Here is a 71,678-nt window from a genome sequence, read left to right as displayed (position 1 = left end):
CAGGCAGCATCCGGGGACGTCCTGTGTGAGAGGGAAGAACTGGAAGCCCAGAGAGCTGAGGACCAATTACAAGATGTGAGTTCAAGACAGGGTCTTCTGTCACACATCATTTCCCTGGAGCCCATGCCAGGGCAGAGATCAGCCCAACCTAGTGTTGGAATCAGTTGCAAGACACAGCACTCAGGGCGCTTGGGAGGAGATCTCTATGAACAGAATTGACCTGTCACAGGCATTGCATCGTCACAGGGAGTTGGACTGTGAGGAGTTTCATCAGCACCCTCTGATGGGTGGGGAAGGGGACAAGCCTGGCCTTGGCTTAAAGCAGGAGTGGGTTCAAACTTCATAGTTTCTTTAAAATGCAGCCTGCTGATGGACATGAAGCCCCTTGTCCTGAACTTGACCATGGCCAGGCCAGCACCAGACTCTCTGCAAGTGTCACCGGCATGTGACTGGGCACACCTGAGTCCCGCCCACACCACAGACAGGTCCCCTGATGTGCAGGCACAGCCCCAAACTTGCTTCTGCTTTGTCCCAGCTCCAAACTCCCCCCCTTTCTGTCCTAACCCAGGAGTCTTACCTGCCACGCTCAGCTCCAACGCATTGCTCAGCCAGGACCCCGAGGTCCCATGTCTGCTCCTCAAGTACAGGCACCTGTACTTTCCAGAATCCTGGGCTGTGAGCTCTGGGATCCGGAAGTCGGCGCTGCTTCCGGTGGAGCTCACCGCCTGCAGGGGGCGCCGCGCCTTCTCCTGGAGCAGCAGGAAGATGGCGCCGGTCAGGGACCCCTGGCACCTCAGGATCACTTCGCTGCCTGGTGTCAGCTTCAGGCCCTCGGACACCAAGGACAGCTTGGGCTCGGGGAGAGAGCCTGGGAGAAGACACGCAGTGGGTCAGCGGTCAGCACTTAGACTCCAGGCCGAATCCACTCAGGACCCCTGAGCTCAGGGTGGGCGCACAGGACCGGCAAGCATTGCCACCTAACAGAGCCTTCTCATCGGGGCCATCAGCAGGCCACAGTAGCCACGTGGTGTGAGACAGAGAAGGAACCCTGGATGTGGGTCTGGGTTTGGGGACTTGCCAAGGTCAGACTTGGAAACACAGGAGGAGGGTAAGGGAGAGGGGGCCCGGAGCTCAGCAAATGCTACCTGTCCAGCTGAGGATGTTGTCAATATGGTAGTGGCCCTTGGCAGTGAAATGGCCCCCACCCTCTCTTACAGGTGAATGCTATATTCCTTAGACTCTGCAGACACTCAGGCAAGGTTTTTGTTTGTTTCTTTCTTTGGCTTTTGAATGGGGCTTGGCTGGGTCAAAGATGAAGAGGGGCAGGTGCAGGCTCCTGCCGGGTGAGAGGAGCGCCGGCTCGTAGGGGACGGGTGCTTAGTACTGACACTCAGGCAAGTTTGTTGTGTTTGTTTTCTTCTCATTCCATTCGAGAAGCACGAGCAGGAGAAGCACCCAGAGCTGTGGCTCAGGGACCCCCAGCCCTGACACTGTGGTATCAGCAAGTTCCCGCCGTTCTGCCCTGAACACCTGTCTCAACTTAGGGCTCAGGGTCTGGGGCCAGCACACCCCCATCACAGAGTCCACGCTGAGGCTCTGAAACGTCCTTCTGATTCCCATTTCTAGTACAGTCTCCAATGCTGTGTGAGGATCACCCAATACAAGCATTTAACTCATCAAATTGGGCTCGCTCCTCAGCCGCTTCACTGGCTTAGGGGCAGAGCACGGGTCTGTGCTCAGGGACTGCGGCTCCTGGCTGAAGGATTCCCGGGTTAGGGCCCAAGGTAGACTCCCACTGTTCACTCACCATCGCTTTTGAAGATCTCCACAGGGTTGCTAGGACTGGACTAGATCGTCTGCACACTACTGAGTGTGTATTGACAGGTGTACACGCCTCACTCCTGAATGGGGACAGTGAATCTCATAGATGTAGGTACTGCAGAAGCCCTTGATTCTTCACGTACTCTCTCTCCTGACTTCATTAAGGTCCAAGTAATGCCTTGGATAGATGCTGAGCAACGTAGGTACACGGAAGACCCTGGCTTTTGGATCACCTCTGAGATCAGTGTCATGCTGGGTGCTGGAAGGAAATCTGCAAGGAACACACAGCACATCAGTGTCTGCTTGGCTCCCATCAGACCCTTGGAGTCAGATCCTGGGTCCAACCTCTGTCTGTCTCTGAAGCTCACCCAAGGGTAGCCCTCCCACTGCACCCACATTGTGGCTCTTCCCTCTATAGGCAGTTCCCTCCGTCTTCCTCCAAGCCCCCTGACCTTGGAGCTGGAGCCCGTCCTCTCAACAGACTGTGCTTACCCAGCTCTTCAATGGTCACCGTGTGGCTGGGCTCTGAGGGAGTTCCTAAGTCTGTGGTGTAGCTGCAGCTGTAGCTCCCAGGGAGTATGATGTCGAAGATGGCGTTTGTTTCTTCATGTGTCCATTTGGTAACCACCTGGGAGTTCCCTTCCTTCATTAGTGAAAAACGCAGTCGCCTCATGGGTCCTTGGCAACATAGTGTGGTCCTCAAGCCTCGGGCCAGCCAGGGTCCAGGCTCAGCAGACAGAGAGGGAGGAGGGAAGTACTCTGCAGGGATAGGGTTGGTGGTGACCAGCACTCCACTCTCCCCCAGTCACCTGCTCCATGCTCTTCTGGAGTTCAAACAAAACCATAAAGAGGGGGGTCTCCCTTATTCCATCAGCAGGGTTTGGCAACCCTTCCCATTCCATTCACTTGAATTTCTCAGAGTACCCTTATTTGGGAATGGTGCCTATATAATCATAATCCAGAAAGATAAGGTCAGACGGGTCTAGGGCCAGTGGACAATGAGTAGTATCTCCATCAGCAGGCCATATGACAGATGGTGTCCATACTCAAAATATGACCAAACTCCCCAGGAGAATCTGGACTGAAAGGGAGGCAGTAGGATGCCTATGTAATCCTCTCCTGGAAGCCAGTCTTTCTGCTGCCAAAGACGCTAATGAAACCCTGGTCTAAGGTCATCTTTACGCTGGAAACCAAACTAGCTCCTGAAGGCTTTTCTCACATCCCGCAGTGAGCTGAACTCCTGGAGACTCTGTGTGGCATAGTGTGTTCCTTCCCAGAATTGTTGAAATAGGAGCAAGGGCACAGGAGCCACTCGAAAGTGAGAGGAGAGGCTTAGAAGGTGGTGAGTGGATGCTAATGTGGGAGGAAGAAATTCATCAAACACACAATGGGTACACCGCTTGAAGACTATCACTAACGTCATGGAAATCAACATGTATTTGTTGTTGGATTGGTGCGTGTGTAACTCCGAAGAGTGTCATCTAATTTTTTAATCACTTTTAAACCAGTGGTAAACACGTAAAGTAGCACACACAGTGATAAAATGTCCAATCACACCGAGACACACATTAAAGAAGAAGGTCATATGATGATGGAGGCAGATCATGCAGTGATCTTCAGTATATAAGCCATGGAGTGCCATGTGCGGCAGGTACGTAATCACCAGTCAAGTTGGGAAAGGATGAATTCTAGCCTGTTGATCAGGTTGCAGGTTGATGACCTCATTTGGAGGTGCCAAAGAGATAAAAAACTAATGGAGGCCAGACCCACACTCTCTGCATCTTCTTCTGACTTCGAAGCCACATGAGGTTACACTGATGGCAGCCAGAGTCCTGGACCTGGAGGAGCCCCGTGGACACTTGAGCAAGCACTGAGATGCTTCCACTGCCACTGGATCTACAACACTTTCCACCCACTGTCCTGTCCTTTTCCTGAATTTGCATCATTGCATGGCTTGTGTGAATCTGGAGAGAAATTTATAGACTGGTATTGGACATATCTGGTAATATTGGACTTATGGACATGATCTGGCCATGGCTGGGGTGTTTTCTAAATATCCAATTGCTATTTTGTATGAAGCTCTTTCTTACACACAAACGAGTGTCTGTGAATATTTTTCTCTAGTCAACCTGGATTCACACACCTTGGATCAACTCCATTGGAAACTAAGAATGAAATTTGGAATGAAGATTCACAACCCTCGAAACCCAATATGGCAGTTCTGCTCTGTCCTGTGGGGCCACTCCGAGTTGGAGTGGACTCACCTGTCCTGGGTTGACAAGATTAAGGCTTTAACTGTAGCGTGATGAGCTTCCTTACACAGAAGAGCATGCAGGAGCTAGATCAGTCTATACAACGCGATAGTTTCTTAAATGCAAGAAGAGAAGAGATGTTATATAGAAGTTGGACTGATCGTGTGGCAGATATTCTCCTGGAGAAACTTTTAGAAAAAGTGTGTTCACATAAGATGAAGCAGAGGTGAGAGAAGGGATTGGAAGTCTTTCTATTTCAACCACACAAATAAAACAGGAAACACATTTGTAGAAAACTATGATGCAAATGAGTTGGGCCCTTTGTACATGATCCAAGAGGACGCCCTTTTTCTGAAGGATATCATCCTGCCCTCGCATGATCTTTTAGAACAAGCACAGGAGCACCAGGATGAGGTGACTAGGACCCTTCTTCCAGTGGGACTCGCACCACATCTGCACTGCAAGCATTGCAAGAGGCCGGCAAGGCCAAGCTGCATCCCAGATCCCCCAGAATCTCCAACTCATAGCGCTTCAGGATTCCAGAGCAGTGACTTCAAGTGCGGCAAGTGTCCTAGAACGTGACCTTTGTCAACGGAGCAGGGAGTACTAACTAAGCTAGGAGCTTTGATGAAAGCCCCCTGAGAGAGCATGCCCAAACTCCAGAGGAGTCTTCTCCTGGAAGACGTCTTCTATCTGGAAAAGCAAACCTCTATGTTATCTGGAGGGAAAGAATTCAAGCCCCAAAGTCCTTTAAGGGCTCTTTTCTTCCTTGTGTCTTGGCCAAGAGGAAGACGGGGTGAAGCTCATGATGTGGTTTTCGCAACCAAAGCGCGTCTGCGTGCACACCTTGATACCTCACTGACGAACAACGACATAAAAGATGGCCTGACATGTACGACAGGGATCACTGCCAGGGAGGTCAAGGAAGGCACTCAAGAAGCATTCTACAGCTAAGAGGGAAACGTCTGCAAAGAGCTTCGTGTCGTTTCAAAAGAGAAGAAAGACGGGGCAATTTCTTCTTCTGTCTCCCGAAGGAAGCAGCCCCCATTCTGAACTGTAGACCCCAGAACACTTGGAAAGTCCACGTCTGTGATGGTGAGGCGCCCGGGGTCAGGGATCAGGTGCCACTAGCCATGAGGAAGACACTCACAGAAGGAAGGAGCTGAGAGGACAGAGGTGGGGAAATCACACCCAGGACAGTCTGGAGCATTGGGAGATGAGCGGGGTAAAGACAGAGCAGAATCAAGCAGAGGCAATGGGAAGGGTTGATGCCAATATCCCTGGAGACATCGCCTGGGCCTTAACTTCCCTTGTCCCTTCCCTTCCTCTTGCCTGCTGCCCAAGTTCTACAGCTGCAGAAAAGAGCTCTCCATGTGGCCAAGACTCACCTCTGCCAGCTCACCTCCACCAGATCACTCATGTGGATAGTAGTGGGAACAAAGCGTGTATGTTTGCACCTGTAGATGCCCCTCGTGTCCTCTGTCACCTTCCCCAGAGGAAACCGGTGGTCACGGGCATGGGGTCGCAGATGGACTGGGTCTTGGGCCACCCCGTCCTTCAGCAGCTGGAAAGCCTGAGCCTTATTTGGAGATCTGCATATCAGAGTCACATTGTCCCAGGGGTGCTCCAGTGATTCTACCTCAAAAGAGAGTGTTGACTTTCTTGTGGGACTAGAAGAGACAAGGGTCTTAGTTTCCCGGGTTCAGGAGAGGGAGAGGTTCCCTATCCACAACCCACCACCACCGTCACGTGATTGTCAACAAGATACTTACTGTATGATAATGCCACTGAGGCTCCTACACAGAATCCTGCAAGAGACAGGGTGGTCACTGAGCCCGTTCCCTCCCACAGGCCCTGAGAATCAGATTGGTGACCCCCACGCACGACTCATATCCTTACCCAGCAGCAGCAGGACAGTGAGCAGGGCAGTCCCGGAGTCCTCCCCTCTCCATTCCTTCAGGCTTCCTGAGCACAGCTTGGTGGGAGTCCTGCCCATGTTCCTGGGTCCCTCAGCAAAAAAGGAAGAGCGGCTCTGGTTGGGGTGATGGCCCCGTTTGAGCTCCTCTGTTGGGTTATTTGCATCCCAGGTGATGAGGCTCCTCCCTCTCCGACGCTGTCCTTACAGTGGATCATCCTCCCGATCTCTTGACCACATGTCTGCTGACCACCCTGTGTCCTTTAGATTTACTTTCTCACTTTGTCAATCTGGGGAGTCAGATCCCCTAAGGGGTCCCCGTCTCCAATACCAGAAACAGACACGATGCTTTCTCTCATTGAAAAGGAATTCTGCAGAGGCACTTACATTAAGGCTCCTGATTCAGAGAGATGATCCTCAATATTCACAAAGGGCCCGAAAAGAAGGAAGTAGCAGATAGGAGTGTGGCCAATGTGAGAAAGGAAGCAAGATCCTGAAGAGATATGAGGAGGGGTCAAAAGAGTTGAAACGTGGGTGACTGCCAGCATCTGGCTGATGATCACCCCATCTTTTAGCTTCTGGGCACTTTTCTCAGAGCGTAGATATCCAGGGATGGGAGTCATTCCGCTTCCAACCAGAGTGTTGGGATGTAGCCTGGTTCTGGGAAAAACAAGTACGTGGGTTTAGAGACATGAAAGAAATTTATTCTTTAAATTAAAAAAGCGGATGGTTTAAGATATGAAAATAATACTTGATAATTCATCAAGGTGTCAAAGGGGTGGGAGGGTGTGGGAGGGAGGTGGGGGGAGAGGAAGAAGCTGCTCCCAAGGGCTCAAGGAAAGAAAATGTTTTGAAAATTATGATGTCAACGTGTACAAATGGGCTTGGTACAATGGATGTATGGATTGTGGTAAGAGCTGTATGAACCTCTCCTGAAATGACTTGTATATAAAAACATGCACACAATTTGATTGACAAATAAGTCATGTCCCACACACGTCAATGATTTGAGTATATATTTTTAAAAGAGCTGGGGAGTGGTCACCACAGTGGATTTTAGAACATTTTCTTCATTTTTGACTCATTATTACATCCCCGTTTCCCCCAACCCAAGCTTATTTCTGGGCCTTTCAAGGCCCTCCGTACTAAATCTGAGCCAGAAAGAGATGCCCCATGAGAATGCTGACAAAGCCCAAGACGTGGGTAAGGCCTTTTCCTCCCACAAGGACTCTAAGTGCACAGCTGGGTCGTCCCCAAGGTCACAGCCCTCACCCAGCATTGGTAGATCTGTGTCTGTGCCGTCAGGACATCCTCTCTTTCTTAAAGGCCGCTGGTTACTGCCTGAGCATCAATGGGGACTGGAGCATCCTGAAGGTCTGCTCAGCAGAGGAGGAAGAGAGCTTGTGCCCATGGTGCTGGGAAGAAGCTCAGAACCTCTGAACACCTGATGGTCCCTTCAGTGTCACAGGACTGACTGAAGCACCAAGGGCAGGGTTTCAGGAGATGTTTAGGGTCAGAACCGGGGCTGATATCCCACCCATACTCCACGGAGCCTGTCTGGGGTGTTGGGTGTGGCTCCAACAATTACTAGCATCAAGGGGTGCTAGAAGGTGAGGCTGTCGTAGAACAAGGAGGTCTAGATCCTTCTGAAGGTCCTAGAAGAATGGGTGTCTCTCACCTGTTCCAGGATCTGTGGACCACCTGCATTCCTGAGGTCATCCTAAACTCTCTAGATTGCTCCGGGCTTGCCTCATTCCTCATATCGAAACCCTTCCTGCTAGGGGACTGATTGTGAATCAGTGCTATAGCACACAGTACAACTGGTCCCTTTGAGTTCTTAGGGTTTAAAATCTGTGCAGAAGCACACAGTCCCGTATACTCCCACAGAAAAGGATGGTGGGTTTGAACCCCTGATCTTTGGGTTAGCAGCTCAGTGTGTATTCCAGCACGCTCACTACCAGGCCTCCGGTTTCTTACATCACTCTGATCTTCTACTTCTCTCTGTTTTCTTCCTACTTCTCATTTGTAGGACCTCTGTGATGCTACTGGATTGACATCTGAGATAGTTTTGGTTTATTTTGCCAACCTGGCCGATAAACACATGCAGGATTCATGTGGAGAGATAGATGGCCCAGCGAGTCTTGCCTTTCTTGTTGTTGGGTCTTTGGCTCTTTGATGGTTGGACCAGGGTGCAGCTACCTTAGCCAGTTCCCTGTTTCAGCTGGCAAGGCTCACTTCCTGTAAGACATCCCTGAGGAGAAACCACATGGACCTATCCAGAGTCAGCCCTGAGTGCTTGAGCTGCTGCGTGGAGACCCCTGCCAGTGCTGAGATAGTTACATGCTCACTGATTCAGCTTTCCTCCTGAAGTCGGCATCATTACATCTGTTTTGTGAGATTGAGGAGGACTTTTTGGATTGGTGGCACACACATGGGCTAATGTTGGACTTATGGGCTTGACCAGCACTGGGTTGGGATGTTTTCTTAATGTATACTTACCCTTTATATAAAACTCTCTCTTATACATATTAGTTTCTGCGACTTTCCCAATACCAGAATCATATCCCCAACTGAAGAGCCCTAAGGCATCCACCTTTGCTAAATCTCTTGAATGTGAGGTAACATACTCCCAAAATCTGGTGCCAGGTGTGGGACCTGTTTAAGACCACTCTTTAGAAAGGTAGTAGAATTACAGCAAGGCTGGTCCAGCACTGCGCTGCCCCAAGAGCACAGCAGCCCGACACAGGAGAGCAGGAGGACATCCCGGTACAATGGGAACCTCCCTGAGACAGGCATCGAGGCTTGAGGCCACGCTGTGACTTTGTGGGACTTCAGGCTCATCCCACACTTCCCTCAGGGTCACGACCCTCTGAATTCCAATGTAAGGGAACAGACAGTCCTGGAGGGGGTCTTCACCTGTGCCAAGACCCCAGCCCCAAACACTGTTCATCTTGTGCTGAGGGATCACTAAACATTACCAGGGCTCTGTTCCCACGGAAGCCAGGAAACCGGAAGTCTGGTGAACGTGCGATTCTGGGACTCCACTAGTCAAGGTGCTACTGCTCTTGGGTGGGGGCTGTGCACCCTGGGAGCCGGGGGCCAGTTTGCCTCTCAGGGTCCTGTGGTAGGAAAAGGGCTCACCGACCACCCTATCTACAGTGGGAATATCCGTTGGCATCTTGGTTGTAGCCCTATTGCCTAAGGAGGTCCTGGACTTCTCAGGGATTGAGCTTAATGGTGGCATGCAGGAGGTTATAAAGAGAGAGAACCCCCCTCTCTTTCTCCCATGTTTTCTCTAGCTCTTTCTCCTCACTCTGAATTTCCTTCTGGCTCTATTTCTACCACTTGCTTCTCTAAGTGTATTTTGTGTTAGTCCGGGTTGCCAAGAGAAACAAATCCAGAGACACTTGTAGGTGTGTAAGAGAGAACTTTATATCAAAGAGCAATTATACATTAAGAAACCATCCCAGCCCAGTCCAAATCAAGTACATAAATCCGACATTACCCCGTATGTCAATATTAGTCCATACATACCTCTTTAGATTCACGCAGCCAATCAATGACACAGAATGCAGAAAAATCACAGGTCAGTGGGTGGAAGTCTTGGGGACCCAGTGATGGGAGAAACAACTCAACGCTGGTGTGGGCCTCCACATGGCTGCTCCAGCTCCTCCACATGACTGCTCCAGCTCCAGGGCTCTGGCTCCATCAGGTATCTCTATGTGGCTTATCATCAGGAAGACGAAGCTGAGGGACTCAGGCCTCTAGTGAGCTATTTATCTCCATTGCACCTCCAAATGAGATCATCAAGCTGCAACCTGATTGACAGGCTAGAGTCCACCCCTTCCTCCAGTGGACAGTAGATTATGTAACTGCCACATGTATCTAGAGCCAGAAGGAATGACAGCACTAATCATTGACAGAATCACCCGACCGTCCCTGGAACAATATGATCTGACACACACATGAACCGATATGGCTCATGATTTCCAGTTGCTGAAACAGAGTGTGGGCTATAAGCCAGGCCACCCTGGCTTCCCTGCCTTGGAGGACTGCTTTCCTCTGGGGGAGGTGACACACAGATACCCCTTTCTCAGAAACAGATCTTGCAAGACAGGTACAGAGAGGAGGAAAGGCTGGAAGTGCCTGAGGCCCAAGGATGGGCCCAGAAACAGACTCTCCCTTCTGCCCCGTTTGGCTGTGTTTATTTCGTCTCTGCTCTTCCTCTCGTCTTTTTTTCTTGTTCTCTTTCTCAACTGCGGTTCTTTCTTTGCTTCTTTTGAAATTATACGAGTTTCTTACGGTTTGTCAGTCCAGGTACATTAGAGAAACATATTCAGGGGCAATCACATGTGTATAAGAGATAGTGTTATATAAAAGAACAATTGAATATTGAGAAAACATCCCAGCCCAGTCCAGATCAAGTCCTTAAGTCTGATATTAGCCTATATGAATGAAACCAGTCTATAAATTCCTCTTCAGACTCACGCAACACATGCAATGACACCGAATACAGAAGGAAGGCATGACAGTGGATGGGAAGTCCTATGGATCCAGAGGCGGTGGAAGCATGTCTGCACTGGCATGGGTCTCCATGTGGCTCCTCCAGCTCCAGGGCTTTCCATCAGCACAGCACCATGTGCCTTGTTAGCAGGAAGACAAATCAGAGAGAGTGTGTCCCGCCTCCAGGGAAGGAGAGAATAAGTCCCAGAATCCTCCTGAGAAAGCCTGGCCCACTTAGAGGCCTCATTGTCTATGACCTGATTGACAGTCTAGACTCCACCCCTTTGCTCAAGTTGACAGTAGATGATGTAATCACCACATAAGACTACTATCACATCATGTCAGAAACCAGGTGATGTACAACAGCAGATACTTATTTTCTCAGTATTTTAGAGGCTAGAATCCCAGAAGCAGTTGGATCCTTCCCAAGATTCATTAGAACAAATTGCAATGAGTTTCTCTATTAACTTGTGGAGGCCCCCTAAAATCCATGGCATTCCATGGCCCTGTGCACACACCGCTGCCAACTCTGCCTACAACATTACACGACCTCTTCTCAGTGTGGGGCTAAGGCAGTGGTTCTCAACCTTCCTCACGCCGCGAGCCTATAAGACAGTTCCTCATGCCGTGGTGACCACCCCCTCCCAACCATAAGATTATTTCTGATGCTGCTTCATCACTGTCATTTTGCTACTGTTATGAATTGGGAGGCCCCTGTGAAAGGGTCATTTGATTTCCAAAGGGGTCACGACCCACAGGTTGAGAGCTGCTGGTCTAAGGCTCTATATGACCTTCTGTCACTCTCCCTTAATAAAACAAATTTCTTTTTTTGTAGGGAACTGCGTGTCTCCCTACCCTGGATTTTAGCCATGAATTTACTCTCGGTTTCCTGCCATACAAACTGCCCTGAGGTTTTTCTGCCCTTTGTCTCAATTTCCACCAGAGGGTGGCTGTCTTGACCCTTGCTAGGATTGGTGCTCTTTCACTAGCAGCTGCTATGTTCATTGGTCAATACATGACTGAAGGCATCTCCCCCCAGGCTCGCCAGGAATGCTTCATTAGCATACTTACCTGTTTGATCAGTTGCCCGCCATCCCTTCCTTGTTTGGAGATGCACGACTATTGGCTACCTCAGCTGTACCGTATTTTACATGTGATGTAATGGTGCCAGCCCTTCGCTGGCTATTTAAACCTCTGCTCTCAACTCAATAAATGAGGCTTGATCAGATTCCTGTCTTGCCTCCATCTCTCTGCGCCCTTGCCCATCTTCATTCCCAGTCCCTCTTTCAGGTCCATGTTGTTGATACACTTTTTATTTTTTAAGGTGTTCGTTTTATTCAGGGTGAGAATATGCAAAGCGAATGCAAACATTCAAACATTTCTTAATAAACAAGCCCATGCTGTTGATTCTGTGCTTCAAGGCATGCGCCCATTCTCCCTTTTGACAAATTTATTCATCCACCGTTAACATAAACTCACTGTCCACTAAGTTCAGTAGCAATATGTGTTCAATTAGATCTGTGCACACACTACCATCGCTGTGTTTGGTCCATGAAGATGTCTATGGGGGTGTACACACCTATGCTGTGTGCAGGTCCCCTGCATGTGCATCCCAGGGAAAAGGAAGAGGTCGGAAAGAGTGAAAGTCTTTGAACATAATTTAGTAATTAGAAGGAAGAGATACAATGTACATAAAGTACAGAGATCTACCAGAAGAGTAGATTGTGTAAGAAAAAATGAATAGAGTATGTGGCAAGCAGAGGCCCAGGAAGAGAGTGTATACGGACAAATTCTCTAAGGTCATAATTAAGAGTCTGCCAGGCCGAGTCTCTGGTCATGGAAGGCCTTTCACATTTGTGAGTTGGAGATTAATACCAGTCACATTCTCCAACCTAAATATTCCCCCCACACTATCCTCTGATAATAGTGTTGCTATAAAAATATTTCTTACAATCACATGACTGATCGCCACTCAGTGGGAGGCCCTTATCAATCGGAGCAGACAGATTTCTATTGTTCTCCCTGCTCAAGAGATAGCCAACTCCTCACTGCTTGCCCCAGGACTGGTATTTATCCCCGCCCCCCCCCAATGAGCCCAGGGCCATCTAAGGTGAGATGCTGTCCACCTGGTTACATGTGCCGTTCATGGGGTTTTTATGTCCCGAGATGATAGAACCTAAGTATTAAGTACTTTTTCACTGTCTCTTGTTCCTGGTTTCATGGAATAGGTGAACACCTTACAGTCTTTGTCTGTTGTCCTTTATTTTTTTCCCCTTTCAATTGCACAATGGCTGCACAGAACCCTCTCAGCTGTAAGGCCGGTCCTGGCTAGCATTAGATACAGAAAGCAGTATCATTTCAGTAGCTTTTGAAAGACTCACATAAGGACCTGTACATGTTTGTGTTAGGCTGGGTTGATTACAGAAACAAATTCAGTGATACTCACATATGTCTAAGAAAAAGCTTTATATCAAGAAGCTTTATGCATCCAGAAGACATCCCAGCCCAGTGCAACTCAAGTGTGTAATTTTGACACTAGTCCATAAGTCCCTTCTCAGACTCATGCAGTCATGAACAACGAAGCAGAATGCAGGCCGGTGGGTGCCAAGTCTTGAGGATCCAATGGTGGTAAAGACATCTCCAGAACTCTAGCCACCCAATCAGTGTCACTCGGCAGGAAGGTGAAGGCAGGAGATGGGGGGAGATTCTCAGGGCCCTCCTTGTAAGAAGGCCATGCCCACAAGGAGGCACCGTCAGGCTACCACCTGATGGACAGGTTGAATACCACCCCTTCAGTATTGTATATCTCCCAGTTGACATGACATTATGTCACTACCACGGTGTCGCATGAGCATAATCAAACACCAGGGTAACTTGAATTCTGTGTATGCCTGTGACCACCACAGGCCAAGTGAGGGAAATAGAATGATCCCACAATCCCCTGGTGTACCGGCCTGCACCACAGGAATTTCGGCTCGGCTTCAGTCCAGCACCAATAATCGAATGCCACAATAAAATGAGTTTCAAGAAGGGGGCGGTTTCTCAGTGCATGCAAGCATTATTGTTACACTGCAGCTAGGCTGTGACATCTACACCGACCATAGGAAACGCTGGAGATATTTTAAAATATTTGCTGAGAATGATGAAAACATTTCACAGGGATGCAGTGTGAGCGCATGCTCCTGGACAGAAGGCCCAGGATGATTTGCTCAAGCCTCCTGTTTCTGTTTTTACTCTGTATTTTTATGACATGTTTATTGACACCTAATCCACACGTCATACAATTCAATAGTGCAATCATTTCAACATATCAGGAAGAAGTGTCCAGTCATCACCACCATCAATTTTAGAACACGTCCCCCCCTCCATGGTTAAATTGACTTTTAAATGCATTACGTAATCACAGTCAGTTCTCATTCTCCCTTCCCCTCCACCCCTACCTTCATCGTTTGCTCCTGAAATCCCCTCACCCTCCCTATCTTCCACCCCAACACCTATGTCTCTTACAAGCCCTTGCACCAGTTATCTCTGTGCATCCACTCCTGCTGTGCGTCATAAACTGGGAACCCCAATAGAGAGGATAAAAAACAAAACCGAAATAAAGTAGTAAGGTTAACATAATAACATAACGATAAAAATGCAAATGATGAGTAAAGAAGAAAAGACCGCCCTCCACATTTCAACAGCCAGGGAAGACATTTTGTCACGAGACACACAAGAGACGCTTGCACCCAGAACACACTCCGGCTGGGGCCAGAGGGCGACCGGTCAACTGACCGAGTGTCACGGTGGACCCCGCAGAACCAGACTACAATGGAAGTCTTGATTTTGTCGTTCGAGTTTAGTACAGTCAACAAAGAGCGCTCCACATCAGCCAAGAGAGAGAGCTCTGGAGCAGAAGCAAGGGGGGTTCTAACTAGGGAGCTTCCAGTCCTCTGCCCACGGAGTCCTGCAGAGCACCCCTCCATTGAGCAATGGTGGCGGGACATGCGCAGAGGAGTGCCACCCAGGGAAGCTCACCCAAGCCTTAGTGTCCAGACATTTCATCGAGGTGGCTTGTCCTACACAAGATTGACAGCCCACACAGGCACAGCGGACCTCAATCCCTAGGCGCGCACCCCTCCCACCGGAGTGCTGACTGATCCCTCCCCTCACCCAAATTTTTAATTGGGTATTTTTGGGTGCCCCCCTCATATGTGTAAGTAAAAGCTTTACATCAACAAGCTTTATGCTTCAGGAAAACATCCCAGGCCAGTCCAACTCAAGTCCATCACTCCCTCTTCAGACTCGGGCAGTCACAAGCCATGACGCAAACTCTGGGAGCATCTCCCTTGAGTCACACTGTCGCCATGGCTGATCTGCATTGATCGTGAATCTACAGAGATCTACAAGTATGAATTAGATGCTCACCGTGCAGAACATCCTCACCTTCACCAGGAAGTTCAATGACAAAGCAGACGAACATTTGTACCTTCAGCATCCACTGTAGGCAGAACTCAGGTGGCCTCCCGGAAAGAACTGTCGAAAGAGTCAATGGGTGTGTCTGTGTGTGCAGAACAGGTGGGATTCTCCTGTGTGCTGCTCTTTAGACACCTTTGCTTGCAGCCACTCTGTGTGAGGATAGCCCACGGGATGATGTTCATGAGGTGAGGGGAGAGGATATATATGTATACTGAATCTCTCCCTCTCCAACCCACCCCCAGACCATCCCCAGTCTTTCTCTCTCTAGCCCGGCATTTCTTCTGGTTCTCGTCCAGAAGTAGAAAAAAGTCAACACTACTCCATTATCCCTGGTCCTTTGTGATCTGATATGCCACACAGGTGCCTCAACATTTCCAGCTTCCCTGCCTTTGAGCACTGGTCTCCACTGGGCCAGGTGACAGAGGACACAAGGGACATCTACTGGTTTTACTCTACAAGTTCTATTTCATATCCTTGTGGAGACGCCTGGTCCAGTGGAGAAGGTCAGGTGAATCTTGGACACATGGATAGTCTCTTTCACAACATGGGCAGGTAAGGGCCAGAGGAAGGGGTGAGGAGCCTGAAGCCCAACAATACGTCTGAAGAAAAGGTACAGCCAACCCCAGCTGCTCCCCTCAGCTCTGTTGGCTGTGTTGCTTCCACTTTGTCTCTGCACTTCCTCCAAGCCTTCATTCGTTCTGCTTCCTCTTTCTTAACTTCTGTTTTGTTTGTTTCACTTCTTTAGTAACTGTACGAGTTTCTGATGACTCCTGGAATATTATACCAGAAACAAAGGGACTTGTAATATCAGATTGACCTCCTCCGTGTCCTAGAGCCTAGACTTTGCAGAAGCAAAGCATCAGAAAGGTCACTCTTTCTGAAGAACACGGAAGAACTGGTCCAAGACCTCTCACTTGTTTTCCCACTCAGCAGTTTTATTAACACATAATGTACATTTTATGTGATTGAATAGTTCAATCATTCAATGATATCAAGGGCAGTTAGACCATCACCACCCCCTCTATCTTAGGGTGGGCCTCTCTGCCAGGTCCCCAAGGTTAAATTGCCCTTTTCTGTTGTTTTTAGAGTTTCAAATCTTTTGTTTAATTTTGAATATGTCTCCACCATCAGCACAGCAAACTCTATTCAGATCATTCATTTCTTCTGCATAAGCTTAACTAACTTTTTCACTTCTTTGTTTAAAAAAATATGAAAACATATTACTTTTAGAAAATATCAGAAAACACATGTATTCTTCCTTATTTGCACATTAGATTATCTACAATTTTCACTGTACTTTTTTTTTGCTTTGAAGTATTTGGCTTAACACCATATTAGTGTATGGAATTTTCTTTCCTTCTTATTGCTGTAACTTTTCTGTTGTTGCAATATATAATAATTTATGTAGTCATAAAATCTAAATTAAAAAAATCATTTTGTTGGGGATTCTCACAGCTCTTATCACAGTCCATCCATCCATCCATTCTGTCAAGCACATTGGTACATATGCTGCCATCATCGTTTGGCTCAATTGCCTTTAAACCGAGTTGGGCAATCACTCTTGGTTCCAGTCATCCACGCCCCCTTCTGCCTTCATTATTTACTTCCGGGGCCCTTTCCCCCCTCTATCGCCCACCCCAAACCCCTGTAATCCCTGTAACCCCTTATGTCAGTTATTATCATTACACATCCATTCCTCCTGTGCTTCAGTGTGGGCCCAAGACTCTATTTGACTTTCTGTCAAATTTCCTTCCTGTTAAAAAGTGTCTTCCATGATATTTCATCTATAAATCCATTTTAAGTGAAAATTAACCCAGCAAAATAGAAACCCATTCCATAACTTCTACATGTGCAATCCCATAAGGATGATGATATACTCCTGGTGGCAAACTCGTGTTTCCCGATTATTCATCCACCATTGACTTCAGCGATCTGCTCTCTAAGCTTCTGATCTAAGGTTTCAAGTCGTTATTGTCAATTCGATCATATTTAGATAATTCATTGAAAGAACACAATGGTCAAGGTAGACAGTCTTAACTAGTTAGCCAAAACTACTGCTTGTTTAGGGTTTATTTAATGAAAGTCCTCAGGAGAGAGTTTGGGAATGGGATGAAGGCTTAAAGATTGCGGTTTCAAATTTTTGGAGTCTCCTCAGCTCCCAAACAAGTGCCCTCATGAACTCTCAGGTGTGGGTTCAACTGTGATCAGCAAGTTTGGTGGTCGAATCCCCCAGCTGGCTACAGGAGAATGAGGCTCTCTGCTTCTGTCAAGATTTCCAGGCTCCATAACCCTCTGAGGGGCCGTGGTGAGTCCGAGTCACAGAATGGTGGTGGGCGAGTTGTAGCCCCAGAAAGATCAGATTCCAGGAGGATATTAACTCCTATTTCGCGTTTACTGACGGCCAGTCTGGATTCTGCCATAGAACCGTGATCCCAATGTTCAGTAACGACGACTCCACAGCAACATTTTCTATGGCCTTTCAAGAAGAACATTACTTAGATTGGAATTCAGCCTCTACTCCAGTTTGACCTCATCTTAATAGAATGATATCTACAACGACCTAGCTTCCAAATAAGGTCAGTGTGCGGGGCAAAGGTTGAGGAATCCTGTCGAACTGGTTGTCTTCCATGGTCACAGGATCGAGTCTCAGAGGGAGAGAGCAGCGTGAGTTTCAAAGCTCAAATCAAGCCACGTTTTAAGGGTCTCGTTGCCTTTGGGGTATTGCTTAAAAGCTGCCCTCTAAGTGAGGTGTCACTGAAGTTGACGTGGAAGAAGCACGCCAGCCTGTGTGATCCAAGGATTGTAAAGAATAAAACCCAAAGGAGGGCACTGTCACAGAGCTTAGATTCTGAAGGCCTGTTTTGCAGAAAGCTGTGATTGAGAGTGGAAGCTGAAAATCCACATGCAGGGATTCCCACGTGGATTAAGGTTCAGGTGACTCCCCACTGACAATAGCCCAGCGACGTGAACAGCTCTGCTATGAGACAGAGAGCACTGTAAGGTAGATTACGGCAGGTGTAATTAGGCCCAAACGTCCTACCTTTTAACCTGATATCCCATTGAACCACTATTAAAGTTGATTCGGTTTTTAATATTTTCGGTTTCACTTGAAATTAAGGTTTCTCTCAGATTTGTTTTGTCGTTGTTCTTGGATTGGTTGTGATTTTTACCTTGGTTCATGTCTTCATTTGGTTCCTTATGATGTTCTCTACATGAAATCCAAGACAGATAAATCTACGGAGACAATAATTGGTTTAAAAGTAACCCGGGAGGCAAGCAGGGGGAAGGTTGGGAGAAAAGGGTAGCCCACAAAACGCAGGAGAAAAAGAAAACGTTTTGAGACTTGCTGGGGTGATGAAATCACAACTCTCAATATGACTGGACTATGAATGGCATGCTATGTAAATTATATGCCAATGAAACGGTCAAAAACAGCATGAGAGCAGACCTGATGGAATCCATACCGCTAGTAGACTTCGGGGCAGGGAGTGGTTAAAGGTGGATGAACCACCTGTCGAGACAGGATGAGTGCCCTGCTCGGACATCGTGGTTCAGACCTGAAGAAATTGTGGGATGTTTGCTTGGCACTCTTTCTGTCTGCTTCGCCTATTTTTACCAAAATAAAATCAGTAACTAACAAAATAAAAGGAAAGTCATCTCATTATGTGGGAGACAGTGAGGGAAAATCAAACAAAGCCTTGGACCCACCCTGAGAGGAGGTCATATAACGATGGAGGCCGAGATGTCAGGGATGGGGGTACAGGCCAAGGGGCGCCATGGATTATGGCAGGTTCTATGGAGGGACAGAAAGAAAGAGAAAGGCTCTCCGTGAGATGGATTGACACTGTGGCTGCCACAAGGGCTTGGGCACAGGAACCATGGCAAGCATGGCTCCGTGTCATACAGGGTTTCCTTGTGTTGTGCATAAGTTCACCGTGGGTTGAAAGTACCTCCATGACACATAACAATGACATCAATGACAAGGAAGAAAGAAAGGGACAGGTTACAGGCTCTTCTTCTGAGTCTTCAGAAGGATGCATCCTTCCTGGATTTTGATTCTGCAATTAGCTTCTAAAAACTGGGGAAAGAAATATCTGTCCTTGTAAGTAAGTCACTTGGTTTGGGGTATACTGTTCTAGTATTCATAGACTCATACAACTGTGAAAGAAGTCAAGAAAGAAGAGGAGTTGGAGTTGAGAAAGAAAAGCAAGAAAGAATGGAGGATGAGAGGAGGTGTCTGTGTCAGTCCGGGTGGACTAGAGAAATACATTCATAGACACACTCATGTGTGTATAAGGAAAAGGTTTATATACAAGGGCAATTGAACATTGAGAAAACAGCCCTGCCCAGTCCAGATCAAGTCTATAAGTCCGACATTAGCCCAAATGTCTGATACCAATCTATAAAGTCTCTTCAGACTCAAAAACCACATGCAATGATGGCGGATTCAGGAAGATCACAGGCCAGTGGGTGGGAAGTCTTGTGGACCCAGTGGCGATGTAAGCAGCTCAGTGCTGGCAGCATTGTCCACATGGATCCCCAGTCCCCAGGGCATGGAGTCTCTCAGTGTAGTGCCATGGGTCTTGTCAATAGAGCGTCTCTCAGGCAGTGAGTAGGGAGAGAGATAGTGTCTCCTGCCCCTAAGGAGGAAATCCAGGAGTTCCCAGAATCCTCAAGAAAAGGCCGTGCCCTCACAGAGAGGTCTCATTGGCTATGACCCAATTGACAGACTAGACTCCATCCCTCCACTCTTAATCCTCCCAAGTCCCAAATTGACACCAGAGGATGTAACTACCACAGTGTCCAAGAGACACAGTGCAGAGATGCAGAAAAACAGGGCAGAGGAGAGAATATGGGCTTAGTTCCACCCTCCCCTAGAGTTACGTCCTTGGGTCTCAGTCAGCCCCATCCCTTCCTTCTCCTCTTACCTGCCTTGAAATTCTGCTTCTGAGGGGTGTCCAGGTGGTCAGGATTCATCTGCCCAGGTGGTCAGGAGCAGCAGGGTCATGGCCACACCAACCTCGGCATCATCCCCTCTCCAGAAGCTTCCAATTCCCACTTTCAGTGTGATGGGGGTCCTAGGAATACTCAGGGATCCTTCGGCAGAAAATGAAGAACATCATATGGCTGGAGTCTTGGCAGAGTTTGGGAATCCCCCCCAGGGCAGCATGTTCCGTTGGGACCAAATTGGGGCTCAGGAGGCAGTGATTGTGAGGGAAGTCTAGTGTGAGCCCACCTTCTCACCAGTTGACCTCCATCCTGAATTCATCTCTTTGTGGGTTGTTATTGGTTTCCCACTAGTGCCCATGGCATGGTGAAGTCCAGCTTGTGATCTGGTATTGGGAAGCTATGCTCTTGGGGAAGCAGAGCGCTGGACAAGCCCGACCGTACTTCCACTCCTTTTCTATGACCCGTGGCCACACAAGAAGGTCCTCCAAGATGTCCACCCCGAATCCCAGAATTTCCCTCCCCTGTAAAAGTGGCTTAGCAAAGCTTGCTCAATGCAGGCTCCTGAGTTGAGGATATGATCCTGGATTCTCCAGGCAGTCCCAGTAGAATAACAAAGGTCCTGAAAGACAGAAACAGAAGATCAGAGACAGGAGAGGTGAGGAACACAAGAACAAAAGGAGGCGTGGCTTATGTACTGAGCAGCTTAGCCAGCCACAGGCTTTCTCTCTGTGGGAGAAACATGGGGCTGTCTGTAGCTGGAGTCTCAGAAATCCTGAGGGGCAGTTGTACTGTATGCTCTTGTGTTGCCAGGAGTCAAGATCAACTCCAAGGCGGTAGAGGTTTAGATGTGAGGCAAGAAAAAGACAGTGGAGCACCATGAAGAGTTGGTTATGAGCCAGGGCATGCAGTTGGCTTCTAGAACCCGGACCAGGCTAGAGAAATACATTCTTCCACAGTCACGAGGCAGGTGCAGACCTCATGCTGATCTTTCCACCACCACCACCTTATAGCACCCCTTGCTGGTGGTATTTTTTGCCCCACCCAAACATAACAACCAGGCTACGTGGAAAATGGGTGGAATTCCAGCCATGATTCTGACCTCAACAACTCTCATAATCACTGTCCTTTTTGGTCCAATCGTGTGATGGTTGAGCAGACGGTTCTGCAGAGATTCTCAAGTTCTCCCCCACCCCATGGTCACATGCTCCCTTCCTCCTCTTCTGAATAGACCTTCAGCATGTTCAAGTCCCTCGCTGTCCTCAGGCAGGAGACATGAGTCTTTAAGAAAGAGAGAATGACTCATCTCTTTCCAGAGATCCCTCTGCAAAGGAATGTCCAGTTGCCTACAGATGGGCCTTGGGGAGGAGATGAGTCAGTAAGGGTGCAGTGTGGCATCAATGAAACACACAACTTTCCTCACTTTCTTAAATGTTTCCTTCTCCCCCACTATCATGATCCCAAATCTGGCTGGACTGGAGGATGTACACTGGTACAGATAGGAATTGGAAGCACAGGGAATCCAAGACAGATGGACTTGAGGATTTATACTGGTACAGATAAGAACTGGAAACACACGGAATCCAGTGAAGATGATCCCTTCAGGACCAGTGGTGAGATCGGCAATACTGGGAGGGTGGAGGGAGGGAAGGTGGAGTGGAAACGGGGAACCTGATTACAAGGGTCTACATATAAATCCCTCCCTGGGAGGGATGAACAATAAAAAGTGGGTGAAGGGAGTCATGAGGCAGTGTAAGATATGATAAAATAACAATAATTTATAAATTATCAAGAATTTAAGCGGGAGTGGGGACAGATAGTGAGGTGGGAAAATGAGGAGCTGATACCAAGGGCTCAGGTGGAAAGCAAACGTTTTGTGAATGATGAGGGTAACAAGTGTACAAATGTGCTCAACACAATAGATGGGTGGATGGATGGATTGTGATAAGAGTTGAATGAGCCCCCAATGAAATGATTTAAATAAATAAATATTTTTTTTAAAATATGAAGAATGTCCTGACGGCAGAGACATAGACCTGCTGATCTTGCATGAGGGCTGTGACCTTGGGGAGCACAGAGCTGTGAGCTTAGGGTCCTGGTAGAAGGAACAGCCCTCACCCAACCCATGGGCTTTTCCAGGATTCCCATGGGGCATCTCACTCCGGCCTGTAGTTAGTAGAGGGGGCCTTGAAAGGCCCAGAAATGAGCTTGAGTTGGGGGAGATGGGGAGTTAATAACAATGAGTACAAAATTAAAGAAACTGTTCTAAAAATCTATTGTGGGGACGACCTTCCAAGTCCTTTTTTAATATCTTTAAGCCATTGGGTTGTATGGTACATGAATTATTTGTCAATCAAATTGTTTTATGATTATTATTTTTTCTGTTTTAAGATTGATCTTTCTTCACCCCAGGAATCCCCGGAACCTGTTCTTTCCAAGACCAGGCTACAGCCCCAAACTCTGATTCGAGGCAGAATGATGTCCATCCCTGCCCATCTGGACTCTCAGGTGATGGGTGTCAGGAGTAAAAGTATCCAGTAGCTAGCTGAAGAATGGGGCAATCGCCAGCCAGATTACAGAGGCCAACTGCCTTTCTACTTTTCAACCCCTCCCCATGTCTCTTCAGTCTCTTGCTTGCTTTGTCACATCTGCCACACTCTGATCACCTGCTTCCCTTTTTTCTGCACCTTTACAAATCAATGGGACCGCCCCCAGAAGTTGAGGACTCTGTCTCCTACTCATGGTTCTTAATTTAATCCCTTCTGCAACATTTCTTTAAATGAGGGAGAATACCATGGCAGTTTCTGGTATTGTGATTGGAGCATCTTTGAATTTCTTATTCCCTGGACTGAGAATGTTCTGAGATAAATCTAACGGAAACACTCAGCTGACACGTGATCAAGAAATTGGGAGGATGCTCCACTGTAAGGGCAGCGTTAGGGAGGGAGGAGCCCAGGCTTGAGATCATGTGAAGAGGAGGTGGAATTTCCTGTCCACACCCAGGGTCACTGCCCGCTGAGAGGAAAGTTTATGATCATTCGGGGTGCAAATAACCCAACAGAGGAGCTCAACCGTGGGCATCATACCCAACCAGAGCCGCTCTTCCTTCTTTGCTGAGGGACCTGGGAATATGGGCAGGACCCCCACCAAGCTGTGCTCAGGAAGCCTGAGGGACTGGAGAGGGGAGGACTCTGGGACTGCCCTGCTCACCATCCTGCTGCTGCTGGGTAAGGACATGACTCGTGCGTGGGGGTCACCTATCTGATTCTCAGGGCCTGTGGGAGGGAACGGGCTCAGTGCACACCCTGTCTCTTGCAGGATTCTGTCCAGGGACCTCAGTGGCATTATCATACAGTAAGTATCTTGTTGAAAATCACGTGACGGTGGTGGTGGGTTGTGGATAGGGAACCTCTCCCTCTCCTGAACCCGGGAAACTAAGACCCTTGTCTCTTCTAGTCCCACAAGAAAAGTCAACACTCTCCTTTGAGGTAGAATCACTGGAGCACCCCTGGGACAATGTGACTCTGATATGCAGATCTCCAAATGAGGCTCAGGCTTTCCAGCTGCTGAAGGACGGGGTGGCCCAAGACCCAGTCCATCTGCGACCCCATGCCCGTGAGCACCGGTTTCCTCTGGGGAAGGTGACGGAGGACACGAGGGGCATCTACAGGTGCAAACATACAAGCTTTCTTCCCATTACTATCCACATGAGTGATCTGGTGGAGGTGACTGGCAGAGGTGAGTCTTGGCCACAAGGAGACCCCTTCTGAGAAACAATAGAACTTGGGGAGCAGGTGAAAGGCACAGAGGGGATAAGGGAGTCTAGATCCAAAGAGGCGTCTCCAGAAATCGTGGCAAACAACCCTTCCCTTTGCCTCCTCCTGAATCTGCTCTTTTTCTTTACCCCTGATCTGCTCCCAATTCTCCAGTACTAGCTTTTAGAATCTCTTCTCTCTATATGCTTCGTCCTTCGTTGAATGTGTTTCTCATGGCTACTGGCATGTTATCCCAAAAACTGGGTGCCTCACCATCACGGGAATGTATTTACTCAAGGACCTGGGGTCTAGAGTTCCAGAATGGAAGCATCAGCCAGGCCAGTTCTTTCTGAAGCCTCTGCAGAGAAAGCTTTTCAGAGCCGTTCCCTTTAGTTTACCATTAGTGTTTAAATTAATTTACTATATATATAATTTAAATTAATTTAAACACTAATGGTATATATATATACCACATATATATATATGGAAAAACCATATAGGACTGAGCACACACCAGGCCATTAATAAATATATGTAGCATTCCAGGAGAGTCTTGCTATTCCCTGAGCGATGTACTCATTCTAGGTTTTCCCAAATGACATCGCCAACATTAGCATGGCTCCTCTCTCTTCTACAACCCCCATCTAACTTTTACAGTAGCTCTTGTGAACTGGATCATACTTTACGGATTCTTCGAAGGAACACAAGGGTCAAGGCAGTTATATTACTTAGCTAAGCTAAACTACAGTTTGGTAAGAAAGGCAGTCATGAGGCAATTTCCCTTGAGGATTAAAGAGGGATGATCTTAGGCCAATGGTCTCAGGGGTTGATTCTCCTTCCTTGGCTGCAGGAAGAACTGAGTTCCATGAGACTCTTCAATAGGCCTCATAGGTCCTCCCTATTGGTCAGGATTCCACTGCAGAAATTTCACCTTATTTTCAGTATGGACAACATCTGTTAATATTGCTTTTGCATGAAGATACTACTCAGTCTACTGGCACGAAACCAGTCTGACCTTATCTTCTATGGATTACGATGGCAGAGGCCTCAGTTCCACATAACGTTATTTTATGAAATTCTAGAGAATAGACTTGGGAGGATTAGTGAACCTTGTCAAGTCTAAGAAGCGAGACCCCAGGTTTTGGTTCTCTGCTGGGACACCAGAAGAGGGAGGGACAGGTGACTAGGGTCTGCTGGTCACCACCAACCCTATTCCTGCAGAGTACTTCCCTGCTCCCTCTCTGTCTGCTGAACCTGTCCCCTGGCTGGCCCGCGGCTTGAGGACCACACTACTTTGCCAAGGACCCATGAGTGAACTACATTTTTCACTAATGAGGGAAGGGGACCTCCAGGTTGTTACCAAGTGGGCGTACAAGGAAACAAATGCCATCTTCGACGTCGTACTCCCTGGGAACTACAGCTGCAGCTACACCACGGCCTTAGGAAATGCCTCAGAGCCCAGCCCCACGGTGACCATTGAAGAGCTGAGTAAGCACAGTCTTTTCAGAGGAAGGGTGCAGCTCCAAGGTCAGGGGGCTTGGAGGAAGACGGAGGGAACTGCCTATAGAGGGAAGAGCCACAATGTGGGTGCAGTGGGTGGGCTACCCTTGGGTGAGTTTCAGAGACAGACAGAGGCTGGGAACCAGGGCCTGACTCCAAGGGTCTGATGGGAGCCAAGCAGACACTGATGTCCTGTGTGTTCCTTCCAGATTTCTTCCCAGCACCCAGCATGACACTGATCTCAGAGGTGATCCAAAAGCCAGGGTCTTCCGTGTACCTACGTTGCTCAGCGCCTATCGGAGGCATTACTTGGACCTTAATGAAGTCAGGAGAGAGAGTGCGTGAAGAATCAAGGGCTTCTGCAGTACCTACATCTATGAGATTCACTGTCCCCATTGAGGAGGGAGGCGTGTACACCTGCAAGTACACACTCAGTAGTGTGCACACTGTCTGGTCCAGTCCTAGCAACCCTGTGGAGATCTTCGTAAGCGATGGTGAGTGAACAGCGGGAGTCTACCTTGGGCCCCGACCCGGGAATCTTTCAGCCAGGAGCAGCAGTCCCTGAGCACAGACCCATGCTCTGCTTCTGAGCTTGTGAAGTGGCTGAGAAGCGAGCCCGATTTGATGAGTTAAATGCTTGTATTGGGTGATCCTCACACAGCCTCGGAGATCAGAGCAGAAATGGGAATCAGAATGACCCTGCAGAGGCTCAGCGTGGACACTGTGATGGGAGTGTGTGGGTCCCCAGGTCATGAGTCCTAAATTGAGACAGGTGTTCAGGGTAGAAGGGCAGGAATTCGCTGAAACCACAGTATCAGGGTGGGGTCTGGGCCAATGGCTGGGGATTTCCAGGAGTCACCGCTCTGGATACTTCTCCTGCTTGTGCACCTGGAATGGAATGACAAGACAACAAACACAACACTTGGCTGAGTGTCTGCAGGGTCTAAGGAATATAACAGAGGGTAGGGGCCATTTCACGGCCAAGGGCCACTACCATATTGACAACATCCTCAGCTGGACAGGTAGCATGTGCTGAGCTCAGGGGGCCCCCCTCCTCCTTACCCTCCTCCTGTGTTTCCAAGTCTGACGTTGGCAAGCCCACAAACCCAGACCCACTTCCCAGGGTTCCTTCTCTGTCTCACACCACGTGGCTACTGTCGCCTACTGATGGCCCCCGATGAGAAGGCTCTGTTAGGTGGCAATGCTTGCCGGTCCTGTGCCCCCACCCTGAGCTCAGGGGTCCTGAGTGGATTCTGCCCGGAGTCTAAGTGCTGACCGCTGACCCACTGCGTGTCTTCTCCCAGGCTCTCTCCCCGAGCCCAAGCTGTCCTTGGTGAGCGAAGGCCTGGGGCTGACAACAGGCAGCGAAGTGGTCCTGAGGTGCCAGGGGTCCCTGACCGGCGCCATCTTCCTGCTGCTCCAGGAGAAGGCGCGGCGCCCCCTGCAGGCGGTGAGCTCCACCGGAAGCAGCGCCGACTTCCGGATCCCTGAGCTCACAGCCCAGGATTCTGGAAAGTACAGGTGCCTGTACTTGAGGACCAGACATGGGACCTCGGGGTCCTGGCTGAGCAATGCGTTGGAGCTGAGTGTGGCAGGTAAGACTCCTGGGTTAGGCCAGAAATGGGGGGAGTTTGGAGCTGGGACAAAGCAGAAGCAAGTTTGGGGCTGTGCCTGCACATCAGGGGACCTGTCTGCGATGTGGACGAGACTCAGGCGTGCCCAGTCACATGCCGGTGTCACTTGCAGAGAGCCTGGTGCTGGCCTGGCTGTGGTCAAGTTGAGGGCAAGGGGCTTCATGTCTGTCAGCAGGCTGCATTTTGAAGAAACTATGAAGTTTGAACCCACTCCTGCTTTAAGTCAAGGCCAGGCTTGTCCCCTTCCCCACCCATCAGAGGGTGCTGATGAAACTCCTCACAGTCCAACTCCCTGTGACAATGCAATGCCTGTGGCAAGTCAATACTGTTCATAGAGAACTCATCCAGAGAGCCCTGAGTGCTGTGTCTTGCAACTGATTCCAACACTAGGTAGGGCTGATCTCTGCCCTGGTGTGGGGACAAGGGAAATGACGTGTGATGGGAGACTCCATCTTGAACTCACATCTGTTAACTAGCCCTCTGCTCTCGGTACTTCCAGTTCTTCCTTCCCACAGAGGTCACAGCCAATTTGGAACTGGGGTTCTGAGTCAGGAGTTCTACTTCTACAGCCCACAGAGCCTACAAAGCAGAATTTTCACCGCGTGACCAGCCTGCAGGAAATAACAATTTGTCCTGAAGAGCAGTGTTAGTGTTATCTATCAATCAATGTAGCACTAGTTCTTACATAAGTTTGTTACTGTCTTTTTGTTTGTAGCTTTAGGTACCATTGAGTCAGTTCCAATTCGTAGCGACTCAATACACACAACACCAAAACAAAACAACACAGCGGGGTGGGGGCGGTGGTTTACTGGGCCATCCTCACAGTTGTTCGTCTGTCTGAGGCTGTCATTGCAGCCACTGTGCCAATCCATGCAGTTGAGGCCTTCTTTTCTTGAAAGCCCATTACTTTACTAAGCATGGTGTGCTTCCCCAGGGATGGATCTGTCCTCAGAACATGTCTAAACTCCATGAGAGAGGGTTTTGCCATCTTGCTTCTACAGAGCATCCTGGCTGCATTTCTTCCAAGACACAGGATTTGTGTTCGTTGGCACTCTACGGCGCTGCCCATATTTTTCACCAGCACCACCATTCCAAGTGCTCAACTCTTTGTCGGTCTTCCCGATTCAATGGCCAGCAGTCAATTGCACAGGAGCCAATTGCAAATCCCAAGGCTTGTGTCTGGCTCCCCTTAGTGTTGTGAATTACCTCCTTGTTTTTCAACAATTTAAAGGGCTGTCCTACAGTAGTTCTACCCAATGCCATGCCTTGTTTGCTTTAGAATGCTGCTTCCAAGAGCTATGATTGGGGATCCAACAAGAGGAAAAACTTGACAACTTCAATCCTTTTTCCATTTATCATGATCTTACCTTGGTCCAGTTGTGAGGCTTTAATCTTCCTTACATTGACTTGCGATGCACACTGAGGTTGTAATTCCTGATCTTCTTTAACAGCAAGTGTTTCAGATCTTGTTCACATTCAGCAAGCCCAGCTGTGTCATTTGCATATTGCAAGTTGTTAACAAACCTTCCTCCAATCCTGATGCCACACTCGTCTTCATAAAATGAGCTGCTCTGAGAGTTTGCTCAGCATGAAGGTGGAACAAGAATGGCTACAGGTGACACCTGATGCACACCGGGGCTCACTTTCACCGTGCAGAAGTGCCTTGTGTTTGCACAACTGTCTCTAGATCCATGTGTTGTTCTGCATGAGCACCACTGGGTGTTCTGGAATTCCCATTCGTCTTAGGGCTATTCATAGTGTGTCAGGATCCACACAGTCAGATGGCTTTGCATATTCAGCAAAAGTCAAGCAAACATCTCTCTTGTAGTCACTGAATTCAGCCAAGTCCCCTCTGATATCAGCAATGCCATCCCTTCCTGTACATAATCTTCTTAATATGGCTTGGACCCAAGAAAGCTTCCCATCAAAGTACTGCTACAACCATTGTCGGATGATCTTCTGCAAATTTTACTTGAATGTGACAATAATGATACTGGTCTACATTTATGAATTCTGTTGGGTCTCATTTCTTTGGAATGGGTACATATATGAATCTCTTCCTGTCAGTTGGCCAAATAGCTGCCTTCCAAATTTCATGGCCTAGACGTGGGAGGGCTTCCAGTGCCTCATCAACCTATTGAAATGTTTCAATGGGTCTTCTGTCTAACCTGGGGCCTGGTGTTTGGCTAGTGATTTTAGGGCACTTTAGACCTCTTTCTTCGATGCCGTTGGTTCTTGCTCATCTCCTGCTTCCTGAAAGGGTCGCGTTCTAACTAGTTCTTTTTGTACGGTGATTCTTTCCATGTGATCCTCCCAGCAACATTAAGTAGCTTGCCCGTCGAACCTTTCAATGTTGCAACTCGAGGCTTGAATTTTTTTCTTTTTGAGATCTTTCAGTTAACATCTACTGAGTGTGTTCTTCCTTTTTGGTTTTCTACCTCGAGGTCTTTATAAGTTTCATTACAATATTGTACCCTGTCTTCTCTAGGCTCCCCTAGATATTTTCTGCTCGGCTCTTTGACTTCCTCATTTTTCCACGTCCTTCAGTTGCTGCATGTTGAAGAGCCAGTTTCAGAGTCTCTTCTGACATCCACTTTCATCTTTTCTTTCCTCCCTGTGTTCGTAATGACCTTTTGCTTTCTTGATGAATGATGCTCCTGATATCTTCCCAGAGCTCATGAGGTCTTCTGACGTTACTATTCAATGCAGCCAATCCGTTCTTGAGATGTTCTCAAAATGCAGATGGGACAGACTGAAGGCGTACTTTGGCTCTTGTGGACTTGTTTTCAGGTTCTTCATCCTTAACCTGAACGTACATACGGACACTCAGAGGTCTTCTCTATAATCGGCCCTGGCTTGATTTTCACTGCTCATATTGAGATTCTTCACCATCTCTTCCCACAGAGGAATTAATTTGATTTTTTGAGTGTTCCACCACCAGAAATCCAGGCATGCCCAGTATATAGAGCCACCTTTTCTGTAGTTAATATAAGGTGTTTCCTATGAACTCGTCATTGGTCTTACAAAATTGTATCATGCCATCTTGAGCTTCGTTTGCATCAATAAGACCATATTTGATAACTAATGTTTCTTCCTCTTTATCCCCACTTTCACAACCCGAATACCAATAATTATTCATGTATCTTGATTGCATGTTTGATCCATATCTGAACCAATCATTCATAGAATTCTTTAGTATGTTCATCATTAGCTATACGGTTTGTTCAGAAACTTGAATCATGGCCGTGTGGACTGGATTCTTTGTAGGGGATCATTATAATTCTATCACAGATAGCACTGTACCTCAAGATAGATCTTGAAGTGTCCTCCTTGAAAAGAAATTCAACACCATTTGGAATTGATTGTGTCATTCACAGCATTGTAAACCATGTGATCTTCTGATCCACAATGGCCAATGCTCATCCATTCCAGCTCACGAATGCCTATGATATGCATCTTCATGCGCTTCCTTTCTCTTTTTCAAGGCCTTCAATTTTTCATCACTCATACTTTTTACACTCTCATCTGTGATGATTACATGCTTGCAGTTGTTTCTTCTCAGGTTAAATCGAGCCTCTCAACAAGTGAAGGTCCTGAAGGCTTTCTTACCACCAGTGTCACTCCACACTCCTCATTCTGGTCATGACTTCGTCAGTCCTATTTAAGTGCCTGCTGATGGAGGGCTCATCTTCTGACTCTATGCTTGTGTTACACTGGGTAAACTAGAGAAACAATGTCATAAACACGCATATGTATATAAGAAAGAGCTTTATATATAAGAGCAATTGGATATGGAGAAAATGTCCCAGCCCAGTCCAGATCAAGTCCATAAGTGTGATATTAGCCCAGATGTTTGATACCAGTCAATAAAGTCCTCTTCAGACTCACAAAACACATGCAATGATGTTGAATGCAGGAGGATCACAGGCCAGTGGGTGGGAAGTCTTTGAGTCCAGTGGTGTTATAAGCATCTCAGTGCTGCCTGGGTTCTCCACGTGGCCACTCTAGCTCAGGGCACTAACATCGTTTCATGTGTCTTGTCAGTAGAGAATCTCTCAGGGAGTGAGCAGAAAGAGAAAGTGTTTCCTGCTCCCAAAGAGGAAATGCCAGAGTTCCCAGAATCCCCAAAGAAGGTTATGCCCACTCGGAGGCTTCATTGGCTATGACCTGATTGACAGGCTAGACTCCCCCCCTTCACTCATAACCCTCTCAAATTGAAAACAGGTTCTATAACTACCACAATGTTCTTACCGTGTTCTGCTTCAACTCATTAGGTCCCTAGTGATGGGAATGTTTCCATGCTTAAAGTTTTTAGTGGCTAATTTCTCTATAGTGGGCCCCAGGTGTCTTCTTTCTGGCCTCTTCTTAGTCTGAAATCTCTGAGGAAAACTTTTCGTTTTGGGTGACCGTGCTGGCAGTTGAAATAACAGTGACATAGCTTCCAGGATCACAGCAACACACATGCCACCACAGTAGGACAAGCTGACAGCCAAGTGTTCTTGAATGAAAATGATTATTTGTCTAGAACTCAGTACTCTCCCACAGATCTTCCTGGGATGATGAAATGTTCTAAATCTGTTGTGCTGGGCTGGGTTCACTAGAAAAACAAATCCAGAGACACTCATATTTGGGTAAGAGAAAGATTTATTTCATAAAGCAATTGTGTATTGAGAAATCATCCCAGCCCAGTCCAGATGAAGTCCATAAGTCTAATATTAGCCGATATGTCCGATTCTAGTCCACAAACTTCTTTTCAGACTCACTCAGCACATCTAATGATTCCGAATGCAGTAAGATCACAGGATGGTGGGTGAAAACTCTTGTAGATTCAATTCCAGTGAAAACATCTCATAGCTGCTGCAGGTCTCCCCATAGCTCCTCCAGCTCTCTGATTATGACTCGTCAACAGGATGGTGAAGCACAGAGAGAGAGAGGCCCACGTCCAGGGAGAAAGAGAGGAGGTTCCCAGAATGCTTATGAGAATGCCACGCCCACTAGAGGCATCATTAGGCTGTGACCTGACTGACAAGCTCAACCCCACCCCTTCACTACATACCAAGCTGACATAAAATTATGTAATTACCACATCTGTGTAGATCAGTGTGGTTGGCAGCAGACCTGTGTGGTTCTTAATCCTTGTCATGTAGGTGGCTAGAGTGCTGAGGGGCTGAATGTTGTTGTCAGTACAAATTGTATTTGTAGCATATGATATCATTCTATGCAATGGTAATTTGATCATTTAAATGTGTGGTTATAGAATTTTTATTATACATTCACTTATGCAGTAGTAACTGTATCTACTCTATTTATGCCTTGTGCTGTATAATTATATCTGACTGATAGGATCCTATGAGTTGAACTGTTCCATAGGATTTCCTAGGCTAACAATCTATAGGGACTGGGAATGCCACATCCTTCCATTAAGGAGGCACAGGTCTTTGGATGTGTCTGACCTTTTGGTAGTAGCCCCATCGGAACCCACTGCTATGACTTGAAATCAACGGCACAGTGGTGGGTTGGGCTGGGGGCTTCCTATCTTGTTACAATGTGAAGACTGGACCCCGCGTGGAGGCACGTGCTGTAACTCGTTGCAGCCCTGATGCCCGCAATGCTCCTTCTGTTCCTTGCCGTCCACCCGGACGGTCTCAGGACAGAACCATTCTTGGCATGGACTGGTTGATGGTGGCTCCAGATCCCGTGACTATTCCCTTCCTGTCATCATTCCCCGTTTGTGACCTTAGTGCCTCTGGCGGAGAGCTGATCTCAGAGTTCTCCATTGTCCTTTCTGTCCTGCAGGTCTGCTCCCGAAGCCCTTGCTCTGGTCTGTGTGGAGCGACACCGTGACTGCGGGCCGGGATGCCAAGCTGCAATGCCGCAGCCCTCTCCCAGACATGCACTTTGAACTCCTACGAGAAGGAGAAGTGGTGCTCCACTTCTGGGGTTGGACGGACAACTATGTAGCCGATTTCACCTTGTCCAACGTGGGGCCCCAGGATGCTGGCAACTACAGCTGCCGCTACTCTCCTCCTGAGAATCACTCTGCCACCAGGTCTGAAGACAGTGACGCCCTGGAGCTCCGGGTGCAGAGGGCACTCTGAGATGTTCCAGCTTTTCCCTCACCGCCCTCAGTGTCCCTAGTATCTGTTCTAGGATTTCCTGGGTGTAGGGGATGCCCAGTCCCTCCCTCTGCTTTCCTTCCGGGGGCCTCCGCAGTTCCTCCCGAACTTGGGTGTTGAAGGCCCAGATGTTAGTCCGATTCTTAATTCAACTTCCTGATACACAAAAAGATCTTTCCAAACTAAAAAAATGAGTCAAGCTCACATTCCCATTGATTGGTCCTGACTGAGAGTGAACCTACTACACAGGGTTGAATGACCTCTGAGACGGTAACTCTACGGAAGTGGAAAACCTCATCTTTCTCAAGCGATGGGCTGGAGGTTTTGAACTGCTGACTTTGAACTTAGCAGCTCAACTTGGAATGCACCACCCATTAGTGCTCCTTAAATGCTCTCCTTCTAGAGATTGTTAAGGCCCCATCAATGTTAAGCATTGAGAATTTCCAATTCACCATCAGCAGTGTCTGGGGTGATGTGATAAACTGAGGGACTGGATGAGACTGTAATGCAGCTAAATTATCCATGCGCATAATTACCGGTCTGGAAAGTTGACTCTGCTGGGGGAAGACCGTCACAGCCGTAAAATATAAGTAAATGTTAGTACACATTCTTATGGCTAGATACAGTCTCTCGAATACCACCCCCCCACCCCCCGCTGCCCCATAAGGGAACTGTCGTAAAGGAGCTAGGATATGAGATGAATCATTTGGGTGTCTGGCTCTTCTCTAGGCCTGGAGATTATCTGTAGATTAGAGCTGGCAGGATCTATAGCCAACCCACCATAAATGTAGCACCCCCCCCCCCCCGGGGACGGCTCACGACATTTTGAGGTCAACTAGCACTAGGTCAAGACAATGACTCATGTCACTGCTGGCTTCTTATGTTACCTGCTCATGGTATTACCTATGACCCATGTCATGTGCTAGCGGTATGGTGTGCATGCCTTATGAAAGAGCCCTGTCATTGGAAAAGACATTCTCTCAGTCCTGATATGGCACTAGGAGACCCTGTGCCTCGCTCTCTGTTTGTCTTTAATATTTCCCATAGTCGCTCCTGAGGATGAGTGTTGGGGACCCCACCCCAACAGACAGAATGCAGTATTTGGATTCTATACGTGGTCTAACAAATATGACCTTTCCTAAAGAAAGATCTGGACCGGGAGATCTTCCTGGGGGAACAATCCTCTGTGTATGCTCTGCCATTGGATGACGACAACAGTGATCTCCAGGACTCCCAGGCCCAGGAAAGCTGAGAGTTCCTATTCAGAGGCCTCCTGGCTTCTGCTCCATGGGTCTGTCTCAGGGTTAATATGGATATCTACTGGTTGACTGAATTAAACTGTATTGCAACATGAAGGTATGGGGTTGCCCTGTGGTGAGCAATCGGTCTTCTCTCCCTGTGCCTTTTGTTCCACAGCACGTGCACACATTACGTCTCTGTGAAATATTTTGCGTACCCTCCCAATACTTCAAGCATTTTCATAAGCTCCTGTACATTAAATAGACCAAAGTGTAGTGTCAATATAACCTTTGTATGAACATAGAAACCACAAAGTCTTGCACTTTGCTTCATTTGGCTGTTTGATTTGTTCCTGGTGACCTCCAACTGAACCCACAATGTCTCCTCGGCACACCTGTAACTATTCCTATGGCTTCCCTCACCTGCCTGAGCTTTACGCATATATTAAAAAAAATCTAAAGTCACCTTTTTGTTTGATTATGTAGCGGCAATGCGTGTAGTCTCTGGAGTGAATATTTGAAAATGATACTGCAATAAAATGGATATGGGATCTCACTCCTTTGATCTCTTCTCCTACCCAATCTACTCTTTTGGTGTCACTCTGAACTTTTGGATCATTTTGGTATTCTAATTGCTGATTTACATTCTATGGCAGTCACTGATTGTCACCTCTTCCTTCCTTCCTGGGGTACGTGGGGGTAGGGTACATGCTGGTTACAGCCACCCAGCGCAGATCTGCAGGGAGTGCATCTCAATAGACTTTTCTGGACCTTTCTTCGGAACAGATTCCCAGTAGCAGGGTGTTTCCACAGGAGCATGTGACAGACCTGACTGCATCCTTATCACTAAGGGTCTTGCACACTCCGAATAGAAGCCAACAAGGGGTCGCACATCACCACCACCCCTTGCCGTCATCCAGCGGCATCATTTTCTTTATGTAACAATATCGACTCTGCATTTCCTTCATTTAAATACATCTTCAGACTGGGGCCATGTCGTTTAAATACTGTGCTCCCAGATTACTGGATCAGCAATGACTTCTCTGAAAAGGAAACCCAGGAAACAATTGGCTGGGCCATAACACCTAAGACCGTAAAATCCCCAGGAAGAATTTGACAGGAAGGGGAGAGATGTATACACTCACAATGAGAAACATTCCTGGAGAAATTAGAGCAGACACATAATGGGAGGACATTCCATGCCTATGGATTGGAGGACTTCATCTTGTTAAGCTGCCAGTGCTACCCAACACAGTCCATAGCAGCGGGTCTCAGCCTGTGGGTCGTGACATCTTTGGGGGCCGAACGACCCTTTCACAGGGCTTGCCCGATTCATAACAGGAGCAAAATCACAGTGATGAAGTAGCAACGAAAATAATGTTATAGTTGGAGGTCACCACCACGTGAGGAACTGTATTAAAGGGTCATGGCATTGGGAAGGTGGAGAGACGCTGGTCTGTGTGTTTGCTAGACGTCAGAATCACAAGATGATGGTGGGGAAGTCATAGCCCCACAAAGACTGGATTCCAGGAGACTACTAATTCCAACTTCACATTTTGCCACATCTGATCTGGATTCTGCCAAAGAATCTGGATCCCGATATTCGGTAACAATTATTTTGCATCAACATTTTGAATAGCCTTTGTACAAGGAAACTTCTTGTATTGGAATTCAGGCTCTACTCCAGTTTGACTTCATCTTAATAGAATGATATCTACAATGACCTAGCTTCCCAATAAAGTCAATGTGCCTGGCAAAGGCTGAGAAATTAGGGAGAGATAAATGTCTTCCTGGTCACAAGTTCGGGTCTTAGAGGGCACTGATTCAGGACACAGAAGGGTGAGTTTCAAGGCTCAAATCCAGCCACTTTCTGCTGGTCTCCTTGCCCTTTGGGCTATTGCTAAAATGCTGTCATCAGCGGACATGAGGTGGTGAGGCGATTTTAATGGGCAGATGCAGGTCTGGGTGCTCGTTGGGGCTCTAGAAGAAGGAACTACTCTCACCTTTTTCAGATTCTCAAGGGCGTGTGCATCCCTTGATGCCTAAGCCCTTCCCCAGGTTGCTTCTTTGCCTATGTCTAAATATGCTGCTCTTTCTTCCCACTCTGCAGGGTCTTTGTGGCTCCAGTGAATCCCTCAGACAATCTGGGATCATTTCTATAGACCAGTGGTTCTCAAGCTTCCTAATGTCGCGACCTTTTAATACACTTCCTCATGTTGTGGTGACCCGCCCCCCCAACCATTAAAATTATTTTCGTTGGCACTTCATCATTGTAATTTTGCTACTATTATGAATTGGGCAACCTCTGTAAAAGGGTTGTTCGACCCCCAAAGGGGATGCGACCCACAGATTGAGAACTGCTGCCTTAGGCCCTCATTGAGAGGAGGTCCTATGAGATGGAGGTGTCCTTTGTAGCGATGTGTACACAAGCCATGGAGACCCACGATTACAGGTGACCACAGAAGCTAGGTCTTGGACCAGAGGGACTTGGACCAGTTTCCGTCTCCAAATCTTCAGAAGGAACGACTTTTCTGATGTTTCACTTCGGAAAACTCCAGCCTCTAAGACATTGAAGAGGTGGATTTCAGTATTGCAACGTCCCTCAGTTTCTAGTATAATATTCCAGAGCCATGAGAACCTCATACAATTACTTAAGAAAAACAGAAGTTGAGAAAGAACAATCTCACTGTGAGGAATTCCAAAAAGGCAGAGGAAGGGTGAGCATGATGGTGGGGCAAGAGGAGGATAAAAAGAAAGAAAAAAACAGTAGAAAGAGCTATGGCCAAAAGCTATGAATAGAGTATAAACATAGGTGTGCACATATGTAAATACATTAATTCATGTAAAAGAGGTATGGGAATATATGCATATATTTATATGGCAATGCATTGAGGTAGTGGATGGACTTTGGGCCGCTGCTCAAGCCCGCCCTCAATGCAAGAACACTTTGACCTATTAACCTTGCATTCTGTGATGCTCACCCTCCTGGCATGGTTGCTGAAGACAAAGTGGGTGCACAAGCAAATGTGGTGAAGAAAGTTGATGGTGCCTAGCTATCTGGGGTCTTAAAGGCCTGAAGTCAAACAAGGAGTCATCTATCAGAGAAGCAACAAGCCCACATGGAAGAAGCACACCAGCCGGTGCGATCATGAGATGTCCACAGGATCATGTAACAGCCATCAGAAGACACAATACTAACAAACAAAAAAAGTTGTTGAGAATGAGGGGGGTCACAGCAGAGACCAAAAATCCATCTAGACAATGGGACATCCCCTGACAGAAGGGCCACAAGGAAGGGATGAGTGAACCAGGGTGCAGAATAGCAACAATGAAACACACAATATGCCTCTGATTCCTTGAGACTTCCTCAACAGTCACGATCATGATCCCAGTCCAGCCTTTCTCTGTGGACTAGACCAGAGCATGTGCACAGGTACAGGTAAGACCTCACAACACACAGAATCAAGGTCAGATGAACCTCTCAAGAACAGAAATGGGAGTAGCGATATGAAGAGAACAGGGGAAAGATTGAGGTCAGTGGGGAGGAAAGGAGAGCCTATCACAGTGATCAATGCATAAACACACACACACACACACAGGGGGAGGCACAACAGAAACTGTGGGGAAAGGGAAATAGCGGTCGGTTTAAGATATGAAAATAATAATTCATAATTTTTCAAGTGGTCACAAGGGTGGGGAGGAGGTAAGGAAAAAAGAGGAGCTGATACTAATGGCTCAATAGAAAGTAAATGTTCAGAAAATGATGATGGCCTGGCCCCATTACCAACTAAGTGGACAGTACCACCTTCCCGAAAAGAAGAATTCACTTCAGAGGACAGCACAGATGCTACAGCTCAAGAGGAGGGGAAGAGGGACTGGTCTGGCCAGAGCAAACAGAAGCCAACAAGGGGGTATAGGGGGGGAAAAGAAAAGAGTGATGCACATCCTGGCTCACCAAGCCCTGAGGACAATGTTCCTGCTCAGAACAGCAATGCAGAGATGACTGGCCCCACAATGGGACACAGTGTTCCTCAGTGACCCATAGCACCATTGGGGACAACACTAGAGACACACAGTGTGAATTGTTCCCACCATGAGCTCACCACACTGAAGCCAGTCTGGGGGCATGCAGCAGGAGCACTGGGGGAAACAGAGCAATGAAGTCCCCAGGGATAGAGGCAGTGCCAGGGCATGGCACCCCATCAGACTTAACTGAAAATCACCTGTGAAGGAACACAAAGAGACCCTGAAGTATTCATACGTTTATGTATGTATGCGCGCGCGCGCGTGTGTGTGTGGTCATTGTTGTAGCTATTGGTTTACTTTCTATTGCTGCTTCGTTGTATTCAGTCTTGTGATGGTACATAGCATATCTCCTTGAAAGGGAGAGGCCGAATAAACAAGCCAGAAGAGAGAACAACCAAATGGCAGTTCTGAGGAGGATATGGGGGTAGGGGAGGCGGGGGAAAGGAAGAGGGTGTTAAGAAGCCAGGGACAAGGGAACAACAAGGGATCCAAAATCAATGTCAAGGAGGGTGAGGGGGGTCTGGCAGGGCTGGATCAAGGGCAATGTAACCGAGAGGAATTCCTAAAACCCAAATGAAGACATAACATGATAGTAGGACAAGAGGAAAGTACAAAGAAACAGAGGAAAGAACTAGGAGGCAAAGGGTAGTCAGATACATTCAAATACAGGCATATAAAGATGTAAATATATTTATATACATTGAGGGGGAAATAGATCTATGTACATATATTTATAGGTTTAATATTAAGGAAACAGATGGACAGTGGGCCCCTGCTCAAGTCCTCACTCAACATAAGAACACTTTGTTCTAACAATTTGGCAGTCTGAGATGCTCACCTGGCAGGCATGATTGCCGATTACAATGGGTGCACAAGTAAATGTGGTGACGAAAGCTGATGGTGCCCGGCTACCAAAAGATATAGCACCTGGAGTCGCTGAAGACAATGTGTGCACAAGCAAATGTGGTGAAAAAGTTGATAGTTCCCAGCTACCAAAAGATATAGCATCTGAAGTCTTAAAGACCTGAAGATAAACAAGCAGCTATCTAACGGAGAGACAACAAAACCCACATGGAAGAAGCACACTGGCCTATCCCGACCTGACCGCTGAGGACAAAGTGGGTGCATAAGCAAAAGTTGTGAAGAAAGCTGATGATGCCCGGCTATCAAATGATATAACATCTGGAGGCATCTGGGGCCTTAAAGGCTTGAAGACAATCAGGCGGCCATCTAGCTAAGAAACAACAAAGTCCACGCAGAAGAAGCACACCAGCCTACCCCAACGTGAACTCTAAAGACAAAACAGGTGCATAGGCAAGTGCGGTGAAGAAAGCTGATGGTGCTCAGTTGTCAAAATATTTAAAATCTGGGGTCCTATAGGCTGGAAGATAAACAAGGGGCCATCTAAGTGAGAAAAAACAAAGACCACATGGAAAATGCACACTAGCCTTTGAGATGACAAGGCATCGAAGGGATCAGGTATCAGGCATCAAACTAACTATAATAATCAAAGCATTGTGAATGAGAGGGAGTGCAGAGTGGGGACCCAGGGCCCATCTGGGGGTAATTGGACATCCCCTTGCAGAAGGGCTGTGGGGAGGTGACAAGCCAGTCAGAGTGCAGCGTAGCAATGATGAAACATACAATTTTCCTCTAGTTCTTAAATGCTTCCCCCCCCCACTCTCATGATCCCAATTCTACCTTACATATCCAGCTGGACCAGAGGATATACACTGGTACAGATAGGAACTGGAAATACAGGGAATCCAGGACAGATGAACACCTCAGGATCAATGGTGAGAGTGGTGATATCGGGTGGGTGGAGGGAGGGTGAGGGAGAAAGGAGGAACAGATGACAAGGTCTACATATAACCTCCTCCCTGGAGGACAGACAGCAAAGAACTGGGTGAGAGAGACGTTGGAAGGTGTAAGATCTGATAAAATAATAATTATTTATAAATTACCAAGGGGGAGGGAGGAGGGGGAGCGGGGAGGGAGGGGAAATATGAGGAGCTGATACCAAGGGCTCGAGTAGAAAGCAGGTGTTTTGAGAATGATGATGGCAAAATATGTACGCATGCGCTGGACACAAATGAGGTATGTACGGATTGTGAAAAGAGTTGTATGAGCGCCTAATAAGATTATTATTAAAAAATGATGATGGAAACCTATGTACATATATGCTTGATACAATTGATGTATGGAATGTTATAAGAGCTGTAAGAGCCCCAATAAAATGAACTTGTTATTAAAGAAAAACAAAGAAACTAAAAGATGTGCTAGAGAAACAATCATAACCCTCTTTTCAGTGATCTTTATAAAAAAAAATTTTCCCACTGATCTTTTATTGATGTTTTCTGTTTTACTTATATATAGATTGGTAACGTTTTCCTGTATATTGCTAGTACATTTTCTATTTAAAGAAAGGCAAAAATTTCTACACAAAGAGAGAGACACACACACACACACATACACACACACAAGAACGTAGGCTTGGAGGAAGTTCAGAGATAAAGTGGAGGAACACAGCCAAACAGAGCTGAAGGGAGCAGGTAGGGTTGCCTGTACCTTTTCTTCAGACATATTGTTGGACTTTAGGTGCCTCATCCCTTCCTCCAGCCCTTACCTGCCCATGTTGAGAGAAGGAGCATCCATATGTCCAAACTCACCTGACCTGGTGCGCTGTACTAGACCTCTTAACAAGGACATGCACGAGATACATATATATGTGAGCATGTGTCCTGCCTCCAGTGAGCTATTTATCTCCTCAGTGCCTCCAAATGAGGTCATCAAGCTGCGACCTGATTGACAGGCTAAACTCTGTCCCCTCACTCTTCAGTCTCAAATTGACAACAGATGATGTGGCTCCCACACTCAGCCTTTTTCTTCCTTCCTTCCGTTCCTTCTTTCTTTCTAATACTTTTATTTGGGGCTCTTACACCTCTTGTCACAATCCATACATTCATCCAGTGTGTCAAGCACATTTGCATGTATGTCGCCATCATTTTCAAAGCATTCTCTTCCCCTGTGAGCCCCTGACATCAGCTCCCTATTTCTCCCCTCTCCCTCTTCCCTGTCCTCCCTCACGAACCCTTGATAAGTTATAGATTATTATATCATCTTACATTGTCCTCCATCGCCCCTCACCCACATTTCTGTTTTTCGTCCCAATGGGAAGAAGTTATAGTTTGATGCTTATGATCAAATCCCACACCCCCACCCACCCTCCCCTAATCCACTTGATATCGCTACTATCATTGTTGACTCTTTCTTTTCTAGCAGCATGCATTAACATTTTATATATATAGATCATTTTATTGGGGGCTCTTACAGCTACTACAACAATCAATATATCAACTTTATTGAGCTTATCTGTACAGATGTTGCAATTATTATTTTCTAGACATTTACTTTCTATTAGCCCTTAGTATCAGCTCCTCTTTTTTCCATCTCCCCCACCCTTGTGACCCCTTGATCAATTATAAACTATTATTTGGAGATCTTCCACTGACTTCTCTCTCCCTGTTGTTCATCCCCCTCAGGGGGGGGGGGTTATGTGTCAATTGTTGCAATGGGTTCCCTCTTCCTCACCTCCTTTGCCCCTCTTCCTCCTACCCACCTGGTGTCGCTACTCCCATTCCTGTTTGGGGATTCTATGTGTCCTGAGCTTTTCTCTCTTGTCTCTACCTGTGCATACACACCGTTCTAGCCCACAGAAAAAGGTAGGACTGGGGTCATGTACCAGTAGATGACCCTGGTGTCCTCTGTCATCATGCTCATAAGACACCTGTGCTCAACAGCATGAAAGCCACAACGCACCGGGTTTGGGGACACACCATCTTTCAGCTGCTAGAAATCTTGGGCCACCTGTGTGGTACATCCGATCACAGTGTATGAGTGATAATGGAGCAGTATTCACTCTTTTTCAGGTTCTAGATGGGACCCAGAAGAAACCTCAGGGTTGGGGGAGAGAGAGGAGTTCAGCATAGATGACCTCTACCCTCGCCTCATTGGCACCATTCCCTGAGGTGCCCAGGGCCCTCTCGTGCAGTGTGGCCACAAACATAAGTGTCTAGTGAGAATTCTACATGTGACAGGATGTGGACAGAGCCCTTTTCCTACCCTGGAGCCAAAAAGGCCGTTTCTGCCCCATGACCAGGTGCACAGCCCTCTTTAACCCCAGATGCCCCCAGAATCCTTCCCTGCTCAGAAGCTCCTGTCTCCTGTGTTCAGTATGATAGGCACTCAGCATGCCTCAGTGGAACATGAAGGTCTCTAAGCATTTCTAGACTTCTGTTTCCATCCTCAGGTCTGTTAGTCTGGGTAGACGAAGGACATAAATTCAGAGACACTCCTGTGTGTATAAGAAAAAGCTTTATATACAAGAACAATTGAATATTGAGAAAACATCCCAGCCCAGTCCGTAATTCCAATAGTATCCCATATGTCTGATACCGATCTACAAAGTCCTCTTCAGACCCACGAAACACATGCAATAATGCCAAACGCAGGAAGCTCACAGGCCAGTGAGTGGGAAGTCTTGTGGACCCGGTGGCGGTGGAAGCATCTGGTCGCTGGCATGGGTCTCCACATGTCTCCTCGAGCTCCCAAGCTCTAGCTGCATCCATGTAGCTCTATCAGGCTCGTCTTCGTCAGTAAAGTCTTGCAGGGAGGGAGCGCATGCCCTGCCTCCAAGGAGCTATTTATCTGCTTAGTGCCTCCAAATGAGGTCATCAAGCTGAAACTTGACCGACAGTCTGAACCCTGCCCCTTCACTCTTCAGTCTCAAATTGACAGCAGATTATACAACTCCCACACTCAGCCTCTTTCTTTCTTTCTTTCATTTTACAGCCAGAATTAGGATTTAATTATTAAAAGTTAAATACAGATTACACATGCACAGCAAAATCTCCAGGCAGAATGGACACCATTGTTAGAGGCCACCGATTAGGGCCTGACTTTCAGTGACCCTACGTCCAACAGGACAAAACAGCGTGGGTCCTGGGTCATACCCACAATCGATCCCCTTGGGCCCATCCTTGCAGCTTCAGTGTCAATCTAACCATTGATGGTCTCCAGCTTTTCCCGGATCCCCTGCTTTGACAGCCATGCTATCTTTTTCCTGGGACTGGTCTCTCCTGATAACATCCTAAGGAAAGTTCTGGCTGCACTTACTTCTTCTTCTTCTTCTTCTTCTTCTTCTTCTTCTTCTTCTTCTTCTTCTTCTTCTTCTTCTTCTTCTTTTTCTTCTTCAACAGTTTTATTGGCACTTAATCCATATTTCACACAACTGAATAATTAAATCATAAGAAGAGTTATACAATCGCTACCATAATCAATATCACAACATTTTCTTTCTCTCCCCCTATGACTACATTGCCTTTAAAACGAGTTGTGTGATCATATTCAGCTCGAGTGCTCATTCCCCCTCCCACCTTCATTATTAACTCCTGAAATCACCCCTCCCCAAAGTCGACATCCCCTCCAAACCCTGGATCAGTTATTATCTCTATGCCTCTACTCCTTCTGTGCTTGACACACTGGCAAACACAACAGAAGCCATCAAGAACAAAAACATAATGAAGTGATAAGAATAAAACAGTAGTAATATAAAGAAAAATATACGCAGTGAGTAAGAAAAATTGGGTCATCATCAATATTTAAAAAGCCAGGGAAGAAATTTCTGTCATGAAACAAGCAAGAGATCCTTGCACCTAAAACAAATCTTGGTTAGATCTAGAGGGAGGGAAACTAGCTGCATTACAGTCTCATCCAGCCCCTCAGTTTACCACATCCCCCTAGATGCTGATGATGGCAAATTGGAAATTCTCAACACAGAACAATTACAAAGAAATAACAATCTCTAGAAGGAGGGGGATAAGGAGGCCTGATGGTGTGCCACATTTTGAGTGGAGCTGATAATTTCAACGTCAGCAGTTCAAAACCCCCAGTCCATCGCTGGAGAAAGATGAGATTTTCCACTGCTGTAAAGAGTTACCATCTCCGAGGTCATTCAATCCTGTGCACTAGTTTCACTCTCAGTCAGCATCAACTCAATGGGAATGTGAAGTTCATTATTTTTTTAAATTTCAGAAGATCCTTTGCATATCAGGAAGATTAATTAAAAATCAGACAAACTTCTGAGCCACCAGCACCCAGGTTCTAGGGGAATGCAGGAGGCCCCGGGAAAGGATAGCAGAAGGAGGGAATGGGCATCGAGTAGGTGCAGGAAATCCTGGAACAGGCATGAGGGACACAAAGGGCGGTGAGGGACAGGCTGGAGCATCTCAGAGTTCCTCCCTCTGCACTCGGAGAGCCAGGGGGTCACTGTCTTCAGACCAAGTGGCAGAGTGACTCTCACGAGGAGAGTAGCGGCAGCTGTAGTTGCCAGCATCCTGGGGCCCCACGTTGGACAGGGTGAAATCGGCTACATAGTTGTCTGCCGAACCCCAGTTGTGGAGCAGTACTGCCCCTGCTCGCAGGAGTTCAAAGTGCATGTCTGGGAGAGGGCTGAGGCATTGCAGCTTGGCATCCCGGCCCGCAGTCACGGTGTCGCTCCACACAGACCAGAGCAAGGGCTTCGGTAGCAGACCTGGAGGACAGAAAGGACAACGAAGGACCGTGAGTTCAGCTCTCCACCAGAGGCACTAAGGTCACAAATGGGAAATGATGGCAGGAAGGGAATAGTCATGGGATCTGAACCCGCCATCAACCAGTCCATGCCAAGAATGGTCCTGTCCTGAGACCGTCTGGGTGGACGGCAAGGAACAGAAGGCGCATTGCGGGTATCAGGGCTACACCGAGTTACAGCACGTGCCTCCACGCGGGGTCCAGTCTTCATATTGTAACAAGATAGGAAGCCCCCAGCCCAACCCACCACTGTGCCGTTGATTTCAAGTCATAGCAGTGGGTTCCGATGGGGCTACTACCAAAAGGTCAGACACATCCAAAGACCTGTGCCTCCTTAATGGAATGATGTGGCATTCCCAGTCCCTATAGATTGTTAGCCTAGGAAATCCTATGGAGCTGTTCGACTCATAAGATCCTATGAGTCAGAATTAATTATGTAACATGAGGCATGAATAGAGTAGATACAGCGCATACTGCATCAGTGAATCTCTAATAAAAATACTATAAACTCCCTCCCCCGAAAAGAATTTGTTCCAAAGGATGACATTGACTCTGCAGCTATGGGAGATGGACATATTTGATCAGAGCACACGGGAGCAGATGAAGGGGCAGGAGGAGAGAGTGGAGCACAGCCTGACCCACCAGGCCGTGATGATGATGTTCCTGAGTAGAGCAGCCAGTCCACAGAGAGAACAACATGGCTGGCCCTACTATGAGACATGATGCCCCTCAGTGACTAAGGGCGATACAGGGGACAGCACCGGAGACACAGTGTGGGAATTGCATCTGACCTGATCCCACCACACCGAGGCAAATCACTGGGGGAGTGCAGCGGAACAGCAAGGGAATGGAGTGGCAAGGTCCCCAGGGAATGCTGAAAGTGGACTTTGGGGCCAGGGCGTGGTGCCCCAACAGACTGGACTGGAAAACGCTCCTAAGGGCCAGCAAACGATCCCTGAACTAACTACAAGCTTTTCTCCTGTGAACTGTTTTGTTCTGTTCTTTGTCAGTGGTTTGTTTTTGTTGTTTTGTTGTCTGGTTGCATACTGTTGCTTTGTTTTCCTCTGTCTTGTTTTCGTGCATGTTAGTGTCTCCACAGGTCTGTCTGAATAGGACAGGCTGGATGAACTATCTGGAGGAAAAACAACGGGACCAACAGTTCCGGGGCGACTTGGGGTGGGGGGTAGGGGGGGGTAAGGAAGTGGTGTTAACAAACCCAGGGACAAGGGAAAAACATGGGACCCCAAATGGTAGAGAAGGGGGAGTGGCAGGCATGGTGGGAAATGATCAAGGGTAAGGTTGCTTAGAGAAGAGGTATACTCTAGCTCAGGTGGCGATGAAGCATGGTAGTAGGGCAGGAGGAAGGTCAAGGGAGATGGAGGAAAGAGCTAGGAGTCAAAGGGCATTCATGGAGGTCTAGACAAAGACATGTACATGCAAATATATATAGGAGGATGGGGAAATAGATCTATGTGTCTATATTTATAGGTCAAGTATTAAGGTGGCGGAAGGACCTTGGGCCTCTACTCAAACACTCCCTCAATGCATGAATACCTTCTTTTATTAAATTGGAACTCTATGATGCTCACTCTCCCGACACAACGGCTGGAGCCAAAGTGGGTGAACAAGTAAATGTGGTGAAGAAAGCTGATGGTACCTGGCTATCAAAAGAGATAGTGACTGGGGTCTTAAAGGCTTGAAGATAAACAAGTGGCCATCTAGCTCAGAAGCAACAAAGTCCACATGGAAGAACACACCAGCCTGTGTGATCGAGTGGTCCCAAAGGGATCAGTTACCAGGCATCAAAGAACAAAAAATCATATCATTGACTGCACACCTCCATGATAGGATCGCTGAAGACAAATGGGTGCATAAGCAAATGTGGTGAAGAAAGCTGATGGTGCCCGGCTATCAAAAGAGATAGTGTCTGGGGTCTTAAAGGCTTGAAGGTGAACAAGCGGCCATCTCGCTCAGAAGCAAATAAGCCCACATGGAAGAAGCACACCGGCCAGTGCGACCACGAGGTGCCCAAGGGACCAGTTATAAGGCATCATGCAAAAAAAAAAAAAGATATGTGTGTGTATGTATGTGTATATATGTGTATATGTATATATGTATGTGTACATATGTATATATATCATATTAAATGAAGGGGGAAGTGCAGAGTGGAGACCCAAGGCCCAAGTGTCGGCCAATGGAGATCCCCTCATAGAGGGGTTTAGGAGAGGAGATGGGTTAATTAGGGTGTGAGGTAGTATCGATGAAGAACACAGCTTTCCCCCAGATCCTGGATGCTTCCTCCCCACAACTACCATGATCCGAATTCTACCTTGCAGGGCTGGATAGGACAGAGGCTGTACACTGGTACATATGAGGGCTGGAGGTACAGGGAATCCAGGGTGGATGATACCTTCAGGACCAAGGGTGTGAGGGACGAGGCTGGGAGAGTGGAAGGTGAGTGGGTTGGAAAGGGGGAACTGATTACAAGGATCCACATGTGACCTCTTCCCTGGGAGAGGGACAGCAGAGAAGGGGGGAAGGGAGACTCCGGATAGGGCAAGATATGACAAAATAACGATGTATAAATTACCAAGGGCATATGAGGGAGGGGGAATGGGGAGGGAGGGGGGAAAAAAAAAGAGGACCTGATGCAAGGGGCTTAAGTGGAGAGCAAATGCCTTGAGAATGATTGGGGCAGGGAATGTATGGATGTGCTTTATACAATTGATGTATGTATATGTATGGATTGTGGTAAGAGTTGTTTGAGTCCCTAATAAAATGTAAAAGAAGAAAAGAGAAAAAAATGATTAGGGCAAAGACTGTACAGATGTGCTTTATACAATTGATGTATGTATATGTATGAACTGTGAAAAGAATTGTATCAGCCCCAATAAATTGTTAAAATAAATTAATTAAAAAAATACTATAAACTCACATTTAAATTATCAAATTACCATTTCATAGAATATCATATGCTTCAAATACAATTATGTACTGAATACAACATCCAGGCACTCAGTTTACCAGTCACCCACATGACAAGGATTAACAACCACACAGGTCTGCTGCCAACCACACTGATCTACACAGATGTGGCAATTACATAATTTCATGTCAACTTGATATGTAGTGCAGTGGTGGAGTTGAGCTTGTCAATCAGGTCACAGCCTGATTGCAATTGGTTCTATGCAATTGACTGCTGAACATGGAATCATGAAGACCGATCAAGAATTGACAGCTTGGAATGGTGGTGCTGGTGAAAAATATGATCTGCGCCGTAGAGTGCCAACGAACACGCTCCTGTGTCTTACAAGAAGTGCAGCCAGGATGCTCCTTAGAAGGAAGATGGGTTTCTAGCCATGGAAGAGTATATGTTTGTTTATTTGCAAAGCTGTCACCATTTAATTGGCATCAGATTCTGACTGGCACAAGGAAAAAAAAAAAGAAGAAGCAAGATGGCAAAACCCTCTCTCATGGACTTTGCTCATGTTGTAAGGACAGATCCGTCCCTGGGGAAGCGCACCGTGCTTAGTAAAGTAATGGGGCTTTGAAGAAAGAAAGGCCGTCAACGGGATGGATTCACACCGTGGCTGCAATGACAGCCTCAGACAGAGGAACAACTCTCCAGTGTTGTTTTGTTTTTGTGCTTGTTAAATTGTTATGGATTCAAACTGACTCAATGGTACCTAAAACTACAAATAAATAGAGAGCAATACACCCATCTAAAACCTAGTGCTGAAGTGATTGAAAACAGTAACACTGCTCTTAAGGGCAAATTTTTATTTCCTGGTGAAAGGGTGCAAATGCAGCCGTGTATGGTCTGTGGGCTGTGGAAGTGGAACTCATGGCTCAGCACTGCAGCTCCAACTTAGCTGTGCTCCACTCAGCACCAGGTAAGCCTGCAGGCAGCATCCGGGACGTCCTATGTGAGAGGGAAGAACTGGAAGCCCAGAGACCTGAGGACCAGTTACGAGATGTGAGTTCAAGACAGCGTCTTCTATCACACATCATTTCCATGGAGCCGACGCCAGGGCAGAGATCAGCCCAACCTAGTGTTGGAATCAGTTGCAAGACACAGCACTTAGGGCGCTTTGGAGGAGATCTCTATGAACAGAATTGACCTGTCACAGGCATTGCATCTTCACAGGGAGTTGGACTGTGAGGGTTTCATCAGCACCCTCTGATGGGTGGGGAAGGGGACAAGCCTGGCCTTGGCTTGAATTAGGAGTGGGTTCAAACTTCATAGGTTCTTTAAAATGCAGCCTGCTGAGGGACATGAAGCCCCTTGCCCTGAACACAGCCAGGCGACACCAGGATCTCTGCAAGCGACACTGGCATGTGACTGGACACACCTGACTCTCACCCACATCACTGACAGGTCCGCTGATGTGCAGGCACAGCCCCAAACTTGCTTCTGCTTTGTCCAAGCTCCAAACTCACCCCCTTTCTGTCCTAGTCCTAACCCAGGAGTCTTACCTGCCACGCTCAGCTCCAACGCATTGCTCAGCCAGGACCCCGAGGTCCCATGTCTGGTCCTCAAGTACAGGCACCTGTACTTTCTAGAATCCTGGGCTGTGAGCTCTGGGATCCGGAAATCGGCGCTGTTTCCGGTGGAGCTCACCGCCTGCAGGGGGCGCCGCGCCTTCTCCTGGAGCAGCAGGAAGATGGCGCCGGTCAGGGACCCCTGGCACCTCAGGGCCCCTTCGCTACCTGGTGTTAGCGTCAGGCCCTCGGACACCAAGGACAGCTTGGGCTTGGGGAGAGATCCTGGGAGAAGAACACGCAGTGGGTCAGCGGTCAGCACTTAGACTCCGGGCCGAATCCACTCAGGACCCCTGAGCTCAGGGTGGGGGCACAGGACCGGCAAGCATTGCCACCTAACAGAGCCTTCTCATCGGGGCCATCAGCAGGCCACAGTAGCCACGTGGTGTGACACAGAGAAGGAAACCTGGGATGTGGGTCTGGGTTTGGGGCCTTGCCAACGTCAGACTTGGAAACACAGGAGGAGGGTAAGGAGGAGGGGGGCCCCCTGAGCTCAGCACATGCTGCCTGTCCAGCTGAGGATGTTGTCAATATGGTAGTGGCCCTTGGCAGTGAAATGGACCCCACCCTCTGTTACAGGTGAATATTATATTCCTTAGACCCTGCAGACACTCAGCCAAGTGTTGTTGCAGGAGCAGGAGAAGCACCCAGAGCTGTGGCTCAGGGACCCCCAGCGCTGACACTGTGGTATCAGCGAGTTCCCGCCATTCTACCCTGAACACCTGTCTCAACTTAGGGCTCAGGGCCTGGGGACCGACACAGCCCCATCACAGAGTTCACGATGAGGCTCTGCAGGTTTATTCTGATTCCCATTTCTACTACAGTGTCTGCTGCTGTGTGAGGATCACCCAATACAAATGTTTTACTGATCAAATTGGGCTCGCTCCTCAGACACTTCACTGGCTTGAGGGCAGAGCACGGGTCTCTGCTCAGGAACTGCGTCTCCTGGCTGAAAGATTCCCGGGTCAGGGCCCAAGGTAGATTCCCACTGTTCACTCACCATCGCTTATGAAGATCTCCACAGGGTTGCTAGGACTGGACCAGACAGTCTGCACACTATTGAGTGTGTACTGACAGGTGTACACACCTCCCTCCTGAATGTGGACATTGAAGTTGATAGATCCAGGTACTCCAGTGGCCGGTAACATTTCACGCACTCTCTCTCCTGACTTCATTAAGGCCCAAGTAATGTCTTCAATAGAAGCTGAGCAACGTAGGATTGCCAGAGACCCTGGCTTTTGGATCAACTCTGAGATCAGCGTCATGCTGGGTGCTGGGAGGAAATCTGCAAGGAACACACAGCACATCAGTGTCTGCTTGGCTCCCATCAGACCCTTGGGTTCAGATCCTGGGTCCAACCTCTGTCTGTCTCTGAAGTTCACCCAAGGGCAGCCCTCCCACTGCACACACATTGTGGCTTTTCCCTCTATAGGCAGTTCCCTCCGTCTTCCTCCAAGCCCCCTGACCTTGGAGCTGGACCCCGTCCTCTGAACAGACTGTGCTTACTCAGCTTTTCAATGGTCACCGTGTGGCTGGGCTCTGAGGGAGTTCGTATGCTTGTTTCGTAGCTGCAGCTGTAGCTCCCAGGGAGTACGATGTCGAAGATGGCGTTTGTTCCCACTTGTGACCACTTGGTAACCACCTGGGGGTTCCCTTCCTTTATTAGTGAAAAACGTAGTTTCCTCATGGGTCCTTGGCAAAGTAGTGTGGTCCTCAAGCCTTGGGCCAGCCAGGGGCCAGGCTCAGCAGACAGAGAGGGAGGAGGAAAGTACTCTGCAGGAATATGGTTGGTGGTGACTAACACTCCCCCCCTCCCCAAGTCACCTGCTCCACCCAAACAAAACCGTAAAGAGGGGGAGGGCATCCCTTATTCCATCAGCAGGGTTTGGTAACCCTTCCCATCCCATTCACTCGAATTTCACAGAATAACCATATTTGGGAATGGTGTCTACACAATCATACTCCACAAAGATAAGGTCAGACGGGTCTAGGGCCAGTGGACAATGAGTAGTATCTTCATCTGCAGGCCATATGACAGACTGTGTCCATACGGAAAATATGACCAAACCCCCCAGGAGATTCCAGACCGAAAGGGAGGCAGTAGGATGCCTATGTAATCCTCTCCTGGAACCCAGTCTTTTGCTGCCAAAGAAGCAAATGAAACCCTGGTCTAAGCTCATCTTTACGCTGGGAACCAAACTATCTCCTGAGTGTTTTCCCAAAGCCGCAGTTGAGCTGAACTCCTGGAGACTCTGTGCAGCGTAGTGTGTTCCTTCCCAGAATTGTTGAAATAGGAGCAAGGGCACAGGAGCCACTCGAAAGTGAGAGGAGAGGCTTAGAAGGTGGTGAGTGGATGCTAATGTTGGAGGAAGAAATTCGTCAAACACACGATGGGTACACCGCTTGAAGGCTATCACTAACGTCATGGAAACCAACATGTATTTGTTGTTGGATTGGTGCGTGTGTAACTCCGAAGAGAGTCATCCAATTTTTTAATCACTGTAAAAACTAGTGGTAAACACGCAAAGTAGCACACACAGTGAGAAAATGTCCAATCACATCTTAGACACACACTAAAGAAGAAGGTCATATGATGATGGAGGCAGATCATGCAGTGCCATGTGCGGCAGGTACGTAATCTCCAGTCAAGTTGGGAAAAGGTGGGTTCTAGCCTGTTGATCAGGTTGCAGATTGATGACCTCATTTGGAGGCGCCAAAGAGATAAATAACTAATAGAGGCCAGGCCCACACTCTCTGCTTCCTCTTCCGACTGAGAAGCCACATGGGGTTACACTGATGGCAGCCAGAGTCCTGGACCTGGAGGAGCCCCGTGGAGACCTGAATAAGCACTGAGAAGCTTCCACTGCCACTGGATCTACAAGACTTTCCACCCACTGTCTTGTCCTTTTCCTGAATTTGCATCATTGATGACTTGCGTGAATCTGGAGAGAAATTTCTAGATGGTATTGAACATATCTGGTAATACTGGACTTATGGACATGATCTGGCCACGGCTGAAATTTTTTCTAAATATCCAATTGCTATTTGTATAAAGCTCTTCCTTGTGTTTTTTTTAATAAAGCTCTTTCTTATACACACATGATTGTCTGTGAATTTTGTTCTCTAGTCAACCTTGAGTCACACACGTTGGAATAACGCCATTGGAAACTAAGAATGAAACTTGGAATGAAGATTCACAACCTTCAAAACCCAATATGGCAGTTCTGCTCTGTCCTGTGAGGCCCCTCAGAGTTGGAGTGGACTCAACTGTCCTGGGTTGACAAGATTAAGGCTTTAACTGTAGCGTGATGAGCTTCCTTACACAGAAGAGCATGCAGGAGCTAGATCACTCTATACAACACGATGGTTTCTCAAATGCAAGAAGAGAAGTGATGTTATATAGAAGTTGGGATGATAGAGTGGCAGATCCTCTCCTAGAGAAACTTTTAGAAAAAGTGTGTTCACATAAGATGAAGCAGAGGTGAGAGAAGGGATTGGAGGGCTTTCTATTTCACCCGCACAAATAAAACAGGAAACACATTTGTAGAAAACTATGATGCAAATGAGTTGGGCCCTTTGTACATGATCCAAGAGGACGCCCTTTTTCTGAAGGTTATCATCCCACCCTCGCATGACCCTTTAGAACAAGCACAGGAGCACCAGGATGAGGGAATAGGATCCTTCTTCCGGTGGGACTCGCACCACATCTGCACTGCAAGCATTGCAAGAGGCCGGCAAGGCCAAGCTGCATCCCAGATCCCCCAGAACCTCCAACTCCTAGCGCTTCAGGCTTCCAGAGCAGTGACTTCAAGTGTGGCAAGTGTCCTAGAACGTGACCTTTGTCAACGGAGCAGGGAATACTAACTAAGCTAGGAGCTTTGATGAAAGCCCCCTGAGAGAGCATGCCCAAACTCCAGAGGAATCTTCTCCTGGAAGAAGTCTTCTATTTGGAAAAGCAAACCTCTGTTATCTGGAGGGAAAGAATTCAAGGCCCAAAACCCTTTAAGGGCTCTTTTCTTCCTTGTGTCTTGGCCAAGAGGAAGACGGGGTGAGACACATTATGTGGTTTTCGCAAACAAGGCGCGTCTGCGCACACTCTTTGATACCTCACTGACGAACAACGACATAAGAGATGACCCGAAACGTACATCAGGGATCACTGCCAGGGAGGTCAAGGAAGACACTCAAGAAGCATTCTACAGCTAAGAGGGAAACGTCTGCAAAGAGCTTCGTGTCGTTTCAAAAGAGAAGAAAGATGTGGGGCAGTGTCTTCTCCAGTCTCCGTTGGAAGCAGCCCCCATTCTGGAACTCTAGACCCCAGAAGAGAAAGTCCACATCTGTGATGGTGAGGCACCCGGGGTCAGGGATCAGGTGCCACTAGCCATGAGGAAGACACTCACAGAAGGAAGACAACAGAGGTGGGGAAATCGCACCCAGCACAGTCTGGAGGATTGGGAGATGAGCGGGGTAAAGACAGAGAAGAATCGAGCGGAGGCGATGGGAAGGGTTGATGCAAATATACCTGGAGACATCGCCTTGGACCTTAGCTTCCCTTGTCCCTTCCCTTCCTCTTGCCTGCTCCCCAGGTCTAGGGCTTCACAAAAGAGCTCTCCATGTGGCCCAGACTCACCTCTGCCGGTCACCTCCACCAGATCACTGATCTGCGTGGTCCCGTGATCATTGCTTGTATGTTTGCACCTGTAGATGCCCCTCGTGTCCTCTGTCACCTTCCCCAGAGGAAACCGGTGCTCACGGGCATGGGGTCGCAGATGGACTGGGTCTTGGGCCACCCCGTCCTTCAGCAGCTGGAAAGCCTGAGCCTTATTTGGAGATCTGCATATCAGAGTCACATTGTCCCAGGGGTGCTCCAGTGATTCTACCTCAAAGAAGAGTGTTGACTTTTCTGGTGGGACTAGAAGAGACAAGGGTCTTATTTTCCCGGGTTCAGGAGAGGGAGAGGCTCCCTATCCACAACCCACTACCACCGTCATGTGATTTCCAACAAGATACTTACTATATACAGCTGCCACTGAGGTCCCTACACAGAATCCTGCAAGAGACAGTGTGTCCACTGAGCCTGTTCCCTCCCACAGGGAAGGGAATCAGATTGGTGACCCCCAGGCACGAGTCATGTCCTTACCCAGCTGCAGCAGGACGGTGAGCAGGGCAGTCCCAGAGTCCTCCCCTCTCCAGTCCCTCAGGCTTCCTGAGCACAGCTTGGTGGGGGTCCTGCCCATGTTCCTGTGTCCCTCAGCAAAGAAGGAAGAGCGCCTCTGGTTGGGGGTGATGCCCACGTTTGAGCTCCTCTGTAGGGTTATTTGGACCCCGAGTGATCAAAAACTTTCATCCCAGCAGCCACTGACCCTGAGTGTGGACAGGAAATTCGACCTCCTCTTCACTGGATGTCAAGCCTGGGCTCCTCCCTCTCAGAAGCTGTCCTACAGTGTATCATCCTCCCGATCTCTTGACCACGTGTCAGCTGACCTTGTGTCTGTTAGATTTATCTTCTCACTTTCTTAATCCAGGGAGGCAGAGCCCCAATCTGGGGCGTCACTTTCTTAATTGGGGAGTCAAGCCTCCCCGCCTCCCAATACCGGAGCTGAAATGATACTTTCTCTCATTGAAAAGGAATTTTTCGAACTGGCTTAAATTAAGGATCTTGAGTTGAGGAGGTGATCTTCAATATCCAGGGCACGGTCCAATGGAGTCACAAGGGTTCAGAAAGAAGGAAGTAGGAGATAGGAGTGTGGCCAATGTGAGAAAGGAAGCAAGATACAGAAGAGATATGAGGATGGGTCAAAAGAGTTGAAAAGTGGGTCATATCTAGAATCTGCTTGATGATCACCCCATCTTTTAGCTGCTGGGCACTTTTAACCCATAGTGCAACCCCTTCCTGTGACGTAGGTCTTTACCTGTAATTAGTGGGCTTGCATGCCCCCAAAGGTATGTAGGCCTGAGTGAGCCATAGAGATCTCTCTCCCTCCCCTGAACTCTCTCGGCTGCTCCCTTGACCTCTCCTTGCCTCCCTCTCCTCCCCTGTTTCCCTTTTCCCTTGTCCTCCTTTTCTTCCCCCTCTCTCCACGTGGACCATCAAGTGGGGCTGAGGTGAGCATGCTACCATGAAATGTGTGTGACTCCATTATTGCAATATCTCTTTTATCTCTCATGCTCTCGATGACTTTAATATTATGAACTATCTATATATATCAACTGTACAATTGTGCTTACTGAACCCATTATTAGTGGTGCGGGCCTGGCACCCCCAACTATTACCACAGGATGGGAGTCATTCTGCTTTAAAACAGAGTGTTGAAATGTAGCCTGCTCCTGGTAAGGACTAATACTCAGGCTTTGAGACCTGAAAGAAATTCATTCTTTAAATTTAAAAAAAAAGCAGATGATTAAAGATATGAAAATAATCATGAAGAATAAATCATCAAGGGGTCAAGAGGGCAGGAGTGAGGCGAGGGAGGGTTGGGGAGAAAAAGAAGAAGCTGTTACCAGGGCTCAAAAAGGAAATGTTTTGAAAATGATGATGGTGATATGTGTACAGATGGACTTAGAACAATGGAGGTCTGGATTGTGATAAGAGCTGTAAGAGCCCCCTATGAAATAAATAATGATTTAGAAATTATCAAGGGTTCATGATAAAGGGGGAGCAGGGAGGGAGTGGGGTAATGAGGAGCTGATGCCAGCGGCTTAAGTGGAGAGCAAATGTTTTGAGACAGATGAGGGCAATGAATGTACAAAAGTGCTTTACACAATTGATGTATGCATGGATGTAATAAGAGTTGTATGAGCCTCTAATAAAATGATTGAACACACACACACAATTTGATTGACAAATAATTCATGTCTCACGTACTTCAATATTTGAGTATATATTTTTAAAAGAGTTGGGGAATCATGACCACAGTCAATTTTAGAACATTTTCTTCATTGTTGACTCATTATTACATCCCCGTTTTCTCCACCCAAGTTCATTTCTGGGCCTGTCAAGGCCCTCCATACTAAATCTGAGCCAGAAAGAGATGCCCCATGAGAATGCTGACAAAGCCCAAGACGTGGGTAAGTCCTTTTCCTCCCACAAGGACTCTAAGTGCACAGCTGGGTCATCCCCAAGGACACAGCCCTCACCCAGCATTGGTAGACCTGTGTCTGTGCCGTCAGGACATCCTCTCTTTCTTAAAGGCTGCTGGTTACTGCCTGAGCACCAATGGGGACTGGAGCATCCTGAAGGTCTGCTCAGCAGAGGAGGAAGAGAGCTTGTGCCCATGGTGCTGGGAAGAATCTCAGAACCTCTGAACATCTGATGGTCCCTTCAGTGTCGCAGGACTGACTGAAGCACCAAGGGCAGGGTTTCAGGAGATGTTTAGGGTCAGAACCGGGGCTGATATCCCACCCATACTCCACGGAGCCTGTCTGGGGTGTTGGGTGTGGCTCCAACAATTACTAGCATCAAGGGATGCTAGAAGGTGAGGCTGTCGTAAGAACAAGGAGGTCTAGATCCTTCTGAAGGTCCTAGAAGAATGGGTGTCTCTCGCCTGTTCCAGGATCTGTGGACCACCTGCATTCCTGAGGTCATCCTAAACTCTCTAGATTGCTCCGGGCTTGCCTCATTCCTCATCTGGAAACCCTTGCTGCTAGGGGACTGATTGTGAATCAGTGCTATAGCACACAGTACAACTGGTCCCTTTGAGTGCTTAGGGTTTAAAATCTGTACAGGAGCACACAGCCCCATATTTCTCCCACAGAAAAGGATGGTGAGTTTGAACCCCTGATCTTTGGGTTAGCAGCTCAGTGTGTATTCCAGCACGCTCACTACCAGGCCTCCGGTTCCTTACATCACTCTGATCTTCTACTTCTCTCTGTTTTTTCTTTTCTTCCTACTTCTCATTTGCAGGATCTCTGTGATGCTACTGGATTGACATCTGAGATAGTTATGGTTTCTTGTGCCATCCTGGCTGATAAACACACATGGGATTCATTGAACGGCGGGGAGATAAATGACCCAGTGAATCTCGCCTTTCTTGTTCTCAGGTCTGAGATTCTGATGATCAGACCATGGTGCAGAGCCTTAGCCAGTTCCCAGCTTCAGCTGGCAAGGCTCACTTCCTGCAAGACACCCCTAAGGAGAAGCCACATGGACCTACCCTGATGCTGCCGTGGGTGCTCAAGCAGCCGCATGGAGACCCCTGCCAGTACTGAGATGCTTACATGCTCACTGATTCAGCTTTCCCCCTGCAGTATTGGCGTCATTGCATGTGTTTTGTGAGATTGAGGAGGACTTTGGAGATTGGTGGCACACACATGGGCTAATGTTGGATTTAGGGTCCTGGACAGCACTGGGTTGGGATGCTTTCTCAATGTATAATTTTATATAAAAATCTCTCTTATACATGTGAGTTTCTGTGAATTCTCCAAAATCCAGAATCATATCTCCAACTGAAGAGCCCTAAGGCATCCACTTTGCTAAATCTCTTGGATGTAAATTAACATAATCCCAAATTCTGGTGCCAGGTGGGGGACCTCATTAAGACCTCTCTTTAGATTTGTAGTGGAATTACAGTAAGGCTGGTCCAGCACTGCACTGCCCCAAGAGCACAGCAGCCCCCAAGACACAGGAGAGCAGGAGGACATCCCAGTACAATGCGAACCTCCCACAGACAGGCATCGAGGCTTGAGGCCACACCATGACTTTGTGGGATTTAAGGCTCATACCACACTTCCCTCAGGGTCATGACCCTCTGAATTCCAACTCAAGGGAACAGAGAGACCTGGATTGGGTCTTCACCTGGGCCAAGACCCCAGCCCCAAACACTGTTCATCTTGCGCTGAGGCATCCCTGAACATTACCAGGGCTCTGCTCCCACGGAAGCTAGGAAACGGGAAGTCTGGTGAAAGTAGGATTCTGGGACTCCACTTGTCAAGGTGCTACTGCTCTTGGGTGGGGGCTGTGCACCCTGGGAACCGGGGGCCAATTTGACTCTCAGGGTCCTGTGGTAGGAAAAGGGCCCACAGACCACCTTATCTCCAGTGGGAATATCCATTGGCATCTTGGTTGTAGCCCTATTGCCTAAGGAGGTCCTGGACTTCTCAAGGATTGAGCTTAATGGTGGCATGCAGGAGATTATAGAGACAGAGAACCCCCCCCCCTTCTCTCTCTCCCATGTTTTCTCTATCTCTCTCTGCTCTCTCTGAATTTCTTTTGGCTCTATTTCTATGATTTGCTTCTCTAGAAATATTTTGTGTTAGTCCGGATTGACTAGAGACATAAATCCAGAGACACTCATAGGTATGTAAGAGAGAACATTTTATCAAAGAGCAATTATACATTAAGAAACCATCCCAGTCCTGTCCAGATCAAGTCCATAAATCTTATATTACTCCATATGTCAATACTAGTCCATAAATACCTCTTTAGATTCACGCAGCCATGCAACGACGCCAAATGCAGAAAGATCACTGGTCAGTGAGTGGAAGTCTTGTGGATCCAGTGACGGTGCAAGCAAATCAGCGCTAGTGTGGGTCTACATATGACTCCTCCTGCTTCAGAGCTCTGGCTCTATCATGTAGCTCTATGTGGCTTCTCATCAGGAAGATGAAGCAGTGGGACTCTCGCATCCCATGAGCTATTTATCTCCATTGCACCTCCAAATGAGATCATCAAGCTGCGACCTGATTGACAGGCTAGACTCCACCCCTTCCTCAAATGGACAGTAGATTATGTACCTGCCACATGTATCTAGAGCCCGAAAAATCAACACTACTCTTTGACAGTATCACTCCACCATCCCTGGAACAATGTGATCTGACACACACATGAACCGATACAGCTCACGATTTCCAGTTGCTGAAACATAGCGTGGGCTACAAGCCAGGCCATCTTGGCTTCCCTGCCTTGGAGGACTGGTTTCCTCTGGGCAAGGTGACACATAGATAGCCCTTGTTCAGAAGCAGATCTTGCGAGGCACATGAGAAGAGGAGGGAAGTACGGAAGTGCTTGAGGCCCAAGGATGTGTTTCCACAGAGGATGGGACCAGACCCAGACTCTCCGATCTGCCCCGTTTTGCTGTATATTTCCTTTGTCTCTGCTCTTCCTCTCATCTTTGCTTCTTATTCTCTTTCTCAACTTGTATTCTTTCTCTGCTTCTTTTGAAATTGTACGATTTTCTTATCGTGTGTTCATCCAGGTACACTGGAGAAACAAATCCAGGGACAATCCTATGTGTGTAAGAGAGTGCGTTACATAAAAGAACAATTGTATATTGACAAAACATCCCAGCCCAGTCCGTAATTCCAAAATTATCCCATATGTCTGATACCGATCTACAAAGTCCTCTTCAGACCCATGAAACGCATGCAACAATGCCGAACGCAGGAAGATCACATGCCAGTGGGTGGGAAATCTTGTGGACCCGGTGGCGGTGGAAGCCATCTGGGTGCTGGCATGGGTCTCCACATGTCTCCTAGTCTCCCGAGCTCTAGCTGCATCCATGTAGCTCTATCAGACTCATTGTCGTCAGTAAAGTCTTGCAGGGAGGGAGCGCGTGCCCTGCCTCCAAGGAGTTATTTATCTGCTTAGTGCCTCCAAATGAGGTCATCAAGCTGAAACCTGACCAACAGGCTGAACCCTGCCCCTTCACTCTTCAGTCTCAAATTGACAGCAGATTATACAACTCCCACACACAGCCCCTTTCTTTCATATTACAGCCAGAATTAGGATTTAATTATTAAAAGTTAAATACAGATTATACCTGCACAGCAAAATCTCCAGACAGAATGGACACCATTGTTAGAGGCCACTGATTAGGGCCTGACTTTCAGTGACCCTACGTCCAACAGGACAAAACAGCGTGGGTCCTGGGTCATACACACAATCGATCCCCTTGGGCCCATCCTTGCAGCTTCAGTGTCAATCTAACCATTGATGGTCTCCCGCTTTTTCCCGGATCACCTGCTTTGACAGCCATGCTATCTTTTTCCTGGGACTGGTCTCTCCTGATAACATCCTAAGGAAAGTTCTGGCTGCACTTACTTCTTCTTCTTCAACTGTTTTTATTGGCACTTAATCCACATAACACACAACTGAATAATTCAATCATAACAAGAGTTATACAATCGTTACCATAATCAATATCACAACATTTTCTTTCTCTCCCCCTATGACTAAATTGCCTTTAAAACGAGTTGTGTGATCATATTCAGCTCGAGTGCTCATTCCCACTCCCACCTTCATTATTAACTCCTGAAATCACCCCTCCCCCAAGTCTACATCCCTTCCAAACCCTTGATCAGTTATTATCTCTACGCCTCTACTCCCTCTGTGCGCCACACAATGGAAAACACAACAGAAGCTGTAAAGTACAAAAACACAATGAAGTGAGAAGAATAAAACAATAGTAATATAAAGAAAAATATACGCAGTGAGTAAGAAAAAAAGGGCCACCATCAATATTTAGAAAGCCAGGGAAGAGGTGCTTGCACCCAGATCAAATCCGCGTTAGGTCTAGGGGGAGGGCAGCTAGCTGCATTGCAGTCTCATCCAGTCCCTCAGTTTACCACATCCCCCTAGACCCTGATGATGGTGAATTGGAAATTCCCAACACAGAACATTGACGGAACATTAACAATCTCTAGGAGGGACTTAAGGAGACCTGATGGAGTGGTGCATTCTAAGTTGAGCTGTTAAGTTCAAAGTCAGCAGTTCAAAATCTCCAGCCCATCAATGTAGAAGGATGAGGTTTTCCACTGCTGTAGAGTTACCGTCGCAGAGGTCATTCAACCCTGTGTAGTAGGTTCACTCTCAGTCACGATCAACTTACTAGGAATGTGAGCTTGATTTTTTGTTTGTTTGTTTGGAAAGATCCTTTTGTGCATCAGGAAGTTAAATTAAGAATCAGATGAACATCTGAGCCACCAGCACCCAGGTTCTAGGGGAATGCAGGAGGCCCCGGGAAAGGATGCCAGAAGAAGGGACTGGGCATCCAGTAAGTGCAGGAAATCCTGGAACAGGCACGAGGGACACAAAGGGGGACAGGCTGGAGCATCTCAGAGTTCCTCCTTCTGCACCCGGAGCGCCAGGGGGTCACTCTCTTCAGACCAAGTGGCAGAGTGACTCTCACGAGGAGAGTAGCGGCAACTGTAGTTGCCAGCATCCTGGGGCCCCACGTTGGACAGGGTGAAATCGGCTACATAGTTGTCCACCCAACCCCAGAAGTGGAGCACTACCGCCCCTGCTCGCAGGAGTTCAAACTGCATGTCTGGTAGAGGGCTGAGGCATTGCAGCTTGGCATCCCGGCCCGCAGTCATGGTGTCGCTCCACACAGACCAGAGTAAGGGCTTCGGGAGCAGACCTGCAGGACAGAAAGGACAATGGAGGACCGTGAGCTCAGCTCTCCGCCAGAGGCACTAAGGTCACAAACAGGGAATGCTGGCAGGAAGAGAATAGTTACGGGATCTGGACCCGCCATCAACCAGTCCATGCCAAGAATGGCCCTGTCCTGAGACCGTCCAGGTGGACGGCAAGGAACAGAAGGAGCATTGCGGGCATCAGGGCTGCACCGAGTTACAGCATGTGCCTCCACGCGGGGTCCAGTCTTCACAGTGTACAAGATAGGAATCCCCCAGCCCAACCCACCACTGTGCCGTTGATTTCAAGTCATAGCAGTGGGTTCTGATGGGGCTACTACCAAAAGGTCAGACACATCAAACGACCTGTGCCTCCTTAATGGAAGGATGTGGCACACACGGTCCCTAAAATGTATTATCCTAGCAAATCCTATGGAGCTGTTCAACTCATAGGATCCTATCAGTCAGAATTAATTATACAGCACAAGGCAAAAATAGCATAGATACAATCAATAATGACTCTTCATAAATGATTCTATAATAAAAATTCTATAACCACACATTTAAATGATCAAATTACCATTGCATAGAATGATATTACATGCTACAAATACAATATATGTCTTAATAAAACAATTAAAATATTATTATATACTGAATACAACATCCAGGCACTCAGCATTCCAGCCATCCACATGACAAGGCTTAACAACCACACATGTCTGCTGTCAACCACACTGGTCTTCACAGATGCAGTAGTTACATAATTTCATGTTAAAGTGATATGTAGTGAAGGGGTGAGGTTGAGCTTGTCAATCAGGTCACAGCCTGATGATGTCTCTAGTGGGCGTGGCCTTCTCATGAGCATGCTGGGAACCTCCTCTGTTTCTCCCTGACCTCTCTCTGTTTCACCATCATGTTGAGGAGTCATAATCAGAGATCTGGAGGAACAATGGGTTTTCACTGGCATTGCATCTGCAAGTGTTTTCACCCACCAGCCTGCGATCTTACTGCATTCGGCATCATCGTATGTGCTGCGTGAGTCTGAAATTGAATTTATAGACTAGTATCGAACATATCGGCTAATATTAGACTTATGGACTTCATCTGGACTGGGCTGTGATGATTTCTCAATACACAATTGTTTTTTTTCTTTTTTTTAACGTTTTATTAGGGGCTCATACAACTCCCATCACAATACATACATACATCAATTGTGTAAAGCACATCTGCACATTAATTGCCTTCATCATTCTCAAAGCAACTGCTCTCCACTTAAGCCCTTGGCATCAGGTCCTCTTTTTCCCCCCTCCCTCTCCGTACCCCCTCCCTCATGACCCCTTGATAATTTATAAATAATTATTTTGTCATATCTTGCCCTGTCCGGCATCTCCCTTCACCCCCTTTTCGGTTGTCTGTCCCCCAGGGAGGAGGTCACATGTAGATCCTTGTAATCGGTCCCCTCTTTCCAACCCACTCTCCCTCTACCCTCCCAGTATCACCCCTCACACCCCTGGTCCTGAAAGTATCATCTGCCCTGGATTCCCTGTGCCTCCAGCTCCTATCTGCACCAGTGTACATCCTCTGGTCTAGCCAGATTTGCAAGGTAGAATTCGGATCATGATAGTTGGTGAGGAGGAAGCATTAAGGAACTGGAGGAAAGCGGTATTCTTTATCGGTGCTACACTGCACCCTGACTGACTCATCTTCTACCCTAGACCCCTCTGTGAGGGGATCTCCAGTGGCCAACAAATGGGCTTTGGGTCTCCACTCTGCACTTCTCCCTTCATTCACTATGTTAAGATTTTTTTGTTCTGATGATGCCTTATACGTGATCCCTTCAACACCTCGTGATCACACAGGCTGGTGTGCTTCTTCCATGTGGGTTTTGTTGCTTCTGAGATGGATGGTCGCTTGTTTACCTTCAAGCCTTTAAGACCCCAGACGCTGTATCTTTTAATAGTCAGGCACAATCAGCTTTCTTCACCACATTTGCTTATTCACCCACTTTGTCTTCAGAGGTTTTGTCGGGAGGGTGAGCATCATAGAATCCCAATTTAACTGAAGAAAGTATTCTTGCATTGAGGGAATACTTGAGTGGAGACCCAATGTCCTTCCACCACCTTAATGCTAAACCTATAAATATAGGCACATAGAGCTATTTCCCCATCCATATATATATATTTATATATTTGCATATATACATGTCTTTGCCTAGACCTCTATAAATGCCCTTTGCCTCCCAGCTCTTTCCTCTATTTCCCTTGACTTTCCTCCTGTCCCACTATCATGCTCTGTCCCCACCTGGGTTTCAGAAATACCTCTTCATTACATTACCCTTGATCATGCTGTACCAGGTCTGCCACACCCACCTCACCACCAATTTGGATGAACAAGTTGGAGGAAAAACAACGGGAAAGACAGTTCAGGAGGAAATGGGATAGGGGGAGGTGGGGGGTAAGGAGTGATGTTAAAAAACCCAGGGACAAGGGAACAATAAGTGATCCAAATGGCTTTATGATTTAAAGCTTTCTCTAACCCAAATATGCGAGTCTCTGGATTTGTGTATCTACTCAAACCAGCCAACACAACAGATTTAGAACATTTCCATCATTCCAGAAAGATCTGTGGGAGAGTACTGAGTTCTGGACAAATAATCATTTTCATTCAAGAAGAACACTTGGCTGTCAGTTTGTCCTACTGTGGAGGCTTGTGTGTTGCTGTGATCCTGGAAGCTATGTCACTGTTATTTCAACTGCCAGCACGGTCACCCAAAGCGAACAGGTTTCCGCAGAGCTTTCAGACTAAGAAGAGACTAGAAAGAAGACACCTGGGGCCCACTTTAGAGAAATTAGCCACTAAAAACCTTAAGCATGGAAACATTCCCATTACTAAGGACCTAATGAATTGAAGCAGAACACGGTAAGAACATTGTGGTAGTTATTTAACCTGTTTTCAATTTGAGAGGGTTATGAGTGAAGGGGGGGAGTCTAGCCTCTCAATTGGTTCATAGGAAATGAAGCCTCTATGTGGGCTTGGCCTTCTCCTGGGGATACTGAGAACTCTGGTATTTCCTCTTTGGGAGCAGGAAACACTTTCTCTTTCTTTTTCTCTGCACACTCCCTGAGAGATTCTCTACTGATAAGATACATGGAAAGATGTTAGTGCCCTGAGCTGGAGTAGTCATGTGGAGACCCAGGCAGCGCTGAGATGCTTATAACACTACTGGACTCAAAGACTTTCTACCTACTGGCCTGTGATCTTTCTGTATTCAGCATCATTGCATGTATTTTGTGAGTCTGAACAGGACTTTATTGACGGGTATCAGACATCTGGGCTAATATCACACTTATGGACTTGATCTGGACTGGGCTGGGACATTTTCTCCATATCCAATTGCTCTTGTATATAAAGCTCTTTCTTATATACATATGCGTGTTTATGACATTGTTTCTCTAGTTTACCCAGAGTAACACAAGCATAGAGTCAGAAGATGAGCCCTCCATCAGCAGGCTCTTAAATAGGATTGATGAAGAGCCATCCTCTCTAAGTCATGACCAGAATGAGGAGTGTGGAGTGACACCGGTGGTAAGAAAGCCTTCAGGACCTTCACTTACTGAGAGGCTCGATTAAACCTGAGAAGAAACAGCTGCAAGCATGTAATCATCACAGATGAGAGTGTAAAAAGTATGAATGATGAAAAATTTAAGGCCTTGAAAAAAGAAAGGAAACACATAAAGATGCATATCCTAGGCATTCGTGAGCTGGAATGGACGAGCATGGGTCATTGTGCATCAGAAGATCACAAGGTTTACAATGCTGTGAATGACACAATGAATTCCAAATGGTGTTGAATTTCTTTTCAAGGAGGGTACTTCAAGATCTATCTTGAGGTACAATGCTATCTGTGATAGAATTATAATTATCTCCTACAAAGAAATCCAATCCACACAGCAATGAATCACGTTTATGAACCAACGCTATAGCTACTGATGAAGATATTGAATAATTCTATGAATGATTGGTTCAGATATGGATCAAACATGCAATCAAGATGCATATATAATTATTGGTAATCAGAATGTGAAAGTAGAGATAAAGAGGAAGAACCAGTAGTTACAACATAGGGTCTTGTGACCTTCTCCCTGGGGGGCGGACAACACAAAAGTGGATTAAGGGAAATGTCGGGCAGAGCAAGATATGACAAAATAATAATTTATAAATTATCAAGGGTTCATGAGACAGAGGGGAACGAGGAAGGAGGGAAAAAATGAGGACCTGATGCCAGGGGCTTAAGTGGAGAGCAAATATTTTGAGAATGATGTGGGCAGTGAACGCACAAATGTGCTTTACATAATTGATGTATGTATGGATTGTGATAGGAGTAGTATGAGCTCCTAATAAAATGAATAATAAATAAATAGATAGATAAAAATGAATAAACAAATAAAGTAGGGTCTTAGTGATGCAAACGAAGCTCAAGATGGCATGATACAATTTTGGAAGACCAATGATGAGTTCATGGCAAACACCGTATTTTAATTACAGAAAAGGTGTTTCTATATACTGGGCATGCCTGGATTTCTGGTGGTGGAACACTCAAAAAATCAAATTAATTCCTCTGTGGGAAGAGATGGTGAAGAATCTCAAAATGAGCAGTGAAAATCAAGCCAGGGCCGATTATAGAGAAGACCTCTGAGTGTCTGTATGTACGTTCAGGTTAAGGATGAAGAACCTGAAAACAAGTCCACAAGAGCCAAAGTACGCCTTCAGTCTGTCCCATCTGCATTTTGAGAACATCTCAAGAACGGATTGGCTGCATTGAATAGTAACGTCAGAAGACCTCATGAGCTCTGGGAAGATATCAGGAGCATCATTCATCAAGAAAGCAAAAGGTCATTACGAACACAGGGAGGAAAGAAAAGATGAAAGTGGATGTCAGAAGAGACTCTGAAACTGGCTCTTCAACATGCAGCAACTGAAGGACGTGGAAAAATGAGGAAGTCAAAGAGCCGAGCAGAAAATATCTAGGGAAGCCTAGAGAAGACAGGGTACAATATTATAATGAAACTTACAAAGACCCCGAGTTAGAAAACCAAAAAGGAAGAACACACTCAGTAGATGTTAACTGAAAGATCTCAAAAAGGAAAAAAAAACACAACTCAAGCCTCGAGTTGCAACATTGAAAGGTTCGACGGGCGAACTACTGAATGTTGCTGGGAGGATCACATGGAAAGAATCACCGTACAAAAAGAACTAGTTAAAATGCGACCCTTTCAGGAAGCAGGAGATGAGCAAGAACCAACGGCATCAAAGAAAGAGGTCTAAAGTGCCCTAAAATCACTAGCCAAACACCAGGCCCCAGGCTAGACAGAAGACCCATTGAAATGTTTTAACAGGTTGATGAGGCACTGGAAGCCCTCCCACGTTTAGGCCACGATATTTGGAAGGCAGCTATTTGGCCAACTAACAGGAAGAGATTCATATATGTACCCATTCCAAAGAAATGAGACCCAACAGAATTCACAATTGCAGACCAGTATCATTATTGTCACATTCAAGTAAAATTTTCAGAAGATCATCCCACAACAGTTGTAGCAGTACTTTGATGGGACGCTTTCTTGGGTCCAAGCCATATTAAGAAGATTATGTACAGGAAGGGATGGCCTTGCTGATGTCATAGGGGACTTGGCTGAATTCGGTGACTACAAGAGAGATGTTTGCTTGAGTTTTGCTGAATATGCAAAGCCATTTGACTGTGTGGATCCTGACACACTGTGAATAGCCCTGAGACGAATGGGAATTCCAGAACACCCAGTGGTGCTCATGCAGAACAACACATGGATCTAGAGGCAGTTGTGCAAACACAAGGCACTTCTGCATGGTGAAAGTGAGCCCCAGTGTGCATCAGGTGTCACCTGTAGCCATTCTTGTTCCACCTTCATGCTGAGCAAACACTCAGAGCAGCTGCACTTTATGAAGACGATTGTGGCATCAGCATTGGAGGAAGGTTTGTTAACAACATGCAATATGCAAATGACACAGCTGGGCTTGCTGAACATGAAGAGTATATGAAACACTTGCTGTTTAAAAAGATCAGGAATTACAACCTCAGTGTGCATCGTAACTCAGTGTAAGGAAGGTTAAATCCTCACAACAGGACCAAGGTAAGACCATGATAAATGGAAAAAAGATTGAAGTTGTCAAGGATTTCCTCTTGTTGGATAACCACTCAGGGCTCATGGAAGCAGCATTCTAGATGAAACGAGACATGACATTGGGTAGAACTACTGTAGGTGACCCCTTTAAAGTGTTGAAAAACAAGGAGGTAATTCACAACACTAAGGGGAGCCAGAGACAATCCTTGGGATTTGCAATTGGTTCTATGCAATTGACTGCTGAACATTGAATCAAGAAGACCGATCAAGAGTTGAGAGCTTGGAATGGTGGTGCTGGTGAAAAATATGGGCAGCGCCGTAGAGTGCCAACGAACACACTCCTGTGTCTTCCAGGAAGTGCAGCCAGGATGCTCCTTAGAAGGAAGATGGGAAAACCCTCTCTCATGGACTTTGGACATGTTCTGAGGACAGATCCGTCGCTGGGGAAGTGCACCATGCTTAGTAAAGTAATGGCGCTTTGAAGAAAGGATGGCTTCAACGGGATGAATTGACACAGTGGCTGCAATGACAGCCTCAGACAGAGGAACAACAGCGACGATGGCCCAGTAAACCCCCACCCCCCGTGCTGTTTTGTTTCGTGTTGTGCATGTTGAGTTACTATGAATTGGAACTGGCTCAATGGTACCTAAAGCTACAAACAAAAAGTCAGTAAGAAACCTATGTGAGAATTAGCGTTACATTGATTCATAATACTAATACTGCACTTCAGAGCGAATTGTTATTTCCGGCAATCTGGCCAAGGGTGCAAATTCTGCTGTGCAGGCTCTGTGGGCTTTGCAAGTAGAACTCCTGACTCAGAACCTCAGCTCCAACTTGGCTGTGACCTTTGTGAGAAGGAAGGATTGGAAGCCAAGAGAGCTGAGGACCAGTTACAAGATGTGAGTTCAAGACAGGGTCTTCTATCACACATCATTTCCATGGAGCCCACGCCAGGGCAGAGATCAGCCCAACCTAGTGTTGGAATCAGTTGTAAGACACAACACTCAGGGCGCATGGGAGGAGATCTCTATGAACAGAATTGACCTCTCACAGGCATTTCAGGGTCACAGGGAGTTGGACTGTGAGGAGCTTCCTCAGCACCCTCTGATGGGTGGGAAGGGGACAAGCCTCACCTTGGCTTAAAGCAGGAGTGGGTTCAAACTTCATAGGTTCTTTAAAATGCATCCTGCTGAGGGACATGAAAACCCCTTGCCCTGAACTTGATCATGGCCAGGCCAGCACCAGGCTGTCTGCAAGTGACACAGGCATGTGAGCTGGGCACACCTGAGTCCCGCCCACACCACAGACAGGTCCCCTGATGTGCAGGCACAGCCCCAAACTTGCTTCTGCTTTGTCCCAGCTCCAAACTCCCCCCATTTCTGTCCTAACCCAGGAGTCTTACCTGCCACGCTCAGCTCCAACGCATTGCTCAGCCAGGACCCCGAGGTCCCATGTCTGGTCCTCAAGTACAGGCACCTGTACTTTCCAGAATCCTGGACTGTGAGCTCTGGGATCCGGAAGTCGGCGCTGCTTCCGGTGGAGCTCACCGCCTGCAGGGGGCGCCGCGCCTTCTCCTGGAGCAGCAGGAAGATGGCGCCGGTCAGGGACCCCTGGCACCTCAGGACCACTTCGCTGCCTGTTGTCAGCCCCAGGCCTTCGCTCACCAAGGACAGCTTGGGCTCGGGGAGAGAGCCTGGGAGAAGACACGCAGTGGGTCAGCGGTCAGCACTTAGACTCCGGGCAGAATCCACTCAGGACCCCTGAGCTCAGGGTGAGCGCACAGGACCGGCAAGCATTGCCACCTAACAGAGCCTTCTCATCGGGGGCCATCAGTAGGCGACAGTAGCCACGTGGTGTGAGACAGAGAAGGAAACCTCTGATGTGGGTCTGGGTTTGGGGGACTTGCCAATGTCTGACTTGGAAACACAGGAGGAGGGTAAGGAGGAGAGGGGACCCGAGCTCAGCACATGCTGCCTGTCCAGCTGAGGATGTTGTCAATATGGTAGTGGCCCTTGTCAGTGAAATGGCCCCCACCCTCTGTTATATTCCTTACACCCTGCAGACACTCGGCCAAGTGTTGTTGTTTTTGTTTTCTTCTCATTGTTATTTCCAGATGCACGAGCAGGAGAAGGATCCAGAGCTGTGTCTCATGGAAACCCCCAGCCATGGGCCCAGACCCCACCCTGAGACTCTGGTATCAGCGAGTTCCCGCCGTTCTACCATGGACACCTGTCTCAACTTAGGGCTCAGGGTCTGGGGCCGACACACCCTCATCACAGAGTTCATGCTGAGACTCTGCAGGGTCCTTCTAATTCCCATTTCTAGTACAGTCTCCGATGCTGTGTGAGGATCACTCAATACAAGCATTTAACTGATCAAATCAGGCTCGCTCCTCAGCCGCTTCACAGGCTCAGAGGCAGAACACGGGGTGTGCTCAGGGACTTCTGCTCCTGGCTGAAGGATTCCCGGGTCAGGGCCCAAGGTAGACTCCCGCTGTTCACTCACCGTTGCTTACGAAGATCTCCACAGGGTTGCTAGGACTGGACCAGACAGTCTGCATGCTACTGAGTGTGTACTTACAGGTGTACACACCTCCCTCCTGAATGGGGACAGTGAAGCTCATAGACGTAGGTACTGCAGAAGCACTAGATCCTTCATTCACTGTCTCTCCTGACTTCATTAAGGTCCAAGTAATATCTTTGACAGACGCTGAGCAATGTAGGAACACTGAAGACCCTGGCTTTTCTATCACCTCTGAGATCAATGTCATGCTGGGTGCTGGGAAGAAATCTGGAAGGAACACACAGGACATCAGTGTCTGCTTGGCTCCCATCAGACCCTTGGAGTCAGGCCCTGGGTCCAAGCCTCTGTCTGTCTCTGAAGCTCACCCAAGTGTAGCCCTCCCACTGCACCCACATTGTGGCTCTTCCCTCTATAGGCAATTCCCTCCGTCTTCCTCCAAGCCCCCTGACCTTGGAGCTGGAGCCCATCCTCTCAACAGACTGTACTTACCCAGCTCTTCAATGGTCACCGTGTGGCTGGGCTCTGAGGGAGTTCGGAAGCCCATAGTGTAGCTGCAGCTGTAGCTTCCAGGAAGTACGATGTCGAAGATGGCATTTGTTTCCTTGTACGCCCACTTGGTAACAACCTGGGGGTCCCCTTCCCTCATTAGTGAAAAATATAGTTCACTCATGGGTCCTTGGCAAAGTAGTGTGGTCCTCAAGCCTCGGACCAGCCAGGGGCCAGGCTCAGCAGACAGAGAGGGAGGAGGGAAGTACTCTGCAGGAATAGGGTTGGTGGTGACCAGTAGGCCCTAGTCACCTGCCCCTCCCTCTTCTTGTGTCCAAGCAGAAAACCCAATTTGGGGTCTCGCTTCTTAGACTTGACAAGGTTCACTAATCCTCCCAAGTCTATTCACTTGAATCTCATAAAACAACATTATGTGGAAATGGGGCCTCTGCCATCATAATCCATAGAAGATAAGGTCAGACCGGTTTAGTGCCAGTAGACTGAGTAGTATCTTCATACGAAAGCCATATTAACAGATGTTGTCCATACTGAAAATAGGGTGAAATTTCCACAGTGGAATCCTGATCAATAGGGAGGACCTATAATGCCTATTTGAGCGTCCCATGGAACTCAATTCTTTCTGCAGCCAAGGAAGGAGAATCCACCCCTGAGACCATTGGCCTAAGATCATCCCTCTTTAATCCTGAAGTGTAATTGCCTCCTGACTGCCTTTCTTACCAAACTGTAGTTTAGCTTAGCTAAGTAATATAACTGCCTTGACCCTGTGTTCCTTCGAAGAATCCGTGAAGTATGATCCAGT

The 71,678-nt window shown here is 47.5% G+C and overlaps 2 protein-coding genes and 1 pseudogene across 2 annotated transcripts; 2 read left to right on the top strand and 1 right to left on the bottom strand.

Moving 5' to 3' along the window:
- Positions 1 to 22,916: 22,916 nt before the first annotated feature.
- On the top strand, positions 22,917 to 34,676 carry LOC142432244 (alpha-1B-glycoprotein-like). The gene is made up of 7 exons (XM_075537366.1): positions 22,917 to 23,126; positions 23,218 to 23,253; positions 23,356 to 23,637; positions 24,876 to 25,142; positions 25,364 to 25,648; positions 26,459 to 26,749; positions 32,585 to 34,676. The coding sequence occupies exons 1-7, from the start codon at positions 23,030 to 23,032 to the stop codon at positions 32,884 to 32,886; spliced, it is 1,560 nt and encodes a 519-aa protein (XP_075393481.1). The 5' UTR covers positions 22,917 to 23,029; the 3' UTR covers positions 32,887 to 34,676.
- A 9,779-nt stretch (positions 34,677 to 44,455) lies between these two features.
- Positions 44,456 to 54,577, bottom strand: LOC142432664 (alpha-1B-glycoprotein-like). Its single transcript, XM_075537886.1, has 4 exons — positions 54,481 to 54,577; positions 53,971 to 54,252; positions 49,275 to 49,565; positions 44,456 to 44,760 (listed from the first exon to the last, which is right to left on the bottom strand). Exons 1-4 carry the CDS (start codon positions 54,575 to 54,577, stop codon positions 44,456 to 44,458), a joined length of 975 nt encoding a protein of 324 aa, XP_075394001.1.
- LOC142432923 (small nucleolar RNA SNORA24) lies at positions 48,096 to 48,238 on the top strand (annotated as a pseudogene).
- Positions 54,578 to 71,678: the final 17,101 nt, after the last annotated feature.

This window comes from Tenrec ecaudatus, chromosome 18 (genome assembly GCF_050624435.1).
Source record: "Tenrec ecaudatus isolate mTenEca1 chromosome 18, mTenEca1.hap1, whole genome shotgun sequence".
NCBI lineage: Eukaryota > Metazoa > Chordata > Mammalia > Afrosoricida > Tenrecidae > Tenrec > Tenrec ecaudatus.
The sequence above is the reverse complement of the archived record's forward strand: the minus strand, read 5'-3'. Positions and strand labels throughout refer to the sequence as shown.

Excerpts from the sequence above, each read along its gene's own strand:
- LOC142432244 (XM_075537366.1), top strand. The coding sequence starts at position 23,030 with ATGGGCAGGACCCCCACCAAGCTGTGCTCAGGAAGCCTGAGGGACTGG. Across the intron at positions 23,638-24,875 it reads GGTGGAGGTGACTGGCAGAG|AGTACTTCCCTGCTCCCTCT; the intron begins GTGAGTCTTGGC and ends CTATTCCTGCAG. Across the intron at positions 25,143-25,363 it reads GGTGACCATTGAAGAGCTGA|ATTTCTTCCCAGCACCCAGC; the intron begins GTAAGCACAGTC and ends TGTTCCTTCCAG.
- LOC142432664 (XM_075537886.1), bottom strand. The coding sequence starts at position 54,577 with ATGGGCAGGACCCCCACCAAGCTGTGCTCAGGAAGCCTGAGGGACTGG. Across the intron at positions 54,253-54,480 it reads CACCGTCCTGCTGCAGCTGG|TCCCACCAGAAAAGTCAACA; the intron begins GTAAGGACATGA and ends TGTCTCTTCTAG. Across the intron at positions 44,761-49,274 it reads GTTGGAGCTGAGCGTGGCAG|GTCTGCTACCGAAGCCCTTG; the intron begins GTAAGACTCCTG and ends TCTGTCCTCCAG.